This window comes from Plecotus auritus (assembly GCF_963455305.1).
Source record: "Plecotus auritus genome assembly, chromosome: 8".
NCBI lineage: Eukaryota > Metazoa > Chordata > Mammalia > Chiroptera > Vespertilionidae > Plecotus > Plecotus auritus.
In genome coordinates this window covers 66122519-66173108 of record NC_137782.1, presented here as the reverse complement: position 1 = coordinate 66173108, position 50590 = coordinate 66122519, and the positions used below count along the sequence as shown (strand labels likewise).

The 50590-nt window shown below is 43.1% G+C and overlaps 1 protein-coding gene across 3 annotated transcripts; it reads right to left on the bottom strand.

Annotated features, from left to right (window-relative positions):
• Window positions 1-7817: 7817 nt before the first annotated feature.
• Window positions 7818-43491, bottom strand: LOC308256228 (KRAB domain-containing protein 5-like). 3 transcript variants are annotated; one of them, XM_080684324.1, is made up of 6 exons: window positions 43390-43486; window positions 38475-38602; window positions 24886-25012; window positions 24417-24512; window positions 21434-21507; window positions 7818-8332 (listed from the first exon to the last, which is right to left on the bottom strand). In XM_080684324.1, the coding sequence occupies exons 2-6, from the start codon at window positions 38487-38489 to the stop codon at window positions 8204-8206; spliced, it is 441 nt and encodes a 146-aa protein (XP_080540450.1). In that variant the 5' UTR covers window positions 38490-38602; window positions 43390-43486; the 3' UTR covers window positions 7818-8203. The 3 variants fall into 3 exon arrangements, with proteins under 3 accessions (XP_080540450.1, XP_080540451.1, XP_080540449.1); XM_080684325.1 differs by lacking the exon at window positions 7818-8332 and adding an exon at window positions 9448-9521 and having other exon boundaries at window positions 43390-43478; XM_080684323.1 differs by lacking the exon at window positions 7818-8332 and adding an exon at window positions 15908-20200 and having other exon boundaries at window positions 43390-43491.
• Window positions 43492-50590: the final 7099 nt, after the last annotated feature.

The window sequence follows — 50590 nt, the reverse complement described above, 5'->3', positions numbered from 1 at the left end:
GAAGAAGAAACAAAAAGGTAAGAAGGAACAGAGCCTCAAAAAATAAAAATGGCTACAAACAAGTACCTTTCAACAATAACTTTAAACATAAACGGACTAAATGCTCCAATCAAAAGACACCGAGTGGCTGAATGGATAAAAAAAACATGACATATATATATTGTCTACAAGAGACCCACCTCAGAACAAGAGACTCACACAGACTGAAAGTGAAGGGATGGAAAAATATCTTTCAGGAAATTGGAAATGAAAAGAAAGCTGCGGTAGCAATACTTATATCTGACAAAATAGACCTCAAAGTGAAGGCCATAACAAGAGATAAGGAAGGCCACTTCATAATATTAAAGGGATCAATACAACAAGAGGATATAACCCTGATAAACATATATGCACCCAATGCAGGAGCACCCAAATACATAAAAAATCTCCTGGAAGATATCAAGAGAGAAAGAGACAACAATACAATCATAGTAGGGGACTTTAATACACCACTGACATCAGGGGATAAATCATCTAGACAAAAAATCAGCAAACAAACAACAATCCTAAATGACTCACTAGATCAGATGGACTTAATTGACATCTTCAGAACATTTCACCCCAAAGCTGCAGAATATACATTCTTCTCAAGTGCACATGGGACATTTTCAAAAATAGACCACATACTGGGTCACAAGCAAAGTCTCCCCAAATTCAAGAAGATTGAAATCATACCAAGCATCTTTTCAGACCACAATGGCATAATATTAGAAATAAACTACAATAAAAACAATCCAAAACACTCAAACATTGGAAGCTGAATAGCATGTTATTTATTATTGATTGGGTTACCAATGAGATCAAAGAAGAAATTAAAAATATTCTGGAAACTAATGACAATAAAAACACAACAATCCAAAACCTATGGAACACAATGAAAGCAGTCCTGAGAGGGAAGTTTATAGCTCTACAGGCCTACCTCAAAAAAACAAGAAAAAATGGTAGTAAATCATCTAATGCTACAACTCAAAGAATTAGAAAGAGAGCAACAAGAAAAGCCCAGAGTGAGCAGAAGGAAGGAGATAATAAAGATCAGAACAGAAATAAATGACATAGAGACCAAAAAAAACAATACAAAAGATAAATGAAACCAAGAGCTGGTTCTTTGGAAGGATAAACAAGATTGATGAACCTCTAGCCAGGCTCACCAAGAAGCAAAGAGAGAGGACTCAAATAAACAAAATCAGAAATGATAGAGGCGAAATAACAACAGACCCCACAGAAATACAAGGGATTGTTAGAAAATGTTATGAACAACTCTATTCCAACAAACTAGACAACCTGGAGGAAATGGACACATTCCTACAAAAATAGAACCTTCCAAAACTCAATCAGGAAGATTCTAAAAATCTGAATAGGCCAATAACTATGGAAGAAATTGAAGCAGTCATCAAAAAGCTTCCAGCAAACAAAAGCCCAGGCCCAGACGGCTTCACAGGAGAATTATACCAAACATTCAAGGAAGAACTAAAACCTATCCTCCTCAGACTATTCCAAAAAATTCAAGAGGAAGGAACACTTCCAAACTCATTCTATGAAGCCAGCATCACCCTAATACCAAAACCAGATAAAGACAACACAATGAAAGAGAATTACAGGTCAATATCCCTCATGAACATAGATGCCAAAATCCTCAACAAAATCCTAGCAAATCGGATCCAGCAGTACATCAGAAAGATCATACACCATGACCAAGCAGGATTTATACCAGGGATGCAAGGATGGTACAATATCTGCAAATCAATAAACGTGATACATCACATAAACAAATTGAGGGAGAAAAATCACATAGTCATATCAATTGATGCAGAAAAAGCATTTGACAAAATCCAACACCCTTTCTTGATAAAAACTCTCAGCAAGGTGGGAATAGCAGGTTCATACCTCAACATCATAAAAGCCATATATGATAAACCCACAGCCAGCATCACACTCAATGGACAAAAACTAAAACCATTTCCCCTAAGAACAGGAACAAGACAGGGATGCCCACTCTCACCACTCCTATTCGACATAGTACTGGAAGTATTAGCCATTGCTATCAGACAAGAAGAAGAAATAAAAGGCATTCAAATTGGAAAAGAAGAAGTAAAACTGTCCTTATTCGCAGACGACATGATACTGTACATAGAAAACCCTAAAGACTCCATCTAAAAATTATTAGACTTAATAAATGAATTCCGCAAGATAGCAGGATACAAAATTAACAGCAAGAAATCTATGGCATTTCTATACACCAATAGTGAACTTACAGAAAGAGAGACTAAAAAAGCAATCCCATTTACCATCGTACCAAAAAAATTAAGATACCTAGGAATAAACTTAACTAAAGAGGTAAAAGACCTATATGCAAAAAACTACAGGACACTGAAAAAAGAGATAGAGGAAGATATAAACAGATGGAAGAACATACCATGTTCATGGATTGGTAGAATCAACATCATCAAAATGTCCATTCTACCCAAAGCAATCTATAGATTCAATGCAGTCCCCATTAAAATACCAAAGGCTTATTTCACAGACCTAGAACGAACTCTCCAAAAATTCATCTGGAATGAAAAAAGACCCCAAATAGCTGCAGCAATCCTGAGAAAGAAGAACAAAGTAGGTGGGATCTCAATACCATATTTCAAGCTGTATTACAAAGCCACTGTTCTCAAAACAGCCTGGTACTGGCACAAGAACAGACATCTAGATCAATGGAATAGAATAGAGAATCCAGAAATCGACCCAAACCACTATGCCCAATTAATATTCGACAAAGAAGGCATGAACATAAAATGGAGTCAAGACAGTCTTTTTTTTTTTTTAATATATTTTATTGATTTTTTACAGAGAGGAAGGAAGAGGGATAGAAAGTTAGAAACATCGATGAGAGAAAAACATCGATCAGCTGCCTCTTGCACATCCCCTACTGGGGATGTGCCCGCAACCAAGTTACGTGCCCTTGACCGGAATCGAACCTGGGACCTTTCAGTCTACAGGCCGACACTCTATCCACTGAGCCAAACCGGTTTTGGCAAGACAGTCTTTTCAATAAATGGTGTTGGGGAAATTGGACAGATACATGCAAAAAAAAAAAAAAAATGAAACTAGACCACCACCTTACACCATACACAAAAATAAACTCAAAATGGATAAAGGACTTAAACATAAGACAGAAACCATAAAAATACTAGAGGAATCTACAAGGCAGCAAAATCTCAGACATATGCCAAAGCAACTCCTTCACTGATACTGCTCCTAGGGCAATAGAAAATAAAGAGAAAATAAACAAATGGGACCACATCAAAATAAAAAGCTTTTGCACAGCAAAAGAAACCATCAACAAAACAACAAGAAAGACCACTGCATGGGAGAACATATTTGCCAATGTTACCACTGATAAGGGTTTAATCTCCAACATTTACAGGGAACTCATACAACTCAACAAAAGGAAGATAAACAATCCAATCAAGAAATGGGCAACGGACCTAAATAGAAACTTTTCAAAAGAAGACAGAAGGAAGGCTAAGAGACATATGAAAACGCTCAAAGTCACTAATCATCCGGGAGATGCAAATCAAAACAACAATGCGGTACCATCTCACACCTGTCAGAATGGCTATCACCAACAAATCAACAAATGACAAATGTTGGCGAGGATGCGGAGAAAAAGGAACCCTGGTGCACTGCTGGTGGGAATGCAGATTGGTGCAGCCACTGTGGAGAACAGTATGGAGTTTCTTCAGAAAACTAAAAATGGACCTCCCATTTGACCCAGTGATCCCACTTCTAGGAATATATCCCAAGAAGCTAGAAACACCAATCAGAAAGGATATATGCACCCCTATGTTCATAGCAGCACAATTTACCATAGCTAAGATTTGGAAACAGCCTAAGTGCCCATCAGCAGATGAGTGGATTAAAAAACTGTGGTACATCTACACAATGGAATACTACACTGCATTGAAAAAGAAGAAATTCCTACCATTTGCAACAACATTGATGGAACTGGAGAGCATTATGCTAAGTGAAATAAGACAGTCAGAGAAAGATAAACATCACATGATCTCACTCGATTGTGGAATATAATGAACAACATAAACTGATGAACAAAAACAGTTCCAGAGACAGAGAAACATCGATCAGACCATCAAACCTTGGAGGGAAGATAGCGGAGGGTGGGGGTAAAGGGGAGAGATCAACCAAAGGACCTGTATGCATGCATATGGGCCTAACCAATGGACACAGACAACAGGGGGGTGAGGGCATGAGTTGGGGGGGAGATAGTGGAGGAATAAGGACACATATGTAACACCTTAATCAATAAAGAAATTTTAAAAAAGATGAGCGAACTTAATGCAAGAACCATAGTTATTAAATATTCCGAAGAAAACATAGGTGTAAATCATCCTGATATTGGATTGGGCAACGCATTCTTAGACATCATACCAAAAGCTCAATGAACCCTTCCAAATATAAAGTCTTATTAAAATTTAAAACTTGTGGCCCTAGCCAGTTTGGCTCAATGGATAGAGTGTCAGCCTGCAGACCAAAGAATCCCAGGTTCAATTTCAGTCAAGGGCATGTGCCTCGGTTGCAGGCTCCACCCCTGGCCCCTGGTCGGGCGTGTGTAGAAGGCAACCAATCGATATGTTCCTCTCACATCGATATTTCTCTCTGTCTTTCCCTCTCTCTAAAAATTCTCTCTAAAAATCAATAGAAAAATATCCTTGGGTGAGAATTTAAAAAAAAAATTAAAACGTGTATCAAAAACCCTATGAAGAAAGTGAAAAGTCTATCCACAAATTAGACTAAAAATTTTGGAAATCATAGACTTGCTAAAATCATAGACTTGCTATCCTAAACAAAGAATACTTAAGAACAAGTCAAAAAAGACAAATTCCCTCATTTAAATACATGTATAAGAAATAAATATATATTTCTCAAAGATATACCAATGGGGGGGGGAAACAAATTTTGAAAATGCTTACTATCATTAATCACTAGAGGCCCAGTGCACAAAATTCATGCATGGAGGGGGGTTCCTCAGCCCAGCCTGCACCCTCTCCAATCTGGGACCCCTTGGGGGATGTCTGACTGCCAGTTTAGGCCCGATCCCACAGGGATTGGTCCTAAACCTGCAGTTGAACATCCCTCTCGCAATCCAGGACCGCTGGCTCCTAACTGCTCGCCTGCCTGCCTGCCTGCCTGATCACCACTACCTTGCCCCCCTGCCAGCCTGATCACCCCTACCTTGCCCCCCTGCTGGCCTTATTGCCCCTAACTGCCTCTGCCTCAGCCCTCAGTCTGGCCTCCCTCTGCAGGAGGTGACCTGGTGGATCAGGGAAGGCACCACCTCCATTACCCCGCTGCTGCTGCCACTGCCAGCCTGAGCCTCAGCTCTTCGCAGCCGCCCACAGCTGTTTGAACCTCGGCCCTTACAGCCGCTGCAGCTTTGTCTGGAAGGACATCTGGAAGACGTCCACTCTAATTAGCATATTACCCTTTTATTAGTATAGATTTGGGGACCATTACAATGCAGAATTTAAAGAAAACACATGGCCCTGGCCGGTTTGGCTTAATGGAGAGAGCATTTGCCTGTGGACTGGAGGGTCCCAGGTTTGATTCTGGTCAGGGGCACATGCCTGGGTTGTGGGCTCGATCCCCAGTAGGGGGCCTGCGGGAGGCAGCTGATCAGTGATTCTTATCATTGATGTTTCTATCTCTCTCCCTCTGCCTTTCTCTCTGAAATCAATTTAAAAATATATTTAAAAAAATAAAACACATGATCTTCACTTTGGGCTTTATCATTTTACAATATCCTTTGTGCAGTATTTTAGCTTCCCTCAGATTTCCTTTATCCACCCTTAAAATGCAATCTATTTGGGGGAAGATGATCAGGAAAGTGATTCTAGTGAGCAGAACTTTTTTTTGGAGGGGATGGGGTCGTGAAAATATTTAAAAATTGAGCATGGTGATAGTTGTACCACTCTGAATTTACTTTAAAAAACCAGTTCATTGTACACTTTAGGTGACATGTACAGTATATGAATTATATCTCAACAAAGCTGTTCTTTTATTTCTTTTTTTTTAAATATATTTTTATTGATTTTTTACGGAGAGGAAGGGAGAGGGATAGAGAGTTAGAAACATCGATGGGAGAGAAACACCAATCAGCTGCCTCCTGCACACCTCCTACTGGGGATGTGCCCGCAACCAAGGTACATGCCCTTGACCGGAATCGAACCTGGGACCCTTCAGTCCGCAGGCCGATGCTCTATCCACTGAGCCAAACCGGTCAGGGCCCTCTTTTTAAATAAAGACTAGTCTTATAATCAATTGCAGATGTTTTCAGAGCCCCCCCCCACCACCACCGCCCAGGATTTTCTTTCCGCATCCCAAACCATGGCTGCGACTCCAAGTTGCCTCCAGTCCTAGTGGATCTGGATGGTGTGGTTTGCAAAGGAGAAGGTGGCAAGAGGCTTGTGGAATTTCTGCAACCCCATTTCCGCAATCTCCTCATAGGGCACCAGGGCCATTTTCCACAGTGCCAGCTCTCTGCTTCCTTTAACCTGTTGGGCAAAAGAATCCTGCATGCTCAGGCCAGAAAGTGCATTCTCTTTTAGGTGGCCCGAATGCTTTTTTTTAAGGTCATTTTATGGATTCAAAAGAATAAACAGAGATGTGGAAAGCTTTTGTTGAATTCCTTTTACATAGTTCTTCCAGTCTCATGGGAAGTGAGATGTGGCTCTGAATTCATCCCAAAGGGTGTCTTTGGTCAAAAGCACCCAGAACGGTACAACTCCTGCAGGATGCCCTATACACTTCACTGTCAGGACTCAGGGGGCTTGAGGGTGAGCGAGGCGGCGGTGCCAGCACAGGACCTAGGAGAAGGTAGCACTTTCTACACTGCCCAGGCCACGTGTACTGCAGCTGCACCTACTGAGGTGGGCAGGGTGTTTCTGCTGTTTTGTTTTGGTCTGGCCTCCACCCCGTCAGCCACGGACCCGTGCCTGCACTGAGACTGTGAAAAGTTCAATGGTCCTACTTTTTGGTGGACAGTGGATGCACTCCCACCTCCCGGGGACTGGCAGTTAGACACTGGCAGTTTCCAAGTTGTTCACAGGGAGAGCACAGCTCTATCCAGAACAAACTTGAGTGTCCTTGGCTAGGAGGCCTCCCCGGGCTAGGAGCTGCCAGCAGTTTGAAGGCCCACCATGCCCTTGATTCAGGCAGGGGTCCCCTCATGGTGACCATTTGTCCTGCTCCCTCAGCTCCCTAGTCTGCTGTTTGGTTGTCCGTCCAGTCGTTTTGGTCCTTATGGCCCCTGGCTTTTTATATATTAGGATTAGGGAATGGGAAACAAAGCTGTGAGATGCCACTTTACACCTGTGAAATCATTAAAGTGAAAAAGATAGAAAATAGAAAATAACCATTGATGAAAAAGTGGAGTAATTGAAAGCCTTGTGCATTGCAGGTGAAAATATAAAATGGTGTGGCTGCTTTAGAGAAAAGCTTGGCAGGTCCTTGAAAAAGATAAAATTAAGTTACCTTATCCTATGACACAATTCCACCCATATTCATACACCCAAGAGAATTTAAAACGTATGTCCACCAAAATAAAAATAAAAATCTTCTGAAGGAATCTTCCAAGAAGCATTACTTATAAATTAGCCAAAAAGTAGGACTTCAAGAAATTTCCTACAATAAAATATTACTATCCAGGCGTTAAAAGGAACCAAGTTACAAGATGGATGAGAGTTGAAAACATTTTCATAGAAAGTAGATGAACACCTGAGGCCACATGTTGTTTTATTTCATTTCCATGAAATGTCCTGAATAGGGACATGCATAGAGACAGAAAGTACATTAGTAATTTCCCTGGGGTAGGAGTGGATGTGCTGGAGGGTATGGAATTTCCTTTTCACGTGAAGAAAATGTCCTGGAGTTACTGCTGAGGATTTTACAAAATTGTGAATATATGACACCCCACTTAATTACACATCCTAAAGGGCTCGATTTTATGGCATGTAAAGTTATATAAATAAAAGTTTAAAAATCCAGTTCTTCATTTAAGTAAAGGTATAAAGGAACCTCTTTCCTCACATTCATAGAGGACCTGCTTTGTACTTCCATTACTCAATGGACATGTTTATGAAGAGACCTCCTTTCCCCAGTGTTAGTTCTTGGATCCTGCGTTGTCTGTGGCTTTCTCCATCTGGGTTTGGTTGCCATGGCAGGTGCAGGGAGCAGGTTTTGAGACTTTTCTTGGTGTTCCTGCCATGCTTTTGTACAGTCTCCTTACTGCCTAAAGAACAAATAGGATGTTTCAGAATTAGTAAGACCAGTTCTTATGATAAGTCATTCGTGTTATATATTAAGCACCTTCTATCTGCCAGGCTCTATTACATACATCCTCACTTCTCTTATCAGGGTGGTGTTTTGATCCACTTTGTACAGAACCAGACACTGAGGCTCAAGGATAAAGAACAGAGATGCTAAAATTAATCAGACCTGTGAGTGGTGAGATGAGCCCTGCCTTTCCCCCTGTGTCCTTGAACAGCTGGGTTTCTCTTTCAGCCTCATCCCTTAAGTGAGACCACAAAGGACCTGCCTTCAGGGCGGTGGGAAAATGAGGAGCTGAGGACACAGAGGGACCAGCCCAGCATCTGGACACCAAGAGGCTCTTGATGGTAGCTGATCACAGCATCTCATCCCTCCAGGGACATCCAGGCACCTCGTGTGTTTATGACCTGACTTACTCAAGTGACACCCTCTTACTATACACTCAAAATGTTTGATAAATTTTAGGGAGATAAATATTTACAAATGCAAATCCTTGTTAATATTTGCTGTCTGCCCACTGTTAGAGAAGGTGTTGGATAATAATTCACAATATGAAGACGCCCTACAGGCCCTTTCTACAGGGAGAGGCTGCTCTCGCTTTTGATTCCCTGATGTGTGGATGCTTTCAGGGCACAGGAATCCAGCCCGCTTCACCAGGCCGTGTCTGTGTCTCTTCTACTTTAATAACGATTAAGAAATAAACCACCTTTGGCTTTCTCAGCATTCATTGAGCTGTGCGTTCAAACCCAAACTAACTCAACAGAAGAACCCAGTCAGATAAACAGCCCATCTTCCTGCCCCTACCTTTCAAATTCAGAAAATGGCACAGAACAGATAGACCCTACTGAGATATTTGTGGAATGAATGAAAACTATCTAGAAAATTCTGAAAGGAGAGCTCTGTATATAAATTAAGTCTGGGTTCAAGGTGGATCTGTGTTTATTCATGTTCTCCTTGGCTCAAAGCAAAAATGCTTCCATTACCAGATGTAACTCTTGCCTGACGTTTGGGAAGGAGGAATACCTGCTGTCCCATTTCACACCTCTCCTTGGTCAGCCAGCCTGGTTCCAGCTGTCACAGGGCTCCCTCTACCTCTGCATTTACTTCTGGGATGTGTTCTCTGAAGTTTGGAAGGTTCCCATGGAGGCCAGCTACAAACAGTTAATAGGAAGAGTGAGACTGCTCAGTCATTTTGTTCCTGTGCCCAGACTGATGGGAAATCACCTGGGAGGAAAAGAAGGTGGACTTTGAACTCAAGACTGGAATTGCTCGTCTGTCCTGCCCATCACTCAGAGTTCACTCCTGGGGCACGAGTGTCCTCTGTAAGATGAGGACAATGACATACCTTCCCAGCATTATTAAAAGGATATAAAACAATATATGAGTATATTCTTTTTAAAAAATATTTTTTTATTGATTTCAGAGAGGAAGGGGAGAGGGAGATAGAAACATCAACGATGAGAGAGAATCATTGATTGGCTGCCTCCTGCACGCCCCTTATTGGGGATTGAGCTCGCAACCCGGGCATGTGCCCTTGACTGAAATCGAGCCTGGGACCCTTCAGTCTGCAGGCCAATGCTCTATCCACTGAGCCAAACTGGCTAAGGCTGAGAAGATTCTTAACAGTGTTGCATGGTTATCATCTGTGGTGATAACTGCAATCATGTTTGTTTATTATGATCATTTTCCAACCAACCCCTCTTTCCTCATGGTATCCGGTCCTGTAGGAAAGTCCACCTGGGCAGAGAGTGAGCTTCAACTGCATGTCCTACGGCTTCTCCCCCAGGAACATCATCCTGAAATGGTTTAAAAATGGGAAAGAGATTCCGGTCTCCCAGGTCACTGTGGATGCAGAGGGAAAGAGCCCTTTCTACAGCAGCTCCAGCACAGCCAAACTGTCTTGAGACCATCCAAGGTAGATGGTCTCACACCCAGACCAGACCCAAACCTGGCCTCCACCTTCTAAGCCTGCTCTATTCCCTACACTTTGCACCAGGCCTGGAATTGCCTGGAATCTAGTTCCTGACAGTCTTTCCCATCGCTAGGCAACCTGATGTGCCTGTCACTTACCACTACTTAGTGGCAGTTACCACATGAACACCTACCACTGGACTTGGTAGTTTCATCCACATTACCAATAGCCACTCAATAAATGAATGCTACCATAGGCCAAGCTCATCCGTGCTTGTATTTTCTTGTACTTGGTACATTTATTATGTTCCTCCTGCGTGCTGGGCTTAGTGATTTCATTTATATGCAAAGAGAACCCTGAGTTCTGAGCTCCTGCTGCATACCTAGCACTGCCCTCAGTTCCCACCTTGCTGTAATGGGAGAGCCCTCTTCTGTGGTCTTTATCTTCCATGAGCCAGATCTTCTGCCCTGCACTGGTACAGTTCTGCCCGCCTGGGAGGTTCCCCAACACACTCTGTCAGAGAACATGGTGAACTTCACCTGCCAAGTAAAGAACTTATACTTCTAACTCCTACTGCTGACTTGGTTAAAGGACAGAAACATGTCCCATACAGAAATGGCCTCGACCCTCAGAGAACAAGGAAGGCACCTTCAATGGGAGGAGTTGGCTCCTGGTGAATTTATCTGTCCACAGGGAGAAAGCGATGCTCACCTGTCTGGTGCAGCACAATGAGCAACTAGAAGTTACCAAACAACTTCCCTGTCTGCTCACCAGGAGCCCCAGAACACAGATGAACCCTCTGGAGAGGCCTTTACTCCAACTGAGCCACTTTTTAAATTTTATCATTTATAATGTTAAGAATAGTAATTTGTGCTTATTATAGAATAATCTGGAAATCTATAGGTATAAATTAGCAATTTGAAGTGTGCTCCCAACTCCCAAATCCCACATGGATAAGAGTTTGGTACACACTTCTATAGATCTCTTGACACCAATGTACATTAAAGAAAGAGGGAGGGAGGGAGACCATCCTGTTCACAGTGTCCTGCCTCTTGACTTCACCCAACAGTCACCGAGTTTCCCGTCCATGACAGCCTCTTCCTTGCTCTTTCTAACCTCCTCCTGGTTTCCATCCCATCTGGACCAGGCACCCAGCTGATTCGGAGTGGTCACAGCATGGGCCTTCTTTGTCCTCTGTTTATGACAGTGAACCAGCAATAATCACAGCCACTCACTGACCATTTTCTACACGCACATTTCACTTCCTCCATCATCTCCTTTCCTGACAACCATCCTGTGACCTTGAAGTTTTACAGAAGGGTGTGGGAAGACTTCTTGTCATAATACTAGGTGATTGGGCTAAACTAATCAAGGTGATCTGAGAAATATATTTGAGACTTTTGTTAAAAGAACTTTATTCTTGAAATGTCAATGTTTATTGCATGTAATATATTGTATTTAAAATAGTTTTTCTTGAAATATTAAAAAAAGAATAGTTTATTGACTTTCAGAGAGAGCGGGAGAGGGAGAGGGAGACAAAGAAACATCAATGTAACAGTGACAACATAGATCGGTGATCTCCCACATGCCTCCTACCAGGGATCAAGCCTGAAACTTAGGCATATCCCCTTGACCTGGAATCAGACAGGCAATCTCCTGGTGCAGGGAACAACGCCCAACCAAGCCACTGTGGCCAGGGCAGAAATGTTTGAGATTTTACTGCCCATGTTTCCCTTTAGGATTTAATCCATTTTTAGTTTATTCTTGTATGTGGTATAAGGAGGTAGTCTAGGTTTTTGCACATATCTGTCCAATTTTCTCAACACCATTTATTGAATACACTGTCTTTATCCCATTATGTGTTCTTGCCTCCTTTATTAAATATTAATTGTCCATATAAGTGTGGGTTTATTTCTGGGCATTCTATATTATTCTGTTGATCTATATATCTGTTTTTATGCCAATACCATGCTGATTTTATTACTAAGGCCTTGCAGTATAGTTTGATATCATGTAGCGTGGTTCCAACAATTTTGTTCTTCTCAAGATTGCTGGCGCTATTCAGAATATTTTGTAATCCCACGTAACTTTTTGGATTACTTGTTCAATTTCTGCGAAATGCACCATTGATATTTTGATGAAAATTGCATTGAATCTATAGATTGCTTTGGGTAGTATGGACATTTTAACAATGCCAATTCTCCCTATCCATGAACACAGTATGTTTCCATTTATTTGTACCTTACTTAATTCATTCTTCAGTATCTTACAAATTTCTGAATACAGATATTTTATCTCGTTTACATTTATTCCTAGGTATGTTTTTTTAATACAATTGCAAATAGGATAGTTTTTTAGTTTCCCTACCTGATATTCCATTATTGATGTATACAACTGCAACCAATTTCTGGACATTGATTTTTGTATCCTGTTACTTTACTAAATGTATCAGTTGCAGTAAGTTTTTGGTGAAATCTATATACAGTATTTTTTTAAATATATATTTTATTGACTTTTTACAGGGAGGAAGGGAGAGGGATAGTTAGAAACATCGATGAGAGAAACATCCATGAGCTGCCTCCTGCACACCCCCTACTGGGGATATGCACGCAACCAAGGTACATGCCCTTGACCGGAATCGAACCTGGGACCCTTGAATCTGCAGGCCGACGCTCTATCCACTGAGCCAAACCCGTTAGTGATATATACAGTATTATGTCATCCACAAATAATGAGTTTTACTTCTTCCTTTCCAATTTGGATGCCTTTTATTTCTCCAACTTGTCTGATTGCTGTGGCTAGGACTTCCAATACTATCTTGAATAAGAGTGGCGAAAGTGGACATCCCTTTCGTGTTCCTGATCTTAGGGCAATGCTTTAGTTAATTCCCATTGAGAATGATGTTACTTGTGGGTTTGTCATATATGGCCTTTATTATATTGAGATGTTCCCTCTATTCCCACTTTGCCGAGAGCCAAATTTCATTGAGTCTTCTTTTTAATGATTTTTATAATTTATTGACTTGAGAGGGAGGGAGAGAGAGAGAGAGACAGAGAGAGACAGGGAGAGAGAACATTGACTGGTTGTTCCACTTATTTAAGGAATTATTGGCTGATTTTTGTATGTGCCCTGACCAGGGATGGAACACCAGGACAATGCTCTAACTAAATGAGCTACCTGGCCAGGGCTCTCCTTTCTTCTTTATAATTTCCTTCCTCTGTCTGGTTTGGGTTGATTTTGTTCTTCCTTTCTCATAGATGACTGACTTTAGATTTTTTTCCCACTGCCACAAATTATAGTCAAATTCAGTGCCCAGGGGGTTAGGAGAGTAAAACCTAGGATGCCTGGTTGCTGCGTTCTTCCTTCAGTCCTCAGGTCCCAAGCCAGGGTGCCTTTCTCTACCATCTCTCAGAGTCCTCTTTTATTTGTACCATGGAGCAATTTCTAGGAGTAATACTAAACAGGGAAACAGGAGAGATGAGTTTTCACCATCTTGTCTGGACCAGCTTGGGTTTGCATCTTAGTCTCTGTCCATTGTTGGGGATCAGTACTAGGTTGTTACTTCCCAGTGCTTTCAGTGTGCCTGACCCAGCACACCTACTAAGTACCAAGTCCCATTGCTGGAAGTGACCTTTATGGGGTTGTCTGCATTGCTGGGCTAAAACAAAGTGAAAGAGGCCTACGTCACCCTCTACACTGGGGTGCCACACTTAATGTCATCTGAAAGCTCCAGTCACTGGAGTCCCATGGTCCAATTGGTCTGGTGTAATGATACACCTTTTTTATCATGTCTATGGTCCTGGGATGTTTATAGTATTTCTAGATTAATGAACCTCTTTTGTCAGTATAGCATAGGCTAGGCATGTTAATGCACTTTTTGGGTAGATAATTTGTTTCAATTATGGGGGAAAAGGTTTGAGTCCTCAAAATTCAAGGTTCTTTTTTTTCTTTCAGAACTCAGTATTTCCCACCCCACCATTTTCTTTCCCTTTAACACTTTGTTGCCAAACAGCACTTCTTTTTTTTCTTTTCACCAAAGAAGTTGTGTACTTTATCTTGTGCTTTTATCTTTAATCACATCTGTCCTTTAAAAATATCCCTGATTCCTTGTGTTAGTTTCCTATGGGTGTGAAATAAATTATCACACATTTAGTGCCTTAAAACACAAATGTATTATCTTGTAGTTCTATAAGTCAGAGACCTATAATGGGTTGACAGGACTTGGTTCCTCTCACCTAACTCACAGCTTTTTTTAGCCAACTGGCTCTAGAAGAAATGATTCTGCCATGCTATTAAAATCTCTTCTGGCTCACACTGAACCTTTAACTTGTAATTAGTCACTCCTAACTTTTCATTGTCTTTCTCCAAAGGTTTTGTGGCCCAGAAACAGCGATCCAATTGGATAGTTCTTATAATTGCCATTTCCCAATTAATTTCCAAATATCTGATGCCAAGATATTCACTTCTTCTTGTTATACCATCCCAGTTCAACAACAGTGAAAATTTAAACAATTATACTAATAGGGCCAGCAGGGCCATCCCATTCCACCTTCCAGCCAGCTGATGAGTGAGCCAGATTCCTAAGTTGCATTTTACACTTTGCTCTTCAGAGGACTCCGAAACTTCAATAGGTTGGTTTCCCTGGGAAGCAGACCTAAACGGCTATAAGAATGTGAGAAGCTTATTGTGGGGAGCTGTCAGGATCCACATCTCAGGAGTGAAGGAGCAGGAGGGGCAGAGGGAGCCGTTGAACTACAATGCAGGCACCAGACTGGGCCACTCTACAGGGAAGTGGACAGAACTGTCTTTGAGAGGCGTTTAAGTGGAGGGGAGAGTGCTGAGCTTTTATACTCCCAGTCCAGCCAGTTCTTTGATGGAGGCTACCCTCTAAGACAGTGGTTCTCAACCTTTTTAATTCCGCGACCCTTTAATACAGTTCTTCATATTGTGGTGACCCCCAACCATAAAATTATTTTCGTTGCTAATTCATAAATGTAATTTTGCTACTGTTAATGAATCGCAATGTAAATATCTGTGTTTTCCGATGGTCTTAGGCTCTACAGCAGCAGTTCTCAACCTGTAGGTTGCGACCCACAGGTTGAGAACCGCTAGCAGAGTTGTCTAAGACCATCGGACAACATAGATATTTACATTACAATTCGTAACAGTAGCAAAATTACATTTATGAAGTAGCAACGAAAATAATTTTATGGTTGGGGGTCACCACAACATGAGGAACTGTATTAAAGGGTCATGGCATTAAAAAGGTTGAGAACCACTGCTCTAAGAGGAGGTATAAACTTGGCTCTCTTCAACTGAAGGAAAGTCCCAGAGCTGCTCAGTTGAAAATTGCCATCCATCAAAACCCCACAGGAAATACGGCAAAATATTCAATCCTACATTGATAATTATTTTAATTATAAGAAATTGTTTTAATATCTTTATTTTTTAATTTAAACCCAAACTGCTCATTGTAAGTCTGCAAAAATCTAAAAGTGCACTTTCCCAGATCCAACTTTCTGAGTTTGATAGAAAGATTTCAGTTGACGTTGGGACTGGGGTCAAAGTGAGCTGGATGGTGTTCAAAGCCACTCCCAAGCATGTGACCTCATTTTCTTTGAGTCACAGTGTTTTCCAGCCAGCAGGTCTCATGAGGTCAGGTGTTATGAGTTGTCACCCAGCCCTGTCCATGGTGCCAAGCAGAGCAGCTCTGAAACTCTCTCACTCTGAAATCTGTCCTCACTCCGAAATCTGTCCTCACTCCATTCACATGCCCTGTTGACATTTGTTCCTGTATGTCTGAGAGGATAGACTTGTCTTTACACAAAAGACAAGGTCTTAGGGTCATCGCATGGGAAACAGTGATGTATTTTTCTAGGTTTGAAACCCACTAATTTGTGACCCTCCCTAAACAAATACTAATTGATCAATAAAGTTGTGAGGGCCAAGTCAGTTAACTTACATGTTGTTAAGTACACATTCCCTCCACCGCTTTTCTCAAGGTCTACATAGCTGGGAATGAAAAGAAATAAAGGAACTGGAGATAGGTAGGAAATGAAAAAGTATAATGTATCTTAATTTCAAAATCAGTATTGCAGCCTAAAAATGTACCATCTCTCTTCACATGCTGCATTCATATCAATTTTTCATCCTGGATATATTCCATCTTGTACTTAGGACTGCAATATCACTACTACTGAAATACTTTTCTCCTAAAAATGGAATATTTATTACACAACCAGCACTGTCCTGTGTGTTTTTTCACTTCATATTAACTGTCAAAACAACACCATAATTTATGGTATCACCAAGTTTCACCTGAACAAATTGAAAGACAAGACTGAAGATCTTTGGTAATATCAATAATAAGCAGTGAAAATAACCAAGGAAATGTTGACTTAAATAATTTTTCTATAATAGAAGAAATGAAGTGTACTAAACAAACTACAACCTAATATGCTCATTAAATTACTTCCATTTTCAAGATATTTCAGTACATCCTAGAATTCATTGAAAGCCACTCAATATCTCCAAGAACAACATATAAGCAATATTTTATAAACTATGGAACAAGGAGAACATATGGTAGATCTTACATGAGACAGAAATGTAAACAAAACGGAATTTCGGTGAGAGATTGTCAAACAAGAGTCATCAGATTAGGGAGAAAGAAATGCAATGGAATGCATAGAAGACAATTCACATCATAAATCTGTAAGGTTTCAACTTTGCTAGTACATCAGAAAATATTTTTAAGTTACCAATTTTGGCCCATTAACCTTTTCTTCTGAAGATATATGTACACACATTCACACCCACTTCCTTCTTGATAGTCGTCTTATGCCTAAATTACGTTTTTATATTACTATATTTACATATTGCATGTAGTGCATGTCAAAACTATGCAAATCTCTGTTATGTAGGCTCAGAAAAAGCAAAAAAAAAGAAAAAAATATATATATATGGTAAAATGTTATCAGGATGCAGAATTCCAAATATAGGCTTCTAATAAAACTTTTAAGCATTTTATTAGATTGGCATTTGTTAAGAAAAGCCCACTGGTACTGGATGGTGTCCAGCAATTACACGAAAGACCATAGGTAAATCTGGAAAAAAATAAATAGTATATAATAGGCAAGCCTGGAGGAAGTACACAGCATGCCTGCAGGGACTAACACAGGCAGGACAAGACAGGATGCAGGAAGAGAGTGGCAGTACACAGAGTGTAGGCCTGTATTAGGATCACTATGTGGAGTACCTTGGGGTTCTCGAGCTAGGTCCAGATTGTTCAACTCAAAGCAAAATCAGCAAGGTTTGGCTAGCTCTTCAGAAATCTTACATAAGGGGCAAACAAAATGAAGACCCTGAAGTGCAAAAAACAAAAACAAAACAAAAAAAACAGACTACTGTTCACAAGGACTGCTGGAGAAGCCATTTAAAAAACTTACATTCACTTGGAACACTGTAAGCTGGTGTCTGTGTGCAACAGGGTTTCATAGGAGTTCAGTTCAAAACTTTTTAGCTACACAAAATAAATGCCAATGCTGAAACAGCATACACTTTTTACTTAAACTTTCAAAAATACTCCTAGATATGTTTTTGGAACCATCATAATGTCCCCAGCAGGTATAATAAAAGGAAGGAAACATATAAATTAAGGATAAACTCTTTACACATTATTTAAAGTTTAAGGTCTCTGGGTAAAGGATTGCTAATGATGTCATTCCATTGCATTACAAATTGTTACCTGAAACCTTGAATGAGGTGGGGAAATGTTAACTTTGATGGCATATTAACACCTTATTCATTACACATCACTGTTAACATATTTAAATTAAAACACTTTATTGCCCAGCTGGTATGGCTCTGTGGCTGAGCATCAACCTATGAACCAAGAGGTCATAGTTCCACACCTGGTCAGGGTACATGTCCAGATTATAGACTCAATCCTCCAGTGTGGGGCATGCAGGAGGCAGTCGATCAATGATTCTCTCTCATCATTGTTTCTATCTATTCTCTGAAGTCAATAAAAAAATATTTTCAAAAATAAATAAATAAATAAAACATTTTATGAATGAGAATATATAAAGTCCACACGTATTCTATGGAACAAGGAAAATATATGGTAGGTCTTACATGAGACACAAATGTAAACAAGACAAAATTGCCATGAGAGATTGTCAAACCCAGAGTCACCAGATTAGGGAGGAAGAAATTCAATAGAATGCACAGAAGACAATTCGCGTAGCATTACAAACCCACTGGTCAAAATAAACATTACAAGCATTTACAGAAGCATGAAATGAATTGAGATTTAAATCACATTACTATGTGTTTCAAAAAATCACAAATACTGTCATAATAAAAAGGATACAGTGTAGGAAATGACATTTTTTCAAACATCCATGCCCTTGGTATTTTCATTCATACTAAAAAATCATGTAACTTTCCTTACTGGATTCTCTAAAGTAAGTATTCTGATTTAAAAGACATATTTGACTTTATATTTGCATGGCTTCTATTCAGTATGAATTCACTAAAGTTCCATGAGGCTTGATAAAAGTTTTGCCACATTCTTTAAATTTGTATTATTTTAGTACAGCATGGATTATGTGATATTGACTGTGGTTCCAATACTGGGTAAAAGTGTTGCCAAATTGTCTACACTTGTAATGCTTCTCTCTGGTATGAATTACTTGATATTTAATGAGGTTTGGGCAATGGTTAAAGGTTTTTCTACATTCTTTGTATTTGTACCAGAGGCCCGGTGCACGGGATTTTTGCACTGGGGGGGGGGCATGGCCTGTAGGGATCAGCCCATGTGGGAGCACCGCTCATCCTGGTCAGCTGAGCAGCTGTGGACCTGCCTTCTGAGCAGCTGCTCCAGCTGTGGTAGGAGCTGCTGTTTCAGTCAGCTGAGCAGCGCTCCCACTGTGGAAACGCACTGACCACCAGGGGGCAGCTCCTGTGTTAAGCATCTGCCTCCTGGTGGTCAGTGTGCATCACAGTGACTGGTAGACCAGTCGTTCTGCCGTTCGGTCACTGGGCTTTTATTATATAGGATTGCTCCCATCTAGTATGAATTCCCTAATATTGAATAGAGCAGAGGTTAAAGGCTTTGTAACACTCTTTACGTTTGTACAGCTTCTCTCAGGTATGCATTCTCATGTTTGGTAAGATTTGAGTGGTGGGTAAAGGCTTTGCCACATTCTCCACATTTATAAGGCTTCTCCCAAGTATGAGTTTTCTAATGGTCCATGAGACTTGAAGAATTGTTAAAGGCTTAGTCACATTCTCTACATTTTAAGGCTTCTCTCCAGTATGAATTCTCTGATGTTGCATAAGTTGTGAGGCCCAGATAAAGGCTTTGCCACATTCTCTACATTTATAAGGCTTCTCTCCAGAATGAATTCTCTGGTGTTGAGTAAGATTTGAGCTCCGAATAAAGGCTTTACCACATTCTCTACACTTATAAGGCTTCTCTCCAGAATGAATTCTCTGATGTCGAGTAAGGGTTGAACACCGGTTAAAGGCAAAGCCACATTCTCTACATTTATAAGGCTTCTCTCCAGAATGAATCATCTGATGTCGAGTCAGATGTGAGCTCGAGATAAAGGCTTTGCCACATTGTTTACATTTATAAGGCTTCTCTCCAGAATGAATTTTCTGATGTTGAGCAAGATTTGAGCTCTGGGTAAAAGTTTTGCCACATTCTCTACATTTATAAGGCTTCTCTCCAGAATGAATTCTCCGATGACTGGTAAGGCTTGAAGATTTGCTAAAAGCTTTGCCACATTCCCTACATTTATAAGGCTTCTCTCCAGAATGAAGTCTCTGATGACTGGTAAGGCTTGAATACCACTTATAGGCTTTGCCACATTCTCTACATTTATAAGGCTTCTCTCCAGTATCAAGTTCCTGTTGTAGAATAACATGGAAATGCAACTTAGAAACATTATCACATTCTTTTTTTTACTATATTTTTATTGATTTCAGAGAGGAAGGGAGAGAGAGATAGAAACATCAATGATGAGAGAAAATCATTGTTCGGCTGCCTCCTGCACACCACCTACTGGGGATCGAGCCTGCAACCTGAACATATGCCCTTGACTAGAATCGAACTCAAGACCCTTCAGTCTGCAGGCCGATGTTCTATCCACTGAGCCAAACTAGCCAGGGCAATTATCACATTCTTTACATTTCTAAGGCTTCTCTCTCCAATAATGATTTTTCTTATGTATATATATACATTGGATAATTGACTAAAGACTCTCATACTCTGATTACACCTGAAAGGCTCCTCCCCAATATGAGTATTTTCATGTTCAGTAAGATTTAATGGTTTGAAAGATGTGTCACATTCACTACATTTATCTGTCTTATCTATAGCATGAATATTCTGAGGTGCAAAGGCTTTTATCAAAGACTTTCTGAAATTTATACTTTATCTGTGAAAACTAAGTACTCTGATGGTTATTAGAATTTAACACTTTTGTTAAATTCCTAGATTTACTACACTGATGACTTCTCTATTCATTATATGCACTCTAGAAATCAATGAAGATAGAAAAGCCTTTAGTTCACGTTCAAATATCATTGCACATGTAAAGTTGTGTCCGATCACCTATTCTGATACCTATAAAGCCATAATGGTTGAATATAAAACTTAACACATTTATGAAAATTATAGCGTCTGGAATAAGAAAGAATATTTTTCTGTGAAGAAATAATTCAAACTTGGTTAAGGGATTTACAAATTCAGTCACAATTTCCATCTTCATGTTTTAAATGATTGATTTTTATAAACATTTAACTTAAACAAATCCTACATTAAATCATCCAAAGACTTATTTACACAATGGACTAGGTGACTTCTCTGATGTTCCAAATTTCATTTCAGAGAATATGTATTTTTAAAAGGTTTCCTTTGGTGTTTGCATTCAGAATCACATTGTTCTTCCAAGGTAACTCGAAGTAAAAATTTCCAATCTTTTATATCCTTAACCTCTCTTGGCAGCAAGGTTATTATATGGGTAATTATTCCAGTTTGGTTATATGCATCATAACATCTTTTTTCTCTTCATATTGCCCCAGACATCCCAAAACTTTGATTAAGTGTAAATTCTCAATGCCACACATTGTATATCTTACCTGTAGCATATTCCAACACGAATTTTCGATGCCTGGTTTTGGTAACAAGCCCTGGGTGACTTGAGAAGACATAACTGAAATATAACAAATGAATTATAACACACTACTTTCAGATAAGTATTCTTCAAATGTAATGTACAGAATTAATACCTGTCAAATGACTTCAGTGAGATGGCAGAAGAGGAATCACCTAATTTTTTTCTCCTTGAAGATGGAAACTTAATAACAATTACTGACCCAATTACCTTTCAGAATACTTAAGAGGTCAGTTCAAAGACCACAGCACACCCCAGAGGGGAAAAATAGAAAAGAGTCATATCAAAGAGGGAAGAAAACTTGCTTGTATTTGCTCCCAATACCTGGTCACCCTTTCTGGCACACTACAAAATGACTGTGAGATACCTCTCAATCCTCAGTTTCTTCTCAGAAGAAAAACAAAAGAGTGTGCACTGTATGTCCAATGGTCTGGATTTTTGCAACTGCCTGTGGAACTTGCTTCTGTTTTAAAAGACACAGATTGCTAAGGAAATGGCAATTTACCATGAATGCATTGTGGTGGTTGCTAAGAAAGAGAGTAATTATTCAAGCACCAAAGAGACTGTTGTGCTGAAGAAAGACATCAGGATTGGGAATATCATGTGCTCTAAATAAAAGCAAAATATATTTTAAACTGGGAAGTTACACAAAAGACACATATGCAGGCTTCTGGTCTAGATGGTGGTGTAGGTAATTGCAGCACTGGCATCTTCCCACAACCACACTAAATAAAACAACCAAACTACAGGAAAGCCATCATTCTGAATCTCCAGAAACCGAGCTGAATGAAGTTCTACAACTAAAGACATAAAGAAGAAGCCTCAGGATGACATATCACTTACAAAACCACTGGTATCAGGTGCGAAGTCACAGAACGGGCAGGGACCACATGATGAATAAAAATCAGAAGAAATATTTCATTGCAGAGGTCACACCTGAGGAGTGAAGGGTCTCAGCCCCACAAAGGCCCACCATCCCAGGGTTCCAATGCCAAGATGAGATGTCCCCATTACTATGGCTGTAAAAACTAGCAGGGATTGTGGCTGAGTGAGACAGAGAGCTGATGGAGTCCTAGGCAATTCCCTTTAATGGGCTCGTGCTCTGACTTACTCAGACTCATGCCCTCTGAGTTCCAGAGCTGGGCAGCAGCTTGAAAGGCACCAGGGACACACAGGGAAGAACAACAATGTCTGGCCTAAGGATGAAGGCTGGAAACGGAGCTTTTTCCCAGACATAAGTCTTGGTAGAAGTCATTCTTCCTTTTCTGAGCCCTTCACCCGCATAGCCTGCATTCAGGATCCATAGCTGTGTATCAACCTGGCTCAGACTTTTCACCCCACTCTGAAGATTTCCTCAGAACCTGCCCCATGAACTTGTAGGCCCACCCAAGCTGTTTCAAGTGGTTTCCCATAGAAACAGCCCAAATAGGCTTATGCTTCAGTCTTTACTACAATGCTTCAAAGAATCAGCATCTGGCTGGCCTCAGTGTGTCTTGTACCTCTTGCTAAGTGGCCCCAGCCCCAAAACTACATAATGTTTAATTACTGGGGTGTATACCTAAGACATATATAATATTGATGTCAAGTATAAATAAAATATTAAAAAATGATAGAAACACACACACCAATTGCACTTTCCAAAATAGGTTTGACAGGCCATTAAAAACCTACCATAGCTGATTGTTATTTGTGTTCTTTTGTACAAAGGGAGTTCATAAAGAAAGGGATGGTGCCTGCTTCTAATGGGCTTACATAGTAACAAGAGATGACAAGGTTTATGAGAAAAACAGTCCAACCAGAGCCACAAATAAGTCTCCATAAGTTGGTCCTAACTTAACAGTGATCTGTTAATTACCTGACAAAGAATTCAAAACAACCATCTTAAAGAGGATCAATTTGTACATAGAGGAAAAAACACAGAAAACTAAATTACCATCAAAACTATGCATAACAAAAAACTGTATTACCAAGTGTAGGGAGCGGTTATAGGATTAAGCCTCGGACTGACCTGCTGGCAAAGTCGCAAACAAGTCCCAGCTTAGAGGGTACAGCCCTCTAAGCATAATTAAGCTTAGCCTTGTGACTGCTCCCTAGATCTTTCCTGGGTAGCTAATGGGCTGTGGGAGGGGCAGCAAGTGCTGCCAAAACCAGTGAAACTTACAAGAACATTGTAAATTACCTTGTTTTCCCCTGACTATAAATAAAGCATCAGCTTTGCAGTCTGGATCTGTTCTGTGGCCTCAGCCAGGCACAGAAGATCCACCTAGACCCAGTGCATTCTCTTGTCTATCTCTTTCTTCATCCTTCACCGCCCTCCCTCAGGCTCGCCGAACCCTTGGCTGTGCTGGCGTGGCACACCAAGGAGCTATGCATGAAAAAAATACAAAGGCAGAAAGTATAAGAAAAAAACAAACAAATATTGGAAGTTGAAGGCCTCAGTACCTGAATTTAAATATACAATAGAAACATCAGCAACAGACTTGGCAAGCAGAAGGAATAACAGGAAAACTTGGCCACCTATTCCAGTGCTCCTGGGATGTGGGAACCAAATTCCAGTATCTCAACCACTTCTTTACAAACTACTTACATGAGACAGAAAAGAGAATTGGTTTAATATAACATTCCTCACCAATGTGCACAGTTTCCCAGGGTCCACAAGAAACGCAAGAGTAGCCAGGTCATGCCACCCTCACACTAACAGGGGAAGACTTTAGTTCTCACTGCACATGTGATGGCAGATCAAAGGAGCACAATGAGAACCCGTACATGATGCCAAAGTAAAGTGTTGGAGAGGACCTGTCCCTCGAAGACAGAAACAGAAATAAACCTGACCCTCTCCAAAATCATTTCCCACTGAAGCCAATCTTCCCAAAACATTTTAAAGCTTGCCTTCCTCTGTGACTTTTGACCTCTCACCTGGGTTGTCTGCTACCTTCATTCCCACCTACCTTGCTGGCTGGATATCGTCTCTTTTCTCTTCAACTCCCAGGGCTCCATCATGTGCTCCAAAAAGGTGACCAGGTCTGGCTTAGACACAGCAAGCCCTGTTTATTAGAAAAAAGGAACATGAGATTTTAATGAAGATTCTCCAATTTCCAATCCAGCCCTGGGTTCAACTAAGAAGATAGGACATTGTAGAATATCAGAATATTTAGAAAATTATTTCCCAAAATTTTATTTTCTGACAGCACCTTTATTATACCAGACACAACATTTAAAGTTTTCAGATCCTGAGTTCCACTTCCAAATACATGAGGAAGCCTTTCTGTTCTGCACCAGCAAAACTTCAATTTCTTTCCTTGGGAACACAGATCTGAAACTCTCATACAAAGCAGAAGCTCACCACTGACACTGTACTAATGAATAAAACAAAACCCTGTGGGTGGAGTAGAAATTCTGGAAGGAAGTGGTCCTCACCCAGGAATACCAGGTTATTATAGTTCTGCAACATCACATCCATGTACAGTTTCCGCTGAGCTGGATCCAGGCATGCCAACTCCTCCTGAGAGAATTCTATGGCCACATCACTGAAGGTCAACTGACGCTGAAATTGAAAGATACAAAGCAAAACAAAAATTAACACATTACTCAAGTAAACATGGACAGAGGTCACAATGTGGCCCAATAAGAACACAGAGTTCCCTAACTGGTTTGGCTCAGTGGATAGAGCGTCGGCCTGAGAACTCAAGGGTCCCAGGTTTGATTCCGGTCAAGGGCATGTGCCTTGGTTGTGGGCACATCCCCAGTGGGGGGTGTGCAGGAGGCAGCTGATTGCTGTTTCTAACCCTCTCCCTCCCTCTCTGTAAAAAACATCATTTCCCATTGAAGCCAATCTTCCCAAAACATATTTTAAAGCTTGCCTTCCTCTGTGACTTTTGACCTCTCATCTGGGTTGTCTGCTACCTTCATTCCCACCTACCTGGCTGGCTGGATATCAATGTTTCTAACCCTCTCCCTCCCTCTCTGTAAAAAATCAATAAAATATATTTTAAAAAAAAGAGAATAGAATTGGTTTTGACCTAAGAGACTAGCCTGAATTATCCAATAAGATCATTTTGACCTTTTCCAGTGTATTTTGAGAAAGGAGGATGACATCATTTACAAAACCACTGTAGAGGCTTTCCTTGTCTGGAAGAGAAATTTTAAAAATAAAAACATCAACACAGGCATATCCATTTTTGAGTGCTATATTTGAATCATAGAGGATCAAGTGTATATTATTCTTAGGTGGAGAAGTCATTCTGAGTGAGAACACCATAATACTTCTAAAATATCAATGGGCAAAACAAGGAGCTGGAGATCCTCCAAATCCAGACCCTGATTCAGGAGTTCTGGGGTGGGTCCTGAGTTTCCAGCTCACTTAAAACTATGGACACCAATGAGTCTGCTGCACGTGCCACACCTTTAGACAGCACAGAGAAAGAAAACACAGGAAAGAAATTTGTATGCAGGACTTTGAGTGAAGTGTTTTACTGAATTTACAGAGCTCATACATTAGTAAGCCTAGCAATCACAATCCTTTAATGATTACTATGTACTAGATATTATTCTAACCATTTTATATATATACTAGGGCCCCGGTGCACGAAATTCGTGCATGGGGGTAGGAGGAGGTCCCTCAGCCTGGCCTGCACCCTCTCCAATCTGGGATCCCTCTCGCAATCCAAAACCACTGGCTCCTAAGCGCTCACCTGCCTGCCTGCCTGATGCCCCTAACTGCTCCCCTGCCAGCCTGATGCCCCTAACTGCTCCCCTGCTGGCCTGATCCTAACTGCTCTCCCCTCCTTGTCTGATCCCCCTAACTGCCTATCTGCTCTTCCCTCCTTGCCTGATCCCCCTAACTGCCTATCTGCACTCCCCTCCTGGCCTGATCCCCCTGCCTATATGCTCACCCCTCCTGGCCTAAACCCCCTAACTGCCCATCTGCTCTCCCTTCCTCTCTGTGCCTTCAGACCCCAGCACATGAGTGCTGAGAGCTCTCCGTCAAGGCCCCGCCCCCATCCTGACACCCCCCTCCGGGCCAGGCAGCGCAGCAGGCCTGCACGCGCCTCCACCTCCTCACGCCGGGTGGCGCAAGTCCCCTCCTGCGTCCCCGCCCACCAGCCCCTGTGCACGTGCAGCCTGTTGAACAGTCATAACTGGGACACCATTAGGACCAATTACCATATTACCTCTTTATATATATAGATTAATAAATCTCATAACAAATCAGAAAACAATGAAAATATTCTTCTTTGCTTAAGAGAATATTTTGTAAACCATCCAGCAAATGGTGGAGCCTGGATGAAAATAATATACAAATGCAACCCTCATAATGTTCACAGTTGTTACTAGAGAATAGAAACAAGAAGGTAAGGAAAAACCAAGATGGCAGCATAGGTAAACACCTGAACTTACTTCCTCGTATAACCACTTCAAAACTACAACTAAAAGACAAAAAAGATATCATCCAGAACCATAGGAAGGCTGGCTAAGTGGAAATTCTACAATTAGAAGGGAAGAGAAAAGTACACTGAGACTCAGAGGAGCTGCGGAAGTAAAGTGCAGAGGTATGGAGGCGCTCGTGTGGAAAGGGCTGGCAAGTGAGTACGCGGCTGGCTTTTTCAATCCGGAGGGAGACACAAGCTCCCGAATGCTCTGAACTCCAGTTCCGGGCGAGACTCTGGGGACCCAGACTCATATGGGGAGAAACTGGACTGTCTGGCAGCGAGTGGAACTCCAGGGCAGCTTTCTCTCAGAGGTGCTTGCAGTGATTACCAAGGGTCACTGAGACCCGAGGACCTCTTAGGGCAGGGCTGACAGGAAGCCATTGCTGTTTGCTCCGCCCTGAGACTCCGCACCATCCAAGCTGTGCGCAGAGGCTTTTGCATATGAATGGCCTGGTCCTTTGAAATCTAAACTTACCTAACAAATGGCAGCTGAGTCAGAGAGACCCAGAACATCCAAAGAAGGGCCAAGGGCCCACAGCAGCTTGCATTGCTTCACAGCTGGGCCTCATCTGGGCACCTCCAAAACCCAAACAAAGAAGAGGAATCTGCAGATCTCTCTGTAGCTCCTGCTGGGTGGCCTCAGGCAGACGCTAAATTAGCACCTCCTTGGAGATCCAAGAGCCAATGTACCCAGGGGTCATAGTAGGACCATCCAGATTACAACTCCTCAGATCCATAAGGGACACTCAGGGGACAGACTCAGTGAACACAAAAGCCCCACTGAAGCAAGTCTTGCCTCATAAGGGTGTCTCCAGCACAGAAGTTCTCCCAGCGTAGACACAGCTGATCCCCACAGCCAATTGGCCTGGAGGTCAATTCCTCCCAGTGACACCAACAACAATCAAGGCTTAACTACAACAAGGCTGAGCACACAGCCCACAATGGGGTGCACCAAGAGTGTCCACCTCAGGTAACCGGGGAGGCTGAGCCACTGGGCCCTAGAGGACACCTAGCACACAAAGCCACTCTATCAACTCAGGGAAGCAGCCAAAATGCAGAGACAAAGAAACAGGTCACAAATGAAAGAAACGGAGGAAAACAAACAACTGGATATAGAGTTCAAAACCACAGTTACAAGGTTTTTCAAGAATTTTCTAGAAACTGCCAATAAATTTAGCGAGACCCTCGAGGATATGAAAAAGGACCAACTAGAAATTAAGCATACACTGACTGAAATAAATAATATTATACAGAGATCTAACAGCAGACTAGAGGACCCCAAAAATCAAATCAAAGATTTGAAATATGAGGAAACAAAAAACACCGAACCAGAAAAGCAAAAAGAAAAAAGAATCCAAAAATATGAAGATAGTGTAAGGAGCCTCTGGGACAACTTCAAGCATACCAACATCAGAATTATGGGGGTGCCAGAAGAAGAGAGAGAGCAAGATACTGAAAACCTATTTGAAGAAATAATGACTGAAAACTTCCCCCACCTGGTGAAAGAAATAGACTTACAAGTCCAGGAAGCCCACAGAACCCCAAACAAAAGGAATCCAAAGAGGACCACACCAAGACACATCAGAATTAAAATGCCAAGGGCAAAAGACAAAGAGAGAATATTAAAAGCAGCAAGAGAAAAACAGTTAGTTACCTACAAGGGAGCACCCATAGGATTGTCCACTGATTTCTCAACAGAAACTATGCAGGCCAGATGGGAGTGGCAAGAAATATTCAAAGTGATGAATAGCAAGAACCTACAACCAAGATTACTCTATCCAGCAAAACTATCATTCAGAATTGAAGGTCAGATAAAGACCTTCACAGATAAGAAAAAGCTAAAGGAGTTCATCACCACCAAACCAGTATTATATGAAATGCTGAAAGGCATTCTTTAAGAAGAAGAAAAAGGTAAAGATAAAAATTATGAACAACAAATACATATCTATCAACAAGTGAATCTAAAAATCAAGTGAATTAAAAACCTGAGGAACAGAATAAACTGGTGAATATAATAGAATCAGGGGCATAAAAAGGGAGTGGACTGATAATTCTCAGAGGGAAAGGGGTGTGGGGGTTGTGGGAAGAGACTGGACAAAAATCGTACACCTATGGATGAGGACAGTGGGGGGGGGGGGGAAGGACAGAGGGTGGAGTGGGAACTGGGTGGAGGGGAGCTATGGGGGGAAAAAAAGAGGAACAATTGTAATAATCTGAACAATAAAGATTTATTTTTTGAAAAAACCAAGAAGTTAAGAATAAAGAGCTCAAAGAATGTTAATATTTTCTGCAAAAAGACAAGACATAACAATGGAAACGATGTACACATTAAATGTAACACAAATGATACATTTTCATGTCAAGAAAATTACCCTGAAATAAAATCAAGATTAATTCCAATTGTGTTAATCTCACAAATCTCTTCATGGATGAGTCTTTGTATTTTATAAACACAAAAGAGAGGTAAACACACAATGATGTAAAATAAGTTAGAGCTATTCTTTCATATTCTTTTATTACTATTTTTGTTTTTAATCTTCACCTGAGGGTAATTTTCCATTGACTTTAGAGAGTGGGAGGGAGAGAGAGAGAGAGAGAGAGAGAGAGAGAGAGAGAGAGAGAGAGAGAGAGAGAGAAACATTGATTGGCTGCTTCCGGCACATACCCTTACATGGGTTCGGAACCAAACGTGGGTCATACCTGTGCATGGGAGGACACTCCAACACACTGGTGTACACTGGCCGGGGCACCTTTTATTTCTTGGATAATTTTTATCTCTTATGCTTATTTGTATTTTATAAATTTAAACATCTTGAACATCCATTTGATTCTTACAAACTTTTATGAAAATACAATGTAGCAATAAAGAAGAGTGTGTTTGTGATGTTTGTTAAATACAATAAACATTTACAGGTGTGAGGCCTCACTGATAAAAGCCTCCATTTGCCAAGGTAGTATCACCAGTGAACAATAACAACAAAAAAGCCTTTATTTCTCAAAGCAACCTACAAATAAGGAGAAACTGAAAAGAGAAAAAGGTTCCAGATGAAATGTGATTGCTTATGTGTAACTCTCAAAAATTTCTCCAGCCCAGCTGGTATGGCTCAGAAGTTGAGTGTTGACCTATACACCAGGAGGTCATGGTTCAATTGCAGGTCAGGGCATATGCTTGAGTTGCGGGCTTGATCCCCAGTGTGGGAGGTGCAGGAGGCAGTCAATTGGTAATCCTCTCTCAACATTGATGTTTCTTTTTTTTTTTTTTTAATAAATAAATCTTTATTCAGATTATTACAATTATTTCTCCTTTTTCCCCCCATAGCTCCCCTCCACCCATTTCCCACCCCACCTTCTGCCCTTACCTCCCCCCCACTGTCCTCATCCATAGGTGTATGATTTTTGTCCAGTCTCTTCATGAACCCCCCATACCCCTTTCCCCCTGAGAATTATCAGTCCACTCCCTTTCTATGCCCCTGATTCTATTATATTCACCAGATTATTCTGTCCCTCAGGTTTTTAATTCACTTGATTTTTAGGTTCACTTGTTGATAGATATGTATTTGTTGTTCATAATTTTTATCTTTACTTTTTTCTTCTTCCTCTTCTTTAAGAATACCTTTCAGCATTTCATATAATACTGGTTTGGTGGTGATGAACTCCTTTAGCTTTTTCTTGTCTGTGAAACTCTTTATCTGCCCTTCAATTCTGAATGATAGCTTTGCTGGGTAGAGTAATCTTGGTTGTAGGTTCTTGCTATTCATCACATTGAAAATTTCTTGCCACTCCCATCTGGCCTGCATAGTTTCTGTTGAAAAGTCAGCTGACAGTCGTATGGGTGCTCCCTTGTAGGTAACTAACTGTTTTTCTCTTGCTGCTTTTAATATTCTTTGTCTTTTGCTCTTGGCATTTTAATTATGATGTGTCTTGGTATGGTCCTCTTTGGATTCCTTTTGTTTGGGGTTCTGTGGGCTTCCTGGACTTGTAAGTCTATTTCTTTCACCAGATGGGGGAAGTTTTCGGTCATTATTTCTTCAAATAGGTTTTCAGTATCTTGCTCTCTCTCTTCTTCTGGCACCCCCATAATTCTGATGTTGGTACACTTGAAGTTGTCCCAGAGTCTTCTTACATTATCTTCAACTTTTTGGATTTTTTTTTTTTGCTTTTTGCTTTTTTGGTTGAGTGTTTTTTGCTTCTTTGTAATTCAATTCTTTGACTTGATTTTTGTGTTCCTCTTGTCTGTTTTTGGGTCTCTGTATAATATTTTTTATTTCAGTCAGTGTATGTTTAATTTCTAGTTGGTCCTTTTTCATATCTTCGAGGGTCTCGTTATATTTATCGGCCTTTTCTAGGATATTCTTAAAAAGCCTTATAACCGTGGTTTTGAATTCTATATCCAGTCGTTTGTTTTCCTCCATTTCTTTCGTTTGTGATCTGATTCTTTGACGCCGCATTTTCACTGCTTCCCTGAGTTGGTAGGGTAAATTTGTGTGCTAGGTTTCCAATATGGCCCAGTGGGTCTGCCTCCCCAGTTAACCTGAGGTGGACACTCTTGGTGCACCCCTTTGTGGACTGTGTGTACAGCCTTGTTGTAATTAAGTCTTGATTGTTGTTGGTATCACTGGGAAGAATTGACCTCCAGGCCAGTTGGCTGTAAGGATCAGCTGTGTCTATGCTGGGAGAAGTTCGGTGCTGGAGACAGCCTTATAGGATTAGACTTGCCAAATTGCAATAGCCTCTGTGCTCAGCTTGGATGGGGTGGAGTCTCAGTCTTGGCTTCCCGTCAGCCTTGCCCTTGCGTGCACGTGCGCGCCTTCAGACCTCTGCCTTCCCGGCTCCCGAGTCTCCGCCCGAGAGTCCAGACTCCCCCCACAAGAGCGTGGGTCCCCAGGGGCTCGCCTGGAACTGGGGTTCACTGCAGTCAGAACTGGGGCTCAGTGCAGTCAGGAGCCTCTGACTCCCTTCCACTAGGGAAAGCCTGTGGCAACCTCCGCAGCCTTTGTGTGCACTGGCGCGCGCACTTTCAGCCCTCCGCCTTCCCCAGCTCCCGAGTCTCCGCCCAAGAGTCCAGACTCCCCACACAAGAGCGTGGGTCCCCAGGGGCTCGCCTGGAACTGGGGTTCACTGCAGTCAGAACTGGGGCTCAGTGCATTCAGGAGCCTCTGACTTCCTTCCACTAGGGAAAGCCTGTGGCAACCTCCGCAGCCTTTGTGCGCACTGGCGCGTGTGCGCTTTCAGTCCTCCGCCTTCCCCGGCTCCCGAGTCTCCGCCCGAGAGTCCAGACTCCCCCCGTAAGAGCATGGGTCCCCAGGGGCTCGCCCGGAACTGGGGTTCAGTGCAGTCAGAACTGGGGTTCAGTGCGGTCGGGGGCTTCCTTCCCCCTTCCACCAGAGAAAGTCAGCCAGGCTTTCAGCCACCCTTCCTCTCTGCGCGCACAAAGACCCTTTGCCGTACCTCCAATTCTCTGAGAGCTTTTCTCTTTCCTTCTAGTTGTAGAATTTTCACTCAGCCAGCTTTCCTGTGGTTCTGGATGGTGTCCGTTTTGTCTTTTAGTTGTAGTTTTGAAATTGTTGTGCGAGGCAGCAGTTTAGGTGTTTACCTATGCCGCCATCTTGGTTTCTCCTCAACATTGATGTTTCTATCTCTCCCTCCTTCTCCTTTCCTCTCCAAAATTAATAAAAATATATTTAAAAATAATTTGTCCAAGACCCTTATTAAGAATAAAGAAAAAATATTAAATCTATAGTTCAGGGACCTGGCAGAGAACCAAATGAAAATAAGGTGCAAAGGAAGTGGCATCAGGAGACTTAAGCACATAGAAGAACATATTATCAATAACTTTAGTGTCCACATATACCTTCCACATTCTGTAAATCTAACAGTGCATTTAAAGAGTAAGGCTTTCAAGAAAATGGCAGCCAATTAGGCAGACCTGTGGTGCACCTCATCCCAGGGCCAGACTGGAAAGACAACTAAAATGGAGAACATTGAGGTTAAAAATGGCAGCAGAGCGAGTGGATGCTGCATGGACATGCTCCCAGTAGCAAACTGGAATTACAACTGAAATACAAAAAAAAACCACCCTGAATAGTTAACAGAAGACGAGCTGAAGAGAAACCTGATACCCAAGGATGGAAAGTGGAGACCGCATAGAGAGGTAGGAGGTGTGAAGGGGCTGGCCAGGCGCCCACTGATAGCAGCTAAAGTCCTGGAGAGATATCTCAGCTGTGGGGGGGTTGCCACTGAAGACTCTGGGATCTAATCCCCAACCTGGGCCCCCCAGAAGAGAGCAACAAAACGGATAAGGGTACCCACATAACATCTGGCAGTGAAAAGAAGGAGGGTTGCTGTCTGCCAGGGAGAGACGGTTGGAAAATCAGGCACCCTCTTAAAAGGCCAACATTCAAATTCCCTGTGCAGCCACCCACTTTGTGCTTGGGCAGAGGGAGGGCAGAGTGGACTGGAGCTGTGCGAGCAGAAGCCAGGATTGGGGACCTGGGGGTTATAGCCCAGAATGCAGACACCTCCGGTTTCCTCTGCAGAGTTATTCCCTCATGCAGTGGAGGACATCTTTCCCACACAGATATTTGCCTTACCTGGTGGGGGGAAGAGAGCTGACCCACCCTATTGGAAAACACTTAGTCCTGAGGCCACCTAAGAGATTAAAAATAACAAAGAGCCTCCAGGCAGAAGCAACTGCCCCACCCTGCTGAAAATAAAAAAGATCTCGCCACACCTGAGGATGATTGCCTGGGAGCAAGATAAGAGAAATCCTATCAATCTGTAGGCAGAGGCTTTGAGTCTTTGCCTGACCTAATTAGTCAGAAACAGTGTTTGATACTATCCTGCACAAGAGATTGAGAGGTGTAGAGGATCTACCTAATAGTCACAAACCCAAACAGGCAGCCAAAATGAGGAGACAAAGAAACCCGCAAATGAAAGAACAAAAGAATTCTCCAGAAGAAGAAATAAATGAAGCAGAGATAAAAAATTTATCTGAAACAGAGGTAAGAGTAATGATGGTAAAGATGCTTAACAGCATGAGAAAAGATACTGTAACTATGAAAACAGAAATAAAGAATGATAGGGCACAAATAAACACAATGGAAGAAATATAGAGCAGATTAGGGGAAGCTGAGGATCGAACCAGTGAATTAGAAGACAGGGTATAAAAAGAAAATCATTCAATCAGAAAACTGAAAAGAAAAAACAATGAAAAAACTAGAGGACAGCTTAAGGGACAACAAGAAACAACAATATTAGAATAGCAGGTGTGCCAGAAAAGGCAGAAAGGGAGAAAAGGATAGAGAAATGTGTTTGAAGAAATAATGGCAGAAAACTTCCCTAGCCTGGTAAAGGAAAAAGTCACACAAGCTCAGGAGGCACAGAAAATCCCAAGCAAGAAGAACCCAAACAGGCCCACACCCAGACACATCATAATTAAAATGCCAAAAAATTAAAGACAAAGAGAGAATCTTAAAGGCATCAAGAGAAAAGCAAACTGTTACCTATAAAGGAGCTCCCATAAAGCTGACTCCTGATTTCTCATTAGAAATTCTACAGGCCATAAGGAAATGGCATGAAGTACTCAAGGTAATGGAAAGCAGGGATCTGAGACCAAGATTACTATATCCAGCAATGCTATCATTCAAAATAGTCAAATAAAGAGCTTCCTGGACAAAAAAGGCTAAAGGAGTTCATCACCACCAAACTAGCATTACAAGAAATGCTAAGGGGACAGCTGTAATGAAAAGAAACAGAGAAACCAAGGCATGCAGAAATAAAATGGCAATAAATTAAGTACCTATCAATAATAACTCTAAATGTAAATGGATTAAGTGCTACAAAAAGGCATAGGGTAGCTGAATGGATACAAAAACATGACCCAACTATATGCTATCTACAAGAGACCCACCTCAGAACAAAATACATACACAGGATGAGCGTGAAGGAATGGAAACAAATTTTCCATGCAAATGGAAAAGAAAAAAAATCTGGAGTAGCAATACTCATATAAGACAAAATAGACTTTAAGAGGAAGGCCATCACAAGAGACCACAAAGGTCACTATAAAAAGAAAGAACTCTTACCATTTGCAGCAAATGGATGGACCTGGAGAGTATTATGCTAAGCAAAATAAGCCAGTTAGAGATAGTATCACATGATCTCATTCATATATGGAATCTAATGAACAAAATAAACTGATAAACAAAAAAGATCCAAAGACATGGAAGCATGGAACAGACTGACAAATTTCAGAAGGAAGGTAGGGCTGGGGAGGTGGGTAAAGAGTGATTAACTGGGGAATTTATATGCATATATGGACACAGAAAATAGTGGTGAAGGCCTGGGAGGGGCAGGTTCAGGGTGGAGGGAGTCAATGGGAAAAACAAACAAACAAACGAAGGAGATATCTGTAATACTTTCAACAATAAAGGGGAAAAATGAATTCTTAAAAAAAAAATAAGGCTTTCTTACTAATGTAGTGAGCAAGTTTCTTCTAATGACTTTTCCTTTTCAGAACTTTCTGGGGCTACTAAGGCAATCCTGATTGAAAATGCATTTTCTCAATCCTGTCCTAAAGATCACATATTGCAGCCACATAAACCTAAAACCTACATTTCCCTTCTACACAACCTATCTCAATAGAAACCTTGGATAGCAATGCCTGCCCATGTTGGTCTGTCACAAAGAAAATGTTTTCATAAGTTGTGGGTGCAGGGGTTCAGAACAAGGCACCCTAAGATGTGCTTCGATGGTCTAAGGATTATGTTGAGCTAAAGGCACCAAGACCCTGTGGACTCAAGAGAAACTTCTGCTCTCCCTTCAACTACCCAGAAGAATTTTAATTAGGAGCCTGGCCCATGATACATGTTAAAACCAAAAATGACTTTTTACCTATCTAGATGGTAGGCAAACTAATACTTCTGAACATGTGATCTCTGGTCAAAGATCTTTTGAAGTCCCAAGGTGCATTAACTGATCCCAGGCTCAGAATATCTTATATACCAAATTTCCCTTGTAGTCTTGGAACCTCTCTTTCGGGGGGGGGGCTCTGACTCTGTCATGGGTGTGGAGCTCCTATACATGTCACATGTATCTGATTAGACCAGCTAAGAGAACTTTTATGGTAGAAGAAAGTATCTTCCTCCCCATCAATGGTCATTAATTTATGGTGAGAGTTCTTCATTCCCTATAGGGTACCTGGATGGAAATAATAAAGAAAAGGTTGTGGGACATAAGAAAAAAGTATCCCTGAGACATATAGGGAAGTCATCACACCTCAGCTCCCTACTCAAAAATGCAGAGGTAGCTGACTTTATCTCCTTTCCAACTGCCTGCTTCCCTGCAGATGTTGGAACTACTGATGCCCAGGAGCAGTTGATCCGGGTTTGACTGCTACATGAACTACCTGGGGTGGCTCTAGTGAACTACACTGACATCGTTCCCCCATAATGCAGGCGCTAATAACCTGGAAACCCAGTTGGTAAAGGAAGTCAACCCACCCTGAAATGGAAAATTCCACAAGCAGGCCATCTTGAAAAAGCCTACTTTGTCCTAAGCTTATCAAAGCCAACAAGCAACCCTAGGCTGTTTGGCTCAGTAGATAGAGCGTTGGCCTGAGAACTGAAGGGTCCCGGATTCGATTCTGGTCAAGAGCACAAGCCTGGGTTGCAGACTCAATCCCCAGTAGGGGCCATGCAGGAGGCAGCAGATCAATGATTCTCTCTCATCATTGATGTTTCTATCTCTCTCTCCCTCTCCCTTCCTCTCTGAAATCAATATCCTATATAATAAAAGGCTAATATGCAAATCGACTGAATGGCAGAATGACCGGTCGCTATGATGCACACTGACCACCAGGGAGCAGACACTCAATGCAGGAGCTGCCCCCAGCCCACAAGGCCTGACTGGAAGTGGCAGCGGGGGATGGGGCCGGCGAGTGGGCGGTGCCAGGCCAGCCAAGGTGGGGCCCCTGATCGCCCTGCCAGCTGCCCCACAGATCAGCCCTGATTGCCGGCCAGGCCTAGGGACCCTACCCGTGCACAAATTTCATGCACCTGTCCTCTAGTGTGTGTGTGTGTGTGTGTGTGTGTGTGTGTGTCTCCTATCTAATAAGAGTAATAATATGCAAATTAATCATCATTCCACCACACCCACAAGCCACGCCCACCAGCCAATCAAGAGCGAGTATGCAAATTAACCCCAACCAAGATGGCTGCGAGCAGGAGGCTTGGGTTTCCCCAGCATTGGAGGAAGCCAAGCTTTCCGCACACCCTGGCAGGCCCAGGCCTCCATTCAAGGCTACAAAGTTTCAATTATAGAAGATAAATAAATCCCAACAAAAATGGCAGCAGCCATAGAGCTGGAGAGAGCAGGAGGCTTGAGTTGCCCCTAGCGATGGAAAAGCCAAGCTTCGGCAGCCCTGGCCTGCCTTGGCCTCTGCTTAAGGCTACAAAGTTTTAATTATAGAAGATAAATAAATCCCAACAAAAATGGCTGCGGCCATAGAGCGAGCAGGAGGCTTGGCTGTGCTCCAGGCTACAAAGTTTCAATTATAGAAGATAAATAAATCCCAGATACCAGGGCCTCCGCTTGGGTCACCAGGGGGCATGGCCAGCCTGCAAACCACTGCAGGCCCCTCGCCTAGGCCACCCCATGTCCCAAGGGAACCCCCACCCTGATCCAGGACACCCTTCAGGGCAAACCAGCCAGCCCCCACCTGTGTACCAGGCCTCTATCCTATCTAATAAAAGAGTAATATGCAAATTGACAGTCACTCCAACACACAAGATGGCTGCCCCTATGTGGTCAAAGATGGCTGCCCCCATGTGGACACGAGATGGCCACCACAATATGGCCAGCAGGGGAGGGCAGTTGGGGATGATCAAGCCTGCAGGGGAGGGCAGTTAGGGGTGACCAGGCCAGCAGAGAAGGGAAGTTGGGGGTGACCGGGCCTGCAGGGAAGGGCAGTTGGGGGGGACCCAGGCCTGCAGGGGAGGGCAGTTAGGGGTGACCAGGCCTGCAGGGGAGAGAAGTTGGGGGCAAACAGGCCAGCTGGGGAGCAGTTAGGCATCAATCAGGCTGGCAGGCAGAAGCAGTTAGGGGCAATCAGGAAGGCAGGCAGGCGAGCAGTTGGGAGCCAGCAGTCCTGGATTGTGAGAGGGATGTCACTGGGTCTCTAGTGTGTGCTAGTGTGTGTGTGTGTGTGTGTGTGTGTGTGTGTGTGTGTGTGTATGCAGCCAAGCAGCATAAGTCCCTGAATCGGTTCAGAGAACATTCCTTTCTTCTGTGTTTTCTCCCTTATCCTCAAACATAAAGCCTAATAAAATTTGCCCAGAAATTTCTATGCTTGTTACTCTTGATTTCTGTATTCAGAAACGCCAAAACATCAAATGCCAATAACATTTCAAAGAGGGAACTTGGACAATAATAATAATAAGGAAAAAAAAGTAAGTAGTTGAAAACTAACTTACTTTTTGCAAGATCATCAGAAATAGAGAATAAAGATATGCAGCTTCTAAATCCACCAACTTTAGAAAGAAATGCAAACACAGAACTGATCCAAGACAGGGCGTTTACCTGAGGAGCAGCCATGTTGTCCTCTTCCTCCTCCTGCTCTGGGTTGTTTTCTCACGGAAACATATGTTGAGGAATCACACCTGTCTCTTGAGAATATGTCTTGCTTCCACACTCATCGGCAAAAGGACCTTAAAATGTTGAAAAATGTCACACTCCGTTGTTCTTGTCACAGGAGAGATTCAGAAACAAGGAGATCCTACATGAAGCTTGAACTGTGAGTTTTTTCTCTCCTGTCTACCCAGGATGTCCCCTGCCACAGACACGCACAAATTTCAACCCAGCAATGAGAACATGGGCTGTCCTCCTGCCCCCTCTATATCCAACAGAGCATCCTGCTATCTCCCCTGGACCAAACCTGGCTCTGAACTCTCACAAAAGCCTTGGGGCAAAGAGCCCTTCTGCTAAACACTGGCCTCACTTTTGAATCACCTGGAACACCACACTAAAACAATGATGTTCCACCCAGACCAGTTGTCCAACCCTGTGGGGGAGGGCAGGGTAATGTTATTTCTTATCATCAAATGATCTAATGGAAGGAGACCATTTAGCTAAGCATTTCTTCTACAGCTTTAATGTATAGGCAGCACCCTTGGGGATCAAGGCCCCTTCTAAAAAGCTAAGATGCTGTAATAGGCAGTGAGGCCCATGAAATGGCATCTTTAGATCCTGCTGGAAGTCACATTGCTCCTCAAGATCTGTTTTCAGTAGCAGTGGGCTAGGGAGATACTAGACACAACACACCTGAGACCTGTGTAAGAAGTTGGGCTACAGTGGTTCTCAACTTTCTAATGCCGCGACCCTTTAAGGTTTCTCATGTTGTGGTGACCCCCAACCATAAAATTATTTTCGTTGCTACTTCATAACTGTAATTTTCCCACTGTTAATGAACTGTAATGTAAATATCTGTGTTTTGAAGTAGCAACGAAAATAATTTTATGGTTGGGGGTCACCACAACATGAGAAACTGTATTAAAGGGTGGCGGCATTAGAAAGGTTGAGAACCACTGGGCTAGGAACTTCTAGAAGGGCAGGATCCCAGGGTGGATTCCTAGTGCTGGAGTTGTTCTGGAATGGGCATGGCCAGGTTCTGGGGTATTTTGCAAGTGCAACAGGGAGGGGGAAATCACCTGATGGCAACAGGGTTGTGTGAGGGGCCTGCCTCAGAATCCTTCCCAAACTATCCTGAGTCCCCAGGAATTCGCCCTGTCCCCTACCATGGACCAAGTGGAACAACAGGAAAATCTTCTGCCTGACCCACTGCCCACAGATGAGTAGAGCCTCAATCTCCAAAGGACGAGAAGAAAGGTATTAATATTACAGCTTTGAAAATGAACCAAAGTAGCATAATCTAGAAGCCTGTCAAGATATGAGAGTATTCACAACCAACTCATTTTCACTTTCTCCAACTGACCCCCAAATACATATTAATTGTTGTTCTTGTTACTATTTTAATATGGTAAGAACACTTCACATGGGCTCTACCCTTTCTATAAAATTTTAAGTGCACAATATAATTGTGTTAACAACAGGCACAATGTTGTACCAAGGATCTCTGGAACTTACTCATCTTCGAAAAATCAAAATATGTATCCCTAAATAGCAACTCCCATTTCCAGTCTCCCTAGCCTCTGGCAACACTAATCTTTCCTCTAATGTTTGTTCCTGTGGGTTTGACTATCTTGTGGGAATTCTAAACCTGGATTTATACAGGGTTAATACATTAAAAGTACTTACTATGACAGAGTAAGTTTAAAAATCTATAAACTTAATAGTCATATGATTAAACGTAAAGGAAGAAAATAGGATTAAATTAGTAAGAGAAAAAGCCCCCAAATCTGATGCAATCTAACAAACACAATTGTTATGAAAGAAATAGAAAAGAAATTCCTAAAATATAACAGATTCACTATAATAAACCCTCAGAGCAGCCAGCTCTGAATCTTCATGGGGAAGTTTATGCTTTTAACTGCAAGTAAGCAGGTAAACAGGCCCAAGTCATTATTTCTCATTAACATTGAACCAGTTTATATCACCAGTGTTCTGGGGAAGAAAAAAATAGTACCTTTTCCCTCTATGCATATCTCTATGTCCAGATCTTTTCTTTTTCTAAAGGTATTTTTTAATGATCTTCTTGCAAGAGAAAGAGAGGGAGAGAGAGAAATAACGATGTGTGAGAAAAATATCCATCCATAGCCTCCAGCCAACAAACATGAAACTTGGATGTGTCCCCTGACCAGGAATCAAACTGGTGACCTTTCGGTGCATAGGACAAAGCTGAAACAATGCTCAAGCAACTGAGCCATGCCAGCCAGGGCCAGATTTCTGCTTTTCATGAGGACATATTGGAGGAGGGCCCACTATTGATGCTCTTATTTTAACCTGATTATCTCTTTAAGTATCCTATATTTAAAAAGGGTACTATTCCAAGATACTGATTAAAACTTCAAGTCCTGGCTGGTTTGGCTCAGTGAATAGAGCGTCGGCCTGTGGACTGAAGTGTCCAGTTGATTCCGGTCAAGGGCACATGTCCAGGTTATGGGCTCGATCCCCAGTAGGGGGTGTGCAGGAGGCAGCTGATCAATGATTCTCTCTCATTGATGTTTCTGTCTCTCCCTCTCCCTTCCTCTCTGAAATCAATAAAAGTATATTAAAAAAAAACAAAAAAAAAAAACTTCAATATCCCTAACCTGGCTAAGCTCTCAGTGCTGTTTCTGCCTCTGCTGTGTCATCTCTTTCTCCCTTTCCATTCCTGCACTGGTCTCACCCAACTCGTTTCTCCTGACTCCATCTTGATAGGCAGACTTATAATCTGATGGAGCACCTGAATTAATCTGAAAAGTAATCATACTATTTTAAGTTTTAGAACACATATACTTATGTGAATAGGGGGGTTAAGTTTTTCTTAAACTTCCTTTTCAAGGCCTTTGCAAGTGATTAAGGAGGTGACTCAGCTATGAATCCAGCAAGCAGAACCAATAAGCAGGGTCAGACTGACCCACTAGGAGTCAAAGCATCATCTCATCAACATCATCTCATCCTCTGATGACAATAGCTGATGTCTGCAGACCTCCAGGGCTCCACGTAGCTGCATTCCTTCCCAGCCTCACCCTCGCCCCTTCCCCTTTATAATCCTGTCCCCTGCACCTTGCTGGAAGACAGAATTTGAATGCTTGTAAGCGCCCTGTCTTGATTGGCTGGCCTTCTCAATAAACGCCTAATATGATTCAACCCTGCCTTCCTTATTGGCAGCCCAAGCCCAACTGGGGGTTTCCCTTTAACAATCTGAAGTGACTTGCCCTTTGTGGCCCCCACTTCTGCTAACCAAGGACTCCTCTCCCTTTTTGCTCCCCTTCAAGGGTTTGGACTTCTCCCATTCCTCCATGGTTCTCTATTTGCTACTTTCCTGAGTCCCTCTATCACACTTACCATTGCTTTACAAGGCCCTCCCATATCCTCAACTTTGCCATCTCTCTATGGACCCCTCACTGACTGTTTTGCCTTCTCGCTACTTGATTTCTCATTATCTCTTTCTCATAATCCTCCTCTCCCTGAATTAGGCCTCTTCCTGGCCTCCCCGTTGAAGGCACTGCTTCCTAGTAATAAGGTAGGGAAATTCCTTGACAAGTGGAAAAAGGGAAACTGAGACAAAATCTCAGACAAGGCCAACACTTTGAGGAACTCACAGCCAGCCAATACGTCACAAGGCTTTATCTTCCCTAACCCAGGACACTTAGGAGCAAATGACTTACACATTCCAGACTGTCCCGGAGCCCTCACTCCTTGGTCCCAGTCCACCTTCAATGACATTCTTGAAAACAAAACTAACCAGAAAATAACCCTGGCCCCTTTACCCACATTTTGATGAATCAACGTATGAAAAAAGGACACATCTGAAAAGCTAATGACTGTTCTGTAAAGACCCTCCCCTGAGACCTCCCCTAGGATTCCAGCCTGCCAAGGACATATTTTAAAAAGAGCCTCAAGGCAAAGGATCCAGGTAATGCTGGAGAACGCCCCACCCACACCTTTCCCTTCCCCGAATTCTTCCTCCACAGGCAAGCATCTCCTAAAAGCCAAGGGGCCACCCACATGAGACTTGCAGGCAGGGAAGCGTGGGCAGCAGCGGCCTGTCTGAGGTTTACCCCCTGAACCTGGGTCCAGGGCCGCCTTTTTGCCCGACTTCCCAGGGAGCTCACTTCTGTCACCGACTTCAATTTCCCAGCCAAAGCAGCGGGGCTTAGGTTCTCTCCTGTTGCCTCTTTTATCCTAAGCCCTTCTTTCATTTCACTGTCCCCAGCTTTAATAAACATACTCTCGAAGCCACCTGGGCTCCTGTTGTGAAATCTTTCCGACACGAAGCCAAGAACCCACACACTACCCGTGGTCCAGACCCCGATGGGTACCATTGGGACACGCAGTGTTTTTCTAGCCTAAATCCCGTCTCACGAAAAAGTGTGCCCTTCCTTGGCATCTGGCCTTTTAGTTACTAAATGGAGAGTTTGGGGGGGGGGGGGTCTCCGAAAGAACGTGGGGGGGGGGGGCGGGAGGGTGACTGTAGATTCCCAGGCCAAGGAGGAATCCAGGCCTTAACAGGCCTAGAGAGTCGGCTGAAGGAGGGGCGCAGAGGGTTTGAGTCCATCTCCCAAGACTTTAAATGGCCTGGGGTGGGAAGGCTCTCCCGTGGAAGGTTTTAGGCAGAAAAACTAAGCGCGGGCGGGCGGTGTGCAGTGGCCCCAAGAAGGAAAGACCACAGGCAGGGCCGACGCAGAAAGAGTTTAACCAGAAACTAACGCGGAAACCTCAACGCAAAAGCTAAGCCCTAAGGGTCCCAACCTTTCACGGGGACGCGAGACTTACCGCCCTTGGAGACGCGGGTTTGGGAATTTCAAAGTCCGTCGCGACCTCCAGGACTCACCTGTATAGAGAACCTTGGGTGGAGATGTTCGGGTTTAAATGAGAAAGACCAAAATCCGCAGTTACCTTCCCTCTGCCTAAACCGCTTCCGGGTTTACAAGAAACTGCGCGTGCGCGCCTGGAGATGTCAGGGGCAGGGGCGGGGCTCGGAGCGGCCAGGGCGGTGGGCGGGGCTCGGAGCGGACGGGGCGGTGGAGACCCCGAGAGGGTGGGGTGGGGCGGGGCCCGGGTGGGGCGGAGCCGTGCTCCCGGGACGGCTCAGCCTGGGGAGGAGAGGGCAGGGCGCGGCTGCGCCGGGGACGGGGATGTGAGGCGGCGCTCAACCAACTGGCGTGGCCTCAGTCTCTGTGGTTCAGCCTGCTTGAGAGTGTGACAGGACGGACGAAAGGGTGTGACAGGCTTTCCCCCCCCCCCAAAAAAAAGAATGTGGTGGAACGGGGCCCAGAGCCGCCTTGATTGCTGGAGGGTGGAGCCGAGCCCCCGGAATGATGGCCAGAGTCAGTCAGCTCCGCGGGGGATTATGGCTGGGCCGCGACTCCAGTGTGTTCAATGTCTTTTTGGCCTGTGAAGCAGGGCTATTTCCAGCCCATTTTAAGTAGATGTTTCAAACACTTTAATGTAAAATTTACTTAGAGTCCCGTGGGCCACGTATGTTGAAAGCTAAAATGTCTTTTTTTTTTTTTTAAACAGGCTGACAACGGATTTCCTCAAAACCGCTAGTGGACACACCTGCGCGTCTTGGCAGAGATGCCTGCTGAACTCCAGCTCTGAGTTCTGGAACCTGGACTGCCATAGCGAGTTGTGAGGGAACGATAACCATCCAAATAAGCAATTTCATGAAGCAAGGAGTCTGAGCAGACGATGCGAACTTGAATGTAAAATTAAAAATTCTACCTGTATGAAATTAAAAATTCTACCTTTGAAAAACATGCCATCACATACTAACATCTGTCAGGACACCATTCCCATTACTAGTCCCCATGCACCCTGTGCTGTCCCGTGCTCAGTTGCAGAGAATTTTATAAGGACACGACCTGGAGGGATGAAGCGTGTGATATATTTTTTTTTAAATATATTTTATTGATTTTTTTTTACAGAGAGGAAGGAAGAGGGATAGACAGTCAGAAACATCGATGAGAGAGAAACATCGATCAGCTGCCTCTTGCACACCTCCTACTGGGGATGTGCCCGCAACCAAGTTACATGCCCTTGACCGGAATAGAACCTGGGACCTTTCAGTCCGCAGGCTGACGCTCTATCCACTGAGCCAAACCGGTTTTGGCAAGCGTGTGATATTTTAAGTCACCATCTATGTGTGTGTGTTTCTTTAAAAATACATCAATAAATTTTACAAAATAGATATAAATTGTATTATTCTTTACATATTCAACACTTGAGGGGAATAATAAACTCAAATACCTATGTTGAGATAGACTTCTGTGATATTGTAATTAATTTGTCATTGATTTCTACTATATATATATAATGCAATCTCAAATTTCTATTTATCCAAGAGTAACTAGAAAGAGTATTTTTATCTATATTTTATACTTTAGCTTTTTGTGTTTGTTTTCTATTCATGAGGTTCTGTCAGTGTGGATAATAAACGCAGTAAAGAATATATACCTTTCTAGTAGACACTTGAATTTGTTTTCATCTATAGAATATTTTTGAAATATTTCTAAAGGCATTTGGTGGAGATGTTTATCCTCTTTTAGATGAACCCTAAAGGAAGTTAAGCAATCTTACCAAATTTCCGAAGGTCTCTTAAACTTTCAATAAACTTTAAGGGAATATATATGAAACTAGAGGCCCGGTGCATGAAATTTGTGCAAGGGGGGGGCGTGTCCCTCAGCCCAGCCTGCACCCTCTCCAGTCAGGGACCCCTCGGGGGATGTCCGACTGCTGGTTTAGGCCTGATCCCTATGGATTGGGCCTAAACCGGCAGTCGGACATCCCTCTCACAATCCAGGACTGCTGGCTCCCAACCACTCACCTGCCTGCCTGCCTGGTTGCCCCTAACTGCTTCTGCCTACCAGCCTGATCACCCCCTAACCACTCCCCTGCCAGCCTGATCGACACCTAACTGCCCTCCCCTGCCGGCCTGGTCGCCCCCAACTTCCCTCCCCTGTTGGCCTGGTCACCCCCAACTGCCCTCCCTTGCAGGCCTGGTTCTCCCCAACTGTTCCCCCCCCCCCCCCGCAGGCCTCGTCCCGCCCAATTGCCTTCCCCTGCCAGCCCGGTCACCCCTAACTGCCCTCCCCTGCCGGTCTGGTCATCTCCAACTGCCCTCCCCTGTAGGCCTGGTCCCCCCCCCCCCAACTGCCCTCCCTGCAGGCCTGGTCTCCCCCCCACCCCATAACTGCCTTCCCCTGCTGGCCTGGTTGCCCCCAACTGCCCTCCTCTGCCAGCCTGGTCTCCCATAACTGCTCTCCCTTGCTGACCTGGTCACCCCTAACTGCCCTTCCCTGCTGGCCTGGTTGCCTCCAACTGCCCTCCCCTGCAGGCGTGGTTGCCCCCAACTGCCCTCCCCTGCTGGCCTGATTGCCCACAACTACCCTCCCCTGCCGGCCATCTTGTGGCAGCCATCTTTGACCACATGGGGGCGGCTATCTTGTGAGAGGGCATGAGGGTCAATTTGCATATTGCCTCTTTATTATATAGGACTAGAGACCCATTGCACAAAGATTCGTGCAATAGGCCTTCCTTCCCCTGGTTGCCGGCACCGGTTTTCCTCCGGCACCCGGGACCCAGGCCTTCGCTCTGGCCGCTGCCTTCCATCTTCCATCTTCGCCCCAGCCTCAGCCTTCAGTCTTCGCTCTGACCGGAGCACCGCTCCTATAGCTCCCTCTGCCCCCTGCCCTCACCCTCATAGCAGGCGTCCTGCCCTGCCCGGCCCAGCCACTCCATGCCTGCATGCATGCTGCCCAGAGCCCCAGAGCGGCTGGGGGGCAGGGCCACCACCATCTTTGTTGGGTTAATTTGCATGCTTACTCCTGATTGGCTGGTGGGCATCATGGAGTGATGGTCAATTTGCATATTTCGCTTTTATTAGTGTAGATAATACCCATCATGAAATCCATGTTTCTCTCAAATCCCTATATATGCAACATTTCTTGCCAATAAGAATTTCTGATGAGATAAAGGCATTTTGGATAAAAATTCCTTTAACATATAATAAATTTAAAGGTGTCACTGCCATATACTAGTACATTATGTGATGTTTCCCAAGGTTATGCATTTGTTATACACTTTCAACATTTATTATATTTGAGTTACCTAATATTTTTGTAAGTTTTGAACATCATGACTCATAAAAGTTGTAAGATTTTATTCCAAACTTAATATCATAATGATCTCCCAAGTATTGAAATTTGTATAAGAATTTTGCCACACATAACATATTTTTGGGCTTTCTTTGAACTTCAGTAATGTTCACCCTTGGAAAAATACATTTCCCAATTCATTCTTTTTAAAAATATTTTTATTGATTTTTCTGAGAGGAAAAGGGAGATGGGGAGAGAAACATCGATGTGAGAATGAAGCATGGATTGGCTACCTCTTGCACACCCCCTACCAGATTTTAGCCAGCAACCCAGGCATGTGCCCTGGTTGTGATTCAAACCAGCAACCCTTCAGTGCAAGGATGACACCCAACCAACAGAGTCACACCAGCCAGGGTCCAATTCATTATTTCTTCTTCTTCTTCCTCTTCTTCTTCTTGTTAATCATCAACCAAAGATATTTTCTCCATTGATTTTTAGAGGGAGTGGAAGGAAAGGTGAGAGACAGAGAGAGAAACATCAATGTGAGAGAAAGAAGTCAATTGGTTTGCCTCCCGTAGGCACCTGACTGGGCCCAGGATTGATTCCAAAACCGAGGTAGGTGCTCTTGACCAAAATTGAATCCTCCACCCTTTAGTCCACTGGCCCATGCTCTAACCACAAGCAAAACCAGCCAGGGCCCAATTCATTATATTTTAAGACATCTTCCCATAGTAGGAAATTCTCATGCTTAGTGAAGAGTCATTCTTCCTAAATACCTTCCAAATTCATTATATTTGTAAAAATGTTTCCAATATTTATAACTGTGATATTTGTTTATTACTGAAGAATGGATCAAAACTTTCCCATCTTTATTGTAAATGTTAGTTTTGATACTAGGAAGGATTCTTTCATGATGTGAAACTAAGGAACCATTTTGATAGATTTCCTGACTTGGTTATACTTATAATATGCACCAGAAATCATAGGTATAAATTATCCTAACATTGGATTGGGCAATGCATCCTATCTAATAAAAGAGTAATATGCAAATTGACTGTCACTCTAAGACACAAGGTGGCTGCCCCCATGTGGACACAAGATGACCACCACAAGATGGCCTGCAGGGGAGGGCAGTTGTGGGCAGTTAGGGGTGACTAGGCTGGCAGAGGAGGGCAAATGGGGGTGGGGGGGCCAGGCCTGCAGGGGAGGGCAGTTGTGGGCAATCAGGCAAGCAGGGAGGACAGCTAGGGGTGACCGGGCCGGCAGAGGAGGGCAGTTGGGGGAGACCAGGTCAGCAGGGGAGGGCAGTTGGGGGGGGGACCAGAACTGCAGGGGAGGGCAGTTGGGGGGGGCAGGCCTGCAGGGGAGGGAAGTTGGGGGGGACCAGGCCTGCAGGAGAGGGCGGTTGTGGGCGATCAGGCCAACAGGGAGGGCAGTTAGGTGCGACCAGACTGGCAAGGGAGGGCAGTTAGGGGTGACCAGGCCAGCAAGAGAGGTCAGTTAGAGACAATCGGGCCGGCCAGGGAGCAGTTAGGAATTGATCAGGCTGGCAGGGGAGTGGTTAGGGGTGATCAGGCTGGCAGGCAGAAGCGGTTAGGGGCAATCAGGCAGAGGCAGGCGAGCGGTTGGGAGCCAGCAGTCCTGGATTGTGAGAGGGATGCCCAGTGGGATCGGGCCTAAACGGGCAGGTGGACATCCCTCAAGAGGTCCCAGATTGGAAAGGGTGCAGGCTGGGCTGAGGGACACACCCCCCCCCGCCCCTGTGCACGAATTTCGTGCACTAGGCCTCTAGTTCTTAGCTATTAAACAAAAAACTTACTCAACCCTTCCCAAAATAATTTTTTTTTTTTTTTTTTTTTACAAACCCTTGTGTGGAGGGCTGACTTTCAATAGATCGCAGCGAGGGAGCTGCTCTGCTACATATGAAACCCCGACCCAGAAGCAGGTCTACGAATGGTTTAGCGTCAGGTTCCCCACGAACGTGCAATGCATGAAGGGCGTGGGGGCGGCCCCCTTTTCAGCCACACCCCGTTTCCCAGGACGAAGGGCTCTCCGCACCGGACCCCAGGTCCCCACGCGCGTCAGGGCACGCCACGCCACCGCCGCGAGGCAGTTGGACGCAACGGCCCACCGGTGGGGACGGTGGGGGACCGGCTATCCGAGGCCAACCAAAGGCTCCACGGCACTGCCGTATCATTCCGCCTGGGCGGGATTCTGACTTAGAGGCGTTCAGTCATAATCCCACAGATGGTAGCTTCGCCCCATTGGCTCCTCAGCCAAGAACATACACCAAATGTCTGAACCAAAATAAAATTTTATTAAAATTTAAAAGTTGGGTATCAAAGGACACTATCAAGAAAGTGAAAAGACAATCTACAACATAGGGGGGAATTGTACTTAATTTACCTAAACAAAGAATACTTAAAACAAGGCAAAAAGATAAACTGCCTAATATAAATACATATGTAACAAATGAATAGACAATTATGAAAACAAGATATACCTGTGAACAAAAAAACAAATGAAAAAGAAATGCCTACTATTATTAGTCATTAAAGAATGCAAATCAAAACCATGAGATGCCACTTTACACCTGATGAAAGAGCTAAAATAAAAAAGATGGAAAATAACACCTGTTGATGAAAAAGTTGAGAAATTAAAACCCTTGTGCATTGCAGGTGAAAATATAAAATGATGTGGCTGCTTTATTTTTTTTTAATAAATTTTATTGATTTTTTACAGAGAGCAATGTGGCTGCTTTAGAGAAGAGCTTGGCAAGTCCTCGAAAAAAATAAAATTAAGTTATCTTTATGACACAATTCTACCCATATACCCAAGATAATTTAAAATGTACGTCCACAGATCCGACTGGTGTGGCTCAGTGGTTGAGCTGTGGGCCTATAAGCCAGGAGGTCACGGTTCAATTCCCAGCCAGGGCACATGCCCTGGCTTAACAGAATAACTTTTAGTTCAGCTGCCTTCAAAAATGGCTCTCAGACCAAAAATTTGCTTTGCCATGGCAACTTTCAGATGACTGTCCTTGACAAAGCAGCCTCACATGCCTATGAGCACATAGAAGTTTAATTCTGTTCTTCATATATTTTTTAAATTTATCTTTATTTTTGAAAGTTTTACAGATTTTCCCCCTTATTCCCCCTTTGCCACCCTCAACCCATCTCCTGCCCAACTCTAGGCCTTCAATACATTATTTTCTGTGTCTATGGATTATTCATATTTGCTCATTGATTAATCTCATCCCTCCTAACTCCTTCCCATCTGTCATCTGTCAGTCTGTTTCATGTAGCCATGCCTCCAGACTTATTTTGTTCATCAGTTTATTTTGTTCAGTAGATTACACAAGTGAGATCATGTTATATTTGTCACTTTCTGACTGCCTAATTTCACTTAGCACAATAATCTCCAGGTCCCTCCATGCTGTCCCAAAGGGTACGAGAACCTTATTTTTTACTGCTGCGTAGTATTCCATGGTATAAATATACCACAGGGTTTTTTATCCACTCATCTAATGATGGACACTTGGGCTATTTCTAGATCTTAGCTATTGGAAAAAAATGCTGCTACGCCCGGCCGGTGTGGCTCAGTGGATAGAGCGTCGGCCTGCGGACTGAAGGGTCCTGGGTTTGATTCCGGTCAAGGGCATGTACCTTGGTTGCGGGCACATCCCCAGTAGGGGGCGTGCAGGAGGCAGCTGATAGATGTTTCTAACTCTCTCTCCCTCTCCCTTCCTCTCTGTAAAAAATCAATAAAATATATTTTTAATAAAATGCTGCTATGAACACAGAGGTGCAAATATTCTTTCTGATGGTTTTAAGATTCTAAGGGTATATTCCCATAAGTGGGATGGCTGGGTGATAAGGCAGTTCCATTTTTAATTATTTGAGAAAACTCCATACTGTTTTCCACAGTGGCTGCACC

What these genes read in the sequence shown, in the direction of transcription:
- LOC308256228 (XM_080684323.1), bottom strand. An exon ending in TAATAACCTGGTATTCCTGG is followed by an intron (nt 24,513 to 24,885) that starts GTGAGGACCACT and finishes TCTAATAAACAG; the next exon opens with GGCTTGCTGTGTCTAAGCCA. An exon ending in GACGATATCCAGCCAGCAAG is followed by an intron (nt 21,508 to 24,416) that starts GTAGGTGGGAAT and finishes GTTATATTTCAG; the next exon opens with TTATGTCTTCTCAAGTCACC.